The sequence below is a fragment of the Puntigrus tetrazona genome, chromosome 22 (assembly GCF_018831695.1).
Source record: "Puntigrus tetrazona isolate hp1 chromosome 22, ASM1883169v1, whole genome shotgun sequence".
NCBI classification, from domain to species: domain Eukaryota; kingdom Metazoa; phylum Chordata; class Actinopteri; order Cypriniformes; family Cyprinidae; genus Puntigrus; species Puntigrus tetrazona.
Genome location: NC_056720.1, coordinates 7,400,688 through 7,472,776, shown reverse-complemented (window position 1 = coordinate 7,472,776; position 72,089 = coordinate 7,400,688). Strand labels below are relative to the sequence as shown.

The following is a 72,089-nucleotide window of genomic DNA, read 5'->3' as shown; positions in this document are numbered from 1 at the left end:
TCGTTAATCTATAGAGCCGCTCTGTACTGCTCAGAAATAGGTCAAAGCTGAGACTAGGGTTTTATAGGAGTGTGTAATATGTGTGTGAGTGTGTATAACCTGATATTGTTGTATCTGCATCGCATCTGGACTATGGTTGTCATTACTGAAGATAAGAATCACATGGCTTGGACCTACTGTGATTTTATGGATAATATGTTGTTCCGCTGCTCCAAACATCCCATTGTGTGAACCATGTGCTCTCTCTCTCTCTCTGAAAGATTCAGACTGTGACTTATGCATGGTGTGATACTGCATTTAAGAGCCTGACATGTGTTTGGAGCTAGCTGCAGTAAGCTAGAACTCGGCAAGCTAGAAACTAACTAGCCTTGTGTAAACAGAAGTCTATCCACAAAGCCAACACTGATAGCTAATCAAGCCAATAGCTTATTAATTAAATCAAATATATAACTAAGATAAAGAAATGGGGATTTATGGGTTAATTTATAAAATGTATTAAAATTTATAAATTAATTTATTAAATTTACTTTTAGATGTATACATAGAGGTTTCAATGCAAGATAAAATGTCATCAACAATATATGACAAAATAACTGCAATATATTATACATATAAACAATTTTATTATGAAACAGTAAAAAATAAAGTACTTCCTATAAAGATTTAATGTTTTAAAATGCCATATGACCATTAACTGACGTCAGAGAATCATGAAAATGCGAATTCATCGTTAAATTATTAATTTGAACTTAAATACTCAGTGTTTATTTCAGGTAAATATTTTGTATATTCCATGCTGGAATCGATATATGTTTAATATATAAATACATGGTAAATATGTTGTTAACAGCACTTAATAAAATTAACAAAATATATATTTTTTATATTTAGGGTCAAGAAAATGTATTTCCACTTACATTTATGCTAAATGCAAATGTGGATGGATTAGCTTATTAGTTAAAAAAATTAAATATTACTAGTCAAAAAAAAATAAAATCATTAACCCTTAGTATGAGCAAACAGAGAGAAAAAATGGGCATTATAAAGAGCACCTTTGATTTGCAGGATGTCGCTTTATAATTGAGATCATACATCTGGAAAATATAGCAGCTGTCTTCTGTAGCGTCTGTGTAGTTCAAATACGGCTGAGAGGCCAGACAGCTTTTGACACAACAGTGTTTAAAAGATCAAACGCTATAAGCAAACACAGAGCCTGATAGTCCACGATCACACACACACACACACACACACACACACACACACACACACACACACACACACACACACACACACACACACACAAGCACTCAGACTCTTACATTCAAACTGAGATGCTCTGGATCTTGTGGTTGTGATAAAACACTTGACTGATGAAATATTCGCAAGTGCTTTGATGCGTAATTCTATTGTTCTGCCTCTTTTGTAAATATTACAAGCCTTTCCAAACTCACAGTTACATCAGGCAATATATAAATGATGCACAGGATTTTAAATACTTCTGAAGGCATGTTCCGGGTTCAGTACAAGTTACTTATGAATATTTATGAAGGTCCCAAAAGAAGGTTTTCACAGCTATGTCATGGAAGATCCAATTTGGTTCTTCAAAGAAACTCGTGAACAGGGTGAAGGACATTTTAATAACCTAAAGAACCTTTTGTGGGATGAATGAATATTATATACGTTTTTCATGGAGCCAATGATTCCAATGAAGAACATTTATTATTAAGTGTATTGCATTTCAAAGAAAGTAAAAATGATCAACATGCAAACTTGTTTACGCTTTAAAAAAGGTATGGTTTTCATGCATTTTTGAAAAACATTCTTTTACAGTTTTTATAAACTAAGAGATTAATAAAATTAGATGCACATACTAAAAAGATCTTATTTGTAAATATGACCGTATTTACCTATGTGACAGTAAATTTAATAGACTTTGCCCAGTGAAATTGTAGCTTGATAACTTAAAAATGAAAGTGAAAATAACAAATGTAGTATATTTATTTTCCATTGTATGCTAATATGTAAATAAGTTTTTAAAAACTGCAAGATGATTTACATTTATTTTGTATTCTAATATTCTAATATCCAAAACGTTCCTTTAAGGTAGCCAACTGCTCATCTTCGGAAATCAATGTCACATGCACATTTTTCTGTATGGACCTAAAAGTGAACAGTCCATGTTGACTTTCTGTGACTTCAAAAGACTTTTAAAATGCAGATATGAATCACCAGATTGACTGCCACCTTTAGAGGCAAGTTCCTGTAAGAGGGGTCCCATTCCACCTCAAGGTCAAGACCCGTTCCCGTTAAACATTATCGTCTATGTTTGATCCAGGATTAAGTGGTGCCATTCCATTTGGAGCTTGTCTACGGGGACAAACAGTATTGTCTAATATATCCGTGAATCTTTTTTTCGGAAGAAAATATTTTGAAAATGTGACGGCAGAGTGTTGCTAAGCTTGTGGAATGTGTCGAAATCAGCAAATGCACTAGAACTGGATTCCATAATCTGCTGCTTTCCACAAAACGTCTGACATCTGAATGAGCTTTCTTTTTTTTTTTTGACTATAGGTCTGATCTACTCAAATAAGCATGGCCGTTCTCACGGTTTGCGCAACAATTCTGAGCCTAAATCAACTTCGTCTCGGTCTTAGGAGCACGGCTTTAAAGTTCCAGACAGATTTGTAAATATTTAACGAGTTTTAACCTAACAACCTATTAACCTTGAGTGAACCTAACCAGAAGCAAACAAAACTAAAGGTAGGCTCTTTTGTGCAAAGTAAAGCTACTTAGAAACATTAACCATGTTGATAGAAAACTTTTATAGCCCTTTGAATAAGTTAGCTTCTAGCTAAGTATTTTCTGTAAGGTTTTACCTTTACTTACAGTTCTGCAGATCGTCTTTAAAAGTACGTTTTTATACAACACTTTTAAAAAATGTATTGTCCATGTTATATGATACATTTTAATAGTTCTCTTTTTCCCCTGCAGCTGTTAGCTTGTGGTGCGCTTGATCTATGAGAAGCCTTTGTTGGCCATGTGATGATTTTGTTTGACCTCATCAAACCCTACAGATGAGCGGGTAATTAGTTCAATATGAACGCAGCCATTTATTAATCAAAAGATGTTTGCGTTTGCCTCCACCCACTGATGTAACCGTTTGATCCTCAGCTCCAGGTGTTACTGCTGTTTACAAAGACCGAGGAGGGTGAGCCCTTTATGGTGAAGGGTGAAACGAGGTCATCTGCCAAACATTTACAGCCCAGATGAACTGTTTATAGAGATACGGAGGCTTTATCACCAAGGTATTTAAAAGAAAAGCAGCCACGATTTGAGTTGTAGCACACAGACCAGCCGTTTTCTAGATTCAGCTGTTTGATTCAACCGATGATGTTTTTCTTATCCTAGAAAAAGTCGAAAAGTCTCAAGTGCATTGTTAAAGGTGCAGTGTGTAACACTTAGGAGGATCTATTGACAGAAATGCCATGCAATATTCATATTTGGTTTTTTTTTATAGGAGTTATCTCACATAATGAACTCTTATGTTCATTTCACCACAGAATAAGACATTTCTATACACACCGCAGATCCTATTACATGGAAGTCGGGTGCCGACATTGGGCCAACCAGCTCGATCTCAGCAATTTGTAGATATTTTACGAGGGGGCTAGTTCGTACGAACTGACTTGTACAAAATCATAAGTTTTTTTTTGTTAAATCATACGTACGTTGCGCAAATTCGTTTGAATTTGTACAAATGACCTACACCTAACCCCACCCCTAAACCTACCTATCAGTGGGGTTTAAGAAAATCGTGCAAAATCGTACAAGTGACAAGTACGAATTAGCCACACATTTGCCAACTCGTAATTATGCGCACGTATTGGTCAAGAGACAGTGTTGGGCCACCATGTTTCTACAGTAGCCCTAAACGGACAAACTGAGCATGTTTCGTCACTATGTTGTTCTCGCAAAATATCTCGCAAAATGAACATGAACAATAATATTTGCAATAACATATTGGTTTACTGAATAATTAAGTAAATATAATTACTTAATTTATCTTTGTAAAGAAACCTGATTGCTTGACTGGCTACTCTCTGCTGTCTCAGAAGATAACATCTTCTCTAATTCGCAAACACACTGATAGATGTCGCTAAAATGTACACACTGCAGCTTTAACGTAAAAGGCGAATGTTATTAACCATTTAAAGACACTCTATAGTTAATTCAAAGTTAACTTTCCAGTCATTCAGTGGTTCACAACAAGTTTGTTCTGGTGATATTTTAAAGAATTGTGATAACCTGTCAAACCACTTTTAGCTGATATTTCCAGTAAGTATATTCATATTTTCAATGGTCTGTTATGAGTCGGAATTAATTGAAAAGTATTTGTAAAAAATTTAGAACAACAGCTTTTGATGTTGCAAAATGTTAATCGATGGACTGGATTATTGTGATGTTTTTATATGCTGTCTGGACTCTAAATTTGACGAATGGCCTGAGGGTGAGTACTTTTTCAGCCTGTTTTAATTTTTAAATGAACTATTCCTGTAATGTTAGGATTAGGTTTTTAAAGTAATTGAAATTGTATTTGCAATCGGAATTGTACAAGCGATTAAACCAAGCAATATTTAGTGAACATGCTTTTTGTTTTAAATCGGTCATTAAACGGCAATTGACTGTGGCCTATTTTAGCACTTTGTCAATAGTAGAGTGACCAGGCGACAGATACTGAATGCATTAGTTTGGGAAGGGAGAAACTCACATTAAACTCACATCAACAGTGTTGATGCTTTTTAAAGCTGCGACACTTGCCAATATTCTGACCTTTAACATGTATGTGTGTTTGGTGGTTCCCCTAAAAATTGGCTAAAATCTCACATTTTCTTAGAACTGGCTAAGTACAGACATGGGACAGTCCTGCTTAAAATTTGATCGTTCAGTGTCCGGCTATGCTTACAGATGCACACACAAGCTCACGGCAGAACTGGGAGTTCTTGGCACTGGTGGCTGACCGAACTCAGTTGCCTAGCAACCAGGTGGCTCATTGAATGAAGGATGTCAGGATTGTGTGTGTGTCTGTACAAGAGTACAGAGTTTGCACTATATCCCCCAAGCGTGCTTCAGAGTCGACGTCTTTCCGACCAATCACAGCTCTGCAATTGACATCTGTCGATTAACCACATAGTCCATCAATGCGAATGACGCTCTCAGCAGATCTACTTCTAATCCGCATCCTTCGTTGCTTTTCTAAGCTTGTTACTGATGTAGGTTGGCATTAAGAGTTCAGAAGAAGTTCAGAAGCACTTGCATTAAAAAAAAATTATTTTAACAAAGAAATTTGCATTATTATATATATATATATATATATATATATATATATATATATATATATATATATATATATATATATATATATATATATATATACTAATAATAATAATTTTTTTAAAAGTTGTAAATAAATCAGTGGTTAGTGAACACTATTTATTTATTTATTTTTTACTTAAAAATATAATTTAATTCAGTGTGTTACTTAAGGTTTATTTGCAATTTTGAAAAATTCCAAATAATAAATTGCGTAAGTGAATATTATATAATTTATAATAAGCTGCAAATGATGACCCTCCATTGTAACAAACTAAATACCATTTGATATTTAAAAACCATTGCTGAGACCTTGAGTCTAAACCTATATCCCTTCCAAATTGCTTCAATAAGAAGCACCAAAATAGCTAAATGATGGCCCAAAAAAATTCCATCGTCTTTAACAACAAGACCAGTATTCCTGTTTTCTTTTCTTATTAGATGTTTCATTCTCGCTGCGGCTTAAATCTTTCTGCCATCTATGTATGGCAGAAAGAAGCACTTCTCCTTTCACTCCCAGTCTCTCAGTCGTCTGTTCTCCTCCCTCAGGAGGATGAAAGATCTGAGTCTCTACTTCACCCTGATGGGACTTCACACCAGGAAACTCTTGCAGCTCCCGCCCCCTCAAAGCAGCCAAATGATATGCTTGGCTTTTACAACTCGATCAACAGCCTGTCTTGATGTCTGTCATTAAGCACTGTAAATTCTTTACAAACAGCAAGAGCAGGGCAGGACATGTTTACTGTAGATATTTCTACTCCGTCTCAAACAGAAGATTTGACCCTGTAGAGATGTTTTTTTTATATTTATATAACTCAATTGTATCTATTCAACCTTAGGAGATGCCTCAGCATGTTCACGTACTTGGCAGCACTGATGTGCTTTTCGGCATCAGATTTAGCCACTCTTGCATTAGCATCCGTTTGTTGAACGCTATGTGTGTGTTGTGTGTCTTTCTGACACACAAGAAAATGACAAGCTATGCTTCCCCTCTAATCTATTCAGTCCCACTTCAGAAAGACTCTAGTAATCAGGATATGACTTATCTTGGGTTTGTGTCGTCTTGATTTTATCGTTTGAAGACAACAGATGGGATATATGACGTAGCTAACATTTCCAGGGTGCGTAATAGAGGATGAGGATGTCTGTTTTTTTAATAATAGATTAACTAAATGTTGCATTCTTGGTGTTGCCACAGAGGGCGCTGTACCAATCATTAGCGCAAACTGTTTAGCGCAGCGTTTTTTTCTTTCAGTTGTGACAGAGCAAAAATTGGAAGAATATTTGAAGTAGAAAGTAGATAAAATAGATACCATGCCCATGAATTAATAATTTTTCCCATGGCAGTGAACTTTTTAATTCACTGCCATGTTTTATTAACTTGTTCCCTCATTTTAGTTTAAATATTGGCCATGCTATACTGATTCTACCATGTTTTATTTCAATACTAGCCTCTTTCTTCTCTTGTTTTAGATAAATCATGGCCATGTTGTGCTAAATTGTTTTCTCTTTTTAGTAAAGTTAATTTAGCCACTGTACCAATTAGCAAGTAAAATCGCTGTGGCCACTGCATAGTAAAATTACTAAATTAGTTACTGTACTAATTACTGAAATTGTAGTAGTCAATGTCTTAAATAGTAAAATAGTAAAATAGCACTATAAATGTACTATAAATGAAAACAAAAATAATTTTTAAAAAAAGTTTTGCATACAGATAATAAAAATCCAAAACTAAATGCAAGTATGCGTATAATTTTCACCTGCTTGTATTTCACATAGAGATGATAATGGTAGTTTTCAAAAACTTGAAACACATTTTTTAAAGTTTGCACTTTCAGGTCCCCAAACTGCCATTACTATGTGGATAAATGGCCAAAACACACACACACACACACAAACAAACCAACAAAAAATGTCAAAAAACGGTATTGTGTATGTTGTGTAAACAACATTTGACCTAAATTGTATTCTCCGATTAATTTAGTTGAATGTGGCCATGACACAAATTAAGTTGAATTCAGTTTAACTATAATAAAACCCTAAAATATGGTGAATTGTTTGGGGCAGAGTTTGACATTAACGTTTTTGCTTACCGGCCACTGTGACTAGTGGTTTTCCAAATTTACTAGCCACTCAGCATTTTCACTGGCCACATTTTTCTTGGGAAGTTACATTTTATATACATTTTCCCTAACCGTATTAAATGCATGCATAATCTTTCATAGCAAATTCTTACATTTGATTAATAATTGTACTTTATATAATAAGAATGTTACCAATGATATTACCAATGTTACCTGTTACCAATCATATGAAATCAGCATAATGGTGTGATTTCAGTGTTTAAATATACATATAGCATATATAAAATGATGGAAAAAAGATGGGCTACTATAAAAGTAAACCACCAGTAGGTGGCAGTAAGTGACTATTTTAATTAATAAGTCATTGAAGCCTTCAAACGACTCATTCAGACGGCTGATTTACTCAGGAAATAATCAAGTGACTATCCTTATGAATGGACAACTGAATCATTGACAAAACTTCAAAAGCGTGAATCATTCATTAACAAAACACTGTTTTGTGTGTTTGTGACTGTTTTGCTGTGTTAGTCTTTCTGAACTACAATGTATATTAACTACTCATTTTAACTATTGTAGTAACTATTGTTTTAACTCCCTTGGTCAGGTCATTTTGCTTAGGCCGCATGCTATAAATATGAAAACAAACTTCTTCTGTGTGCAGTTACGTTATTTGTTTTGATTTCTCCGCGAGATTCTCTCGCATAGACAAGCTGCATGGTGTTACTTGTTATCATAAATCGCCATTTACATGCGCCCAATGTAATAAAATCAAAACCACTCGTATCGAAATTTTAGTGCAGTTAAAATTCTCTTCTTTCACTCGCCTCTTCAACAAATCTACTTGTCTCAGACAAGCATTATTACTGTATTTAACGTTTAACCCGCCGGAGTGGCTAGTGGGAGTGACTTTGTTACCCACCGCAGTTAAAATCAACCCGCATTTGGCGGGTGTTAATGTAAGGGCGTAAGGATTATGGCTAGTTAATAGAAAATCTTAAAAAACTGTGGTGCTATCAAGATACACTTGGTTCAAGAGTGTATAGCTAAAGCACAATGTTAAGTACTCAGGAGAAAGATAAACTCTTTGATTGTTACATGCCAATATGCTAAACCGCCGTTTAGCTCAATAGAGGAAATGGAAGGAGTAGATTAAGCTGTGAGCGTGGGAAAAAGAGAGTGCTTTGCCAGCAGTTATGGCACGGCTGCGATTAAAATGATTTCATGGTTGAAAATGAAGACGCGCACACACAGGTTTATGATGCAGTAATGCTGCGACGCTATAGGTTCTTTTTTTCTATTTCCTTCTAGCATTACGCATTGTGCTGCAGGGAACACATTCAACACAACAGTGTGTCTGGGCACATGCATCCTGTGCAGACAGGAGTTATTTCTTTTCTAGGTAAGCTAACACTAACCTGAGGGCTTCATTAGGGAGAAATTTCCAGATTAGCACGCTAGTTCTAGGGCAGATACCAGTAAAACGTGAAAATTATGTGCACATCTTTTTTCAGTGTTGTATGATTTTAGAGAAGTAGTTCCTGCCTTTTCACTGGAAAGTAACTACAAATCCAGTCAGTCTTTCTGTAGGAACACAGAAATATATATAATATATAAAATATATATATATATTTTAGATTGTGAATGTGGCATATAACACCCAGCAAAGGAGGTCAAAGTGCACTCCATTGTAGTATATGCTATATATATATATATATATATATATATATATATATATATATATATATATATATATATAGCATTAGTGTGATGTGTCGTTGTTTCCTGTTTGATGCAGATCGCCTACTACAAAAGACAATGTGCAGCTCTTGTAAAGAACACTGGCAACAGAACCAGTGTCACATCAGTTAAAGTAAAATTAACAGCCATCAGATTTACTGTTATACAGTGACGATTCCCATATAAATTTATTTTCTTTTTAGACATTTTAACTGGAATTCAAGAGAAAATAATCATTATGAATAAGGTTTTACAGGCATGTTTAGCAGTGTGCTTCTTAGAGAAATTAAGAACTTTATGGCTAACATTGTTCCTTAAGAAAGTCATCTTGTAATTATGGTAACACCGACATAAACGAAGCATTAGCACATTGAGATCTAAGTCAAACGAGGAGTCAAATTTCATTTCATTTCTTCATATTTCATTACAAGAAAAATTTGGATCAAAAATATCAATTGAGATGAGGGCAACTTGTGATTTCTTGCCTCAACTAATCCACTTTGAAGAAATTAGAACATCTGTCGAATGAAATTCAGCCCCACATGGAAAGACAGACCAAATGCCCTCTTTTCCTTTCTGATCTCCACTGGATTGCTTGTCTTTTTAATATTTTCTCAAGCAGAGATGAAGTCTTGGCCAGTGTGGGCTCTGGACTCTTAACTGGTCCTGCTGAGGTTCAAAGAAAACTCCAGTCGAGTCCCATAACTCTGTCTTCTCCGATTAGCTAATTGGTTATCGGAACAGTGTCTGGTTGGCTGAACTGCATGAATGTGCAGTTTAATCTTACTGCCCACATATCATCTTAATAACCGGTCACTTAGCTTGTGGAGATATACGTGCTTTGATGCTGAACAGGTAGAGCTCTCGTGACTAAGTCAAGCCTGATTTCAGACGTAGAGCACAAAGTTAAACTTGTAATGTTTTTCAGAGCAATATGCCACTGTCTGAAAGCATTTTTGTGAGATCTCGCTTCTTGTCGGAGTAACTTAAATTCTTGCAGAGTTCAATTCAGTTAAAGCTTTTATTTTCTGGCATCTCGAGGCAGGGATCGCTTCTTCAGAGTGCCACTGAATTCTGTCGGCATCAGCACGCCAAATCTCATCTCTTCCCTGTCGCTGGCCTCTTTCCCAGGTTTCGTATCAGAAATAATTGACAGGGATGGAGACAGAGATAGCAAGAAAAACAAACAGATAAACAAGGGGAAAACAGGGTTCCATGGTAATTGACATGTCTAAGCTTTGCGATCTGCTGGTTGTTTCCGTTAGGTGTGATTTGTCATGGTGGGAGATGCGGTAGCTTCTGTGAATGTGCCAAAAGTAAGGAACAGATGCCAGGAGTAATAGCTTTTTAACAGTTCTAGGCCTGGGTATTTTGCCAAAGAATAGAGAAGCTTGACATACCATATTTTTAATTTAGACCAGTCCTAAATCATTGAACTTCCTCAGGGAATCTATATGCACTGTATGCTTACTGCCATATATCATTGCGGAAATGCAAAGTAGTATTATAAAAGTTGCATTATTTTACTTTTTGGAAGCTACAAGTGAAACAAAATATATAAAATGTAATTTCTTTACAAACTTGCTTTCCCCAAATTCTGTTCTCTAATTGAACACCAAGATGTAACACAACAGATTATTATAGAAGTGTAAAAGCCCAGTTGTGATAAGGGGCGGGAAAAACACTGCTTAAAAATGACAGTGTAACATCATTTTTCTGATAGAAATATGCTGATGTAATTATTTCATATTATATGCAGAGGGGTGAAAAAAAAAAAAAACTGATTTGAAAATGCTTAGACCAGGCTTGAATGGAAGCGTTAATGTTTCACTATTGATTTTTGATCCTGCCCTTCTACATTCCACACAGTGATACAGTCTCTCCTGACCTCATCTGGGATAGCCTATAACGTACCACTGATACACACGCACACAGAGATTCCAAACAGATGATTAACTGTTCCGTCAGTCCAATGAAAGACATATTGTCTCACTTTATCAGCGCAAATCGCTGTAAATGTGCGATCCACCTGGTGCTGTCCATTCCTAATGAAATGGTACATTAAAACACACTAACAGTTAACATGCAGACGCCTTAAGTTTACAGAGCTGGCTTAGATCTTTTCTTTGACACCACATATTCAAAGAATTGTCCTTCCTTTGGATCTGTTGTCTGTTGGACTCACTATGATGTATTGAAATGCTTTTTTAAAGGCTGAGTCATCAGTTTCTCTACCACAGATACCATAAATTACTGTTTGGCTCTCTTCCCTTTCATAAATGCAATTTTAGTCTTCTTCATTTTAGTAGTACTTTCCTTTCGTTTCATCAATACATTGTAATCCTTCATTCTATGATCCAAGAACACTGATTTGAGAGGTCAGGAGAAGGAGAGTGATATTACTTGTGTGGTAGCTTCAACCATGAATGGCTTAACCTGTGGACCTTTATCGAAATTTCACAAGTACCCTGGTGTACTGTATACTGCATGCAAGGGCAAGAACTTGCTCAGAAAGTAAGTTCCAAAGTGATTTAAAGTAGTCAAGTACTGGGTTTTGTGTCATCAGTACATCAAGTCATAGAACTAAAGCAAAAGCAAAAATTTGCAAGGTTTATTGAATAAAAAGGTTATTCCACCCCAAAATGAAATTGGTCATTAACCTCCTGTCATTTCAAACATGTAAAAGCTTTGTTTGTCTTCAGAAAAGAGTTTAGGTTTGTGACTGTTCCACCTACGCCAAGTAAATAACACTGTTAAGGCCCAGAAAAGTATGAAAGATATCATCAGAATAGTCCATCTACCGTCAGTAATTCAGCCGTAATGTTATGAAGCCTTGACAGTATTTACTTGGCAGTCAATGGGACAGTCACAAGCCTCCTGGTGAGCCAAACTTTGCAGGACAGTGGGTCTATAGGAACAGGATTTGACACCACTAAATGAGTCCCAAATTTACATCTCAGTCAGACAAACCTGTGAATAATTTTTATCCAGAATAAGATGGACCAGACCTCAAAGTAAATTATTCAATTTCCTAATGCAGGTTGTGGTTGGAAAAAAAAAATCCTTTAGTTAAAAAAAATAATGTTAACCTAACCAAAAATAATGATAACCTCCAATAATCTTACCCGTCATAATAATCTTGCAAGGATAAATTAGGGTTTACTTAACATAAGGGTTTTGTTGCACTTTACCAAACAGAAACGGTGAGAAAGTTTTGTTTGTCACCAAGAGTCTACCATGTTGTCGGCTTCCCGAGAGTCAGTTACTGAGTGAATAAGATGTCACATTTCCAAACTACAGCTAAAAATCTTTCTCCTTTCTCCTTCAAGCTGCACTCACTTCACGTCCAGGAGGACCAATGTAACTTACCATGCTAATATTGACCTAGTGCCTGGAAAGAGCAGTGACGTGTGTTGACAGGAAGCATAGTAAAATAAATGCACTGTTTTACGTCACTACTTAATTTTAGACTCACTGACCTTCAGAAATTAGATATTTAACATAGTTTAACATGCCTATATGTTTGTGCTTAACAGTTTTATTGCATGCTTTTAAAAGTATGTGTTTAATCTTTGAATATGGTCACCACATGGGTGCTGGCACCAGCGCCAAACCTTTTCAGACACTCAGCCAGGAACTAGCAGGAGTGAACCCACATCAGAAACAACAGCTGCACATCCCCACCGTTTTTTTTCCGACATTTACCACCAAAGAGGGTCTTGAGCATTAAGATGGAAAACACGCAACTACAAATTGAGACCGGAGGAACATGTTCACAGATTGTTGACATTATGCAATGCTTTCGGCTTTGATGGTGATGTACAGGACAAATTGCGCATCGGAGGCTGGCAGGGTTGAGTGTGTCTTATGTACCTTGTTTGGCTAGTACTGCAACATCTCCTTGAAAATGTGCTGTTTCAATAAAAAAAAGCGGTTAATGATCTATACACACACAATCAAATTTTCAAAGGATAAAGCTGCCCTTTTTCTCAAATGAGTAGGACTGACCCACATGGGATAAGCGGTTTTAAGAATGAATGTATGTGTAAGAATGAGATATCCCAAATACCAGATGAAATGGTGATCAAAAGGAGATTTTCCGCATGGCATCTCCCCCACCACAGTACGCCAAATGATTCATTTGCTTTCCTAATTAAAGTGATAATAAAATGCACTGCAAAGCTTCAGTATTCAGATGAGACTCTTGTTCTGACGCAGATAAAACATGTTTCTGCAGAAACGCACACTCTAAACTACTGAAAGAGAGAGACACGTGGAGCCACACACCTGGGAAGGAAGGATTAACCCATCTCTGAACTCTCCATGCTGTCTGAACACGCTCTTACAAGCACTCGTGCGAAGGAGCAGGGGAGTAAAATGGTACGAGAAATGAAGAAAAGGATGGATTTAGTGTGGAGTTGGAGCTGTAAATGATTTATCAGTGGCTTGAAATATATGTTTTGTACATTTGATAGTGTGACAACATCATTTAGCAAAAACTGAAAAAGAAAAGAAAACTGGAGCATTTAGAGTAATTGCAAGTAACATGAGTTATGTAATCAGAGTAGTTTAAATGGCACGGTTGCATCAATAAATGTCTTATTATATCAGTTTTACATTTTTCAACGCTATCGTGTAGGTTTTTTGGGATTTTTTTGGTGTAAGGCATATTTTCAACACGACAGAGCATTAGCTTTTAGCGACAGTCCTGGAATTTGCATTCGAAACCGACGCAATACGTACCTGAAGCAACGTAATAAAAACACAGCAATATGTACCTATATCAACATCATAAGAAAATGCTCCAGGGTTTACATGTGTTTTAGCGCCATGCTATTAGAAGATATTTCTCTTTGAAACTGCGAAAAACACGCAGTAAGGTATGTAAAAATGGTGTTGCAAAAAAGTGCGCAGACGTACTTATTTTTATGAGACCACGTTGGTAAAAGTAGAGTATTCAGTTAGAGTAATGCAAATGTAACCTTCCCCAATGCTGAAGAGTAGCCTTCTTGTTCTTGGCCGGTATCATAGTTTGGGATTGTTAGCCTTTAGAGAGAGATAATATGGAGTTGTTTGTCTTGAATTGTAGAAATTCTTTCACACAGTGCTGTTGAGAACAAATGTTAGTGACCTTGCGGGATAGCAGTGAACTGCAGCCTGTCACAAGTATGTTACGTAACAAAGAGCTCTAAGTTTAATGGCCTGTCTCAGTGATAGCGTTGACCAAGACCCTTTAGGCATCATAAAACAGTGTCTGACAGGAACACAAAACATCTTATTTATTTAGTAGTATTTTAACTGTTCTGTCTTGTCTGCCTTCCCTGTGTTAGAACAAATTTACAGACCCGGTGGTGTCCAGTGATGTCCATATGGTGAATATTTGCCTCCTTGTTGAGAACTCCATTTCTGTCCTGGCACTAGCGTTGGGAGTTAGGTCTTTCTTTAAGCCTCTGCAAACAGCTGAAATGCCTCAGATGTTAAACTGGTGTTAACGTTTAATCCCTTTGAGATGGGGTCTGTTGAGGCTGGGTATTACAGGTCAGAAGTCACAGTGTTAAACCTCCTGCTTCACAAAATCTCAGACTTAAATAATCTTGCTCTAAAGCTGTGCATATGTGGAATTATGAGACTACAAGAGCTAGTGGCATTTTGAAGTCCATCCATCTGTCTGTATGTCTATCGTTCTGTCTGCCAGTCTATCTATCTATATCAAAACAATTGCGTCTGTCATTACCAGTCAAATTGTGTGTTTTTATTTTTTAATGACATCAGTCTCACTGCAATCTGTGCATATTTTACTCAGTTTAATTTGTATGACCAATGACCACACCTAAACCTACCCCTTACGGAAATCATGCAAAATCATGATTTTGGTGCAAATCCATTTTATGAGGACATGCATTCTCTGGGATCGAACCCAACGCAATGAGCTACCAACTAAGCTACACGACACCCAAATTATGACTCAGATAAAAGAGTACAAGACATTACTACGAAAAGGACCTGTTGCAGATAGGGGTGCAATCGTATACGCTCTTATGGAGGGTTGTATTTCAGGGATTTGGACCTATACGGGCATATTGGTCGGAGGACAGGTTCTTATCTATCTATTTATCTGTCTATCTGTCACTCTGACCTTCTGCCTCTCTGTATATACATTGGAAACGGCTTGAGACCAAGGTTTTTGATATTGGATTGTTGGCATAATGTGATGCTAGTGTCATATGACCTCATCGCCAATCAAAGACTTTTTCAGCACAAAGGCCCGAGGCGCAGCACAGTGTGCCATAAACAAAACACAAATCCCCTGGAAGCTCAGCACTGACAACAAAACATGAAAGCTCCATTGTATTTTTAAGACAGCAGTGATGTTAGCATATACGGCACATTCCCGTAGACTTAATCCAGACAGTGTGATTTAAATGGCCCAAATGCATAAAACACCCACACAGGATGAGAAGATAAACATAAGAGAGAGAGACTTGATGGCATTGAACTACTAAGCAGGATTAATCAGTTCTCAACAATATGCAGTAAACAAACACGGCGGCAAAGCAGCATCTTCCATATCCATGAGCGCAGAAATGAATGATGCATCGGATGAAAGAGGAAGACAGAAAAAGATGACAGGAAGGTGAGAGGGGGTGGGTGGGTGAAGAAGTTGTGAGAAAGTAGGGCACAGGAACAGAAGGGAGAATGATAGATTTCTGTTTAGGTGGAAGGTATCAGTTTCTGCACAACAACAAAAGTAGAAAAAAGACAGAGAGGCAAAAAGACAATCTGTCGGGATTGTGATAAGTGCATGTATTATATTATGGGATACTATTACACTCCCATGTTCGTTGTGATCTTGGTTACATCAGCAGAATGTTTTGATGAAAGATCATGAGAACTGAAAATTATTAACACTTCCTTTTCAAGATATTTCAAAAATTTTATTTTATTTATTTATTTTTCTTTGTGAACTATTCCTTTAAACAAATAAGGTAAACATTGATATCATGTGGGGGTTTTTAAGGAAAACTTGCATTACTTTTTTACGTGCGACTGTTTAAAGCCACTGCTAGTAAATTTTCAGCCCAGTGAAAATCTGCATAGTAACCTAATAAAAAAGGACTTTAGCGTATATATGGCATGCACATGTTTGGCACGCATATAATATGCAGTTTTCGCATGCATTTGATATGAAATTTTTTGCATTGCGTATGATACGCAGTTTTCGCGATCACGTAACATATGCACGTAAAAGTCTATCCGTACCACAAGTTTTCGTAAACTTCACGAACAATTGCAAAGAAACAGCGAGTAGCGAATTTTCAAGTATAAAAACGAAAGTATTACTTTCTAGTAAATGTATGTTATTTTTGAATCATTTACAATTTCGAAAAAAACACCAGGAACAACGAAAACAAGATTCACAGCTCACCAAAGTACAGTGTTCATGGATTGCTCCATTTGCTGAAGGCTCTTACTAGCAGGCCCCATTTAAGTTCATTTGACCAGTGAACCATCAGCTTTCCCATGTGACCCGCTGTAGCGTGTGTGAGAGAGACGGTAAACGTATAAATACATTCCTCTCTCTTTCTCTAGAGGGCTTTACTCGGTTTCTGAGAGCATCTGTTCTGCTACCGTAGACGTCTCCAGTTATTTCAATCTATTTAGCCGCCGAACGACGAGTCGAAAAAATGGGTGAGCGGACAAAGAAAGACAACGCTTCGAGGAGAAGAGAACAAGGAAGTACAAAGGGATTGAAAGCGGAAGGCAAAGAGCGGCTAAAACAGGTGTCGTACAAAAAGACGGCAATCACGAGTAGGCATGTCACGACGGGTAACAAACTCCCAAATATTTCAGTCACAAAGACTGAAGAGCTGCTTCTCCAGGTGTGTTTTGAAAGCTTCATGGATTCACCCAGAAAACCGGGATAGAGGCGTACGGGAAAAGGGTTTAATAATAGACAAATCGTTCAATATGACCCAAATAGATATTCTTTTTTTCTTTCTTTCAAACATGCAGATAATATTTCCCCTGCTCCTTCGTGGCCATTTTGGGCTCCTGTGTTCTGTAAAAACATACAATTTGCATGCAATTACTCAAACAACTCATTACTGAGAGTAAAACATGTGCAGAGCAATAAGTGACATTTTAATAACTTGTTTGTATAAAGAGAGAGTCCAAAAAGCAATAAATCCTTCAACTCAACAATGTGATTGTATATATTAATATGTGTAGTATATCATTAAAGTAAGTGGTAGCAATGAAATATAGATTTTTATATAGTAGTTGTAGTATGTGCATAGTCTGTTTTGCATGTATTGAATTCTCAAAGTAATTGTAAATAACATATATTTTATTAAAACTTTATTTTAATTATTATTTTATTTTATTTTACTTGTTATGTTTATTGTATTTTATTTCCATGGCATTCGATTATTTTATTTTGATTTGTATTTTATTTATTATTTTATTATTATTATTTTTGCTAAGCAGCCATGACTGAAAGTCACGTTTTAATTTTAACACTTCTTGGTATCTTTTTATTTATTATTTTACATTTTATTATTTAAATTAGCCATGAAAGCCACACAGTTATTCAACATTCGCTAAAAATTATAATCAAAGCAATAAATTATATATGCGCACACATGTCACACGCATACATATAAAGTTACATGCATAAATATAATTATATTAATTTATTATGGTTTTATTGTAATAGTAGCTATTATACTGGTAACCAAGGTTACCAGGGTAAAAATACAAAAGAATGCTTTACACCTATCATTGTTTGTTATTTTTTTCTTCTATTTCTCTGCTGGTTGCTGGCAGCAGTCTTGACATGAGTCTTGTTTGAGTGTTGTTTACTGATGATATCGCTTAGTTTCCCTGGGAACAGAGATATTTCCCTGTCTGCATTTCCATAAATAAAATTATGAGTAATCCCTGCCTTTATGCATGATAAGACAACAAATACGACCAATTCACTGCAAGTTCACTGAAAAAAACTCATGCATTGTCCAACACTAACCGCTCGATCGTTGCTGAGCGTCCCATTTTCTGGCCTTTCTCAGGCTTTCCAGTGGGTGCCACATTAATTATTAAGCTCTATTTATAGGACCCCATTACCTGCTCCAAAAAAAGCCTGTCATTCCCACAGCATGGGTTTTAGAAAGGTGCTCTGAAATGAGTTATCTATATCATCTTTCCTGTGGCCTCGGTGGGTTTTTGGATTATTCAGAGCCAGTCTTTCATCCTGTGACGTACCTTTCCAGTATTTCACACTCGAGGCCATGGGTTCATTTAGATGATGGGTAATTAATGTGGCTGAAATTATGGCGCACACTTACTGCGATTGTCAAAGAGATGAAGCAGTACAGATATAGCAGCTATATTGGTTTATGGGTCAATGACAAATGAGGATGTCTGGGATGATAAAAAGGAAAAAGAAAAGTCTAGTTCAGGATCATTTTGTATTGAGGATGATTTCATACAGTTTATATATATATATATATATATATATATATATATATATATATATATATATATATATATATTCCTACAATTACAATTGAAACACTGCTGTTATTAAAATGAAAACATCATTAAAATCCAAATACTATTCAAATAAAACATCATATTCTACTATAATTATACTTTTATTCAGCAATTAAGTATTAAAAAGTATAAAAGATTATAATAAAGTATACAAATTATATTTCCACAAAATAGTTGGGGCGTGAAAAATATTTGATAAGAATCATTATTATTAATTAGGAACCGAACCAAGTTACTAGAATGATTTCCATTATTATTATAATACATTTAAAATAGAAAACAGTTGTTTTTAATAATACAAATAATTTAAAAAAAGAAACAACGAGCAAGTATGTATCATGGTTTCCACAAAAATCTTATTAATAATTAATCACAACATTACAGGAATAGTTTAATGTTATAAGATATTATCATATATTTTCTACAAAAAGAAGAAGATATATATATATATAATTTTATTTTTTTAGCACCAAATTAAAATGGTTAAATAAAAATATATATATTGGTGTTTCTGTGTTATTACAGCATAAGGACTTCTTTATAAATGATTTAAAACTTTTTTAACTTTCAGTTTATTTCTGTGAATGCTTTGCATTTTCCTTTATGCCAAATAACACAGGAGGCCTTTTTAAAATGAAAAGTGCAAGAGTTCTTGAAACAGCACTAGAGTGTAGCATGACACATCTTGCGATCAAAATGATCTTGTCTGAAAGTACATTTTTGGTTTCCATGTGTTAGTGTTTACATCTGCGTATACCACCCCAGCAGGTGTTGTGTTGCATTCCTCTAGGCCCCGTCACACCCCCATCAGAGGGATTTCTCCGGCCCACTGTGGCTTATTCTAATTACACAATGGGTGAATTCTCCTATTAATATCCATTTTCAATCTCGCTGAGCACTAAAAGGTCATTATCCCGGTCCCGAGAGTGTGCCACGCTCAAACGCAAGCACGTGTGGGCCTCGGCCCGCCTGGAGCTAAATCAAAGGGATTTATGTCGTCCAGCGCTGTGAAATCATGTAGATCTGACAGCTCAGGGAATTATGGGTGATGGCTGTTGTACCGAAAGGGAACTTTAATTACAGAAAACAGGCTCTCCGCCCGTGATAATGCTGGATGCAGACTTTTCTGAAGTGTTTAGGTCAGGTTGCGCACCAACAAAACGCTACACGTGTTTTTCAGTATAATTTATTTTGAATATTTTTGGCATCATGTGCATAAACAGTCTTCATTTTTACTACATGGTTTCATAATACAGTAACCTCCGATTGAACCTCAAGGTAGCGTTTATTTTCCCCACAGAATTCTCGCAATTCTTTTCGCAATTTTTTACCTTAAAAAATGTATGTCTTGGAATTCTGAGGTTCTATCTTAGAATTTTGACTTTTTCTCAGGACTTTATATCTCATCATTTTTAAATATTATCTTAGAATTTTGATTTTATATCTCAAAGTTCTGGACAGGAAGCTAAATAGATAAATAAATCTCTGCATTACTGTTTTATTTAGTTAGTTTTATTTATGTTATCCTGTGGGGTCCATAGGTCATAGCTGAGGCTTGTTGGGTACTGAATTTTAAAAAGAGAGACAAAAAAAGAAAGAAAACAAACTGTGTTGGTGCAGCAGGGATTTTATGGTTAAATACACTGCTAATTACACATGAAGAGCATAATAATTGTATAAAATAATAATTTGAATCATTTCAATTCACATACAGATGCTTGTGGGCATTCAGTTTAAGAAATAATTTCATAACAAAAGTACTCTTCTTATAGGGTTTCTTAAAAGCACAGGCTAGCGATTATTATCAATATTTATCGAGTTAATATCAAGCAGCAACATGGGTCCGGCCCATTTTTTTTTTCTCTTACTGTAATGCATTTTATATTATTGACTAGTTCTATTTTATTTTTTTTTTATTATTTATGTTTTTGGTTCTATATGTAAGCATATTATTTAGCACTTTTTTATTCATAGTAACACTTAATAGTAACTTTCAATAATGAAGAAACATGCTTAAAGTGTGTAATTTCTGCGCAACAAGCAGCACCAAAACCGAACTGGCAAAATAATTGTTTTTCAACAGGTTGTCCAAACTCGGGCATCAATTGGACAAAGACAAAGAGCCCCGCCCCCCAACCTCAGGCCATTGGTTAAAGCAAAGTTGCTAAGTTGCAAAAAAAAGCAAATATTCAAATAAATCTTAAATTTTTTCTTTGTATTAAAGCCCTCACCTTGAACAGTTCAAGAGTTCATATAGATTCAAATATGAGTATTTATGAATGTTTTTGACGCTATGAAAGTACGCTAATTAATGATCTGAGCATTTTGATATTATTGAAAGTTACTGTAAAGTGTTACCAAATACTGCACTCCAAGGAAAAACCCGTCATGTCTTTAATGGCAACATTAAGTTTACCCAAAAAAGACAATTCTGTCCTCATTTACTCACCTTCACGTCATCCCAAACCCGTACAACTTTCTTTTTTCTACAATACACAAAAATAAGATATTTTCAGTCAGTGGTGTCCAAATGTTTGTTTTGGGCCCCACTGACTTTCATTTTATGGACAAAAACAGGAGAAGCTAAATCACACAGCTTTGAAACAACCTGAAGTGAGTAAGTGATGACAGAGTTGTATTTTTTGGGGGTAAACTATCCCTTTAAAGTCTCTACAAATCTGTAACTGCCTATCGTTTCTTCTTCTGTTTAAGAGATTTCCTTCGTTTGACGATCATCTCATACAGTTTGTCCATTCCTTCATGGAGACCCTCGCCAATGATGGCGCAGGCCGGTTGGACGTGGTACGTGGTGGAGGGACTCAGTTCATGGAGGGCCAAATGTTTCTCGATCTCGCTGACCGTCAGGGATTTAGGGAGGTCCTGCTTGTTGGCGATCACCAGCAGAGGAGTTCCTTGGTTCTCTGCAAATTTGGTGACTTTATGGAGCTCCGTCTTGGCTTCCTCAAGTCGGTCGACATCTACGGAGTCCACCACGTAAATAATACCGTCCGTACAGCGGCTGTAAGATTTCCACAAGGGTCTTAACTTCTCCTGCCCGCCCACGTCCCAGAAGTGACAGCTGATGCCTTTGGCGGTGCCATTGCTGAGTTTGATCTTCTCTGTGTTGAAGCCAATAGTGGGAACAGTGTTGACGAATTCGTTGAACTTTAACCGATACAGTACAGTGGTTTTACCGGCCGAATCCAATCCAAGCATCACAATGTGCAGGGACTGGAATGCAGCAATGTTGGAGAAACCGTTCCCCATCTTACGATGAATGTATAGCAATCAATAAATCACATAGCAGCCTTACATCTACAAGCATCTGAAGACCAGCTTGAGGCTTCCAGGCTCCCGTTTCATTGGTTATTTAGCTTCCAAACTTGATGTCTTGAAAAACCACCAGGTTATGATCCAGTAAAAAAAACATGCGCAGGAGAGGCACCTCAATATATCAATGGTCCATACTTATCCATGCAAACCCATAACAGCATCCTTGATCTCTATCGAGCATCAACCCAGGCAGGTATGCATGGTCGGTCTGGGAAGGGCGTTGGGTTCTCCTCCTGTTTTTTTTCAGATGATATGTTGTGCTGCAGACCGCAGACCTCTGTTTATCTCCTCTGTATGTTTGCGAAGAGCCCGATCAGATTTCTTCCCCACGCAGCATAAATCCGAGACAGTAAGGTCAGGGAGCGAGGCGTTTCCTCAGTGGTGATAAAAACAAGCCGACAGTGAGAGTAGATGGAGGTTTCCCCGCTGTGCTCTGCCTCACACTGAAGCTGCTGCTGCTGCTGCTGTCTGTGCGTGTGCATGAGGAATACAAATCTGTGTGAACTCCTCCCACACAGGGAAGCAGAAGCATGGAGACGCCAGTTCATAAAGTCACTTCACAACACTGCATGCAAAGTGCAGCAGATGTGCATATCATGAAAAAAAACAAAACAATGTTAATGCTTAAGACTTTATATATTTAAACTAATGCATTTTTTAATTTATTATATAGTTATAGTATAATTTTTATTGTATAAAATAGCATATTACTTTATTTTAGTTTCAGGTTCTGAGGATTGTAATGATGATTTTAAACACTCAATTGCGACAACTGTTTGTTTATAATGTAAAATGTAATTTTTTTTATTAGTATTATGGTAAAACATTTTAATACATTGGATTAAAATAAAAATTTTAATAAAAAAATTAAAAATAAATAAAGAACTGAAAATGTGAGTCTGCTGACACCTAGCGAAAAATATATGTATAACAACCTCTTTCACAAATTCAATTGCCCATGCAGTCTTGATGGTTAAGGGTAAACAAACTTGGCTTGCTGTCCTCAGTAGAGGTTTGAACCCAGGGCTTGAATTGCCGTTGGGGCGGTGCAGTAAATGCTGCTTATATAGGCTCATAATGAGGATTGACAGTGATTAGGCTCCTCCTGAAACTATATAAATTGCAACTATATAACTTTTAGCTACAGATGTACAGTTGCCAGCAGATCACTGCAATCCAGTCATTAAGTAATTAAAGAGATATATTTGTGATTATAAAACTCAAATTTACAAAAAAAATCATGTCATGTTATGTATTTAACGTTGTTTATTGTTGTTGTCACTGTTGTTGTTATTACAAATCATACACACACAGATATATATTAAACTATGAATAATTGCTATATTTTGAAGAATTGTATTCATTTTACGAAATCTTTTTAAATGTTTACTGCCAATACTGTAGCGTTACCTTTCTACCAGTAGATGTCAGGATTGCAAAAGTTAACAAAAAATAGGTCTTCACTCGTTCCTTCCCAGAACAAGTGAAGCTCAATTTATTTACTACATGAAGATATGTTTTGACCAAAAACTTTTTTAATTATTCGGCATCAGTTTTAAATTAAAGGCTACTTTACTCGCAAAACAGCAACAACAGAAAAAAACTACTTTGCGCTCACTTTGTAAAAAAGGCCACTTTCGCTGCAATTACTAAGGCTTAATAATAATACTGTAAATTAACTTCGTCATTTCTGATATTGTCTTTTAGGTGGATTCTCAGTTTTCACATAATGTACCCTACAGAACACACACAAAGGCTTTAAGCCGTCTGAATCCAGTCTGTCTGAGGAGAACACGTGTATGTCTGTGTAAGGATGTCAATACAAAGAGGATTTAGGGAAGAAAACAAAATACTGAGTTCCTGCCATTCTGACAGTCCTCCAACAGGAAGGAAAGGGCTCAGGAAGGAGTATGTGGGTCTTACAGAGGAGCTGGAATGGTTTATTGTGGCCGAACAATTCAATCAGATCAAAGCCTGCGTCACAATTAAATGGTCCTCAAAGGAGAGTGGGACGTCAAAACTAAAATCCTACGTACTAGCTGCCCAACTACGCAACATTTTATGGAAATTAAGATTTCAAAAGGAAACAAGTAGTGTTATGTTTCTTTCTAAGTTACTGTACCTCATTTTAGTCAAATTCTAGGGAATCCCAGAATGAATTATGATGAGTTCAGAGAAAAACAATTCATTTGGGAGACTAGAAAAGCTAAGAGAGATGTTTTTTAATGTTCAGAGTACCACATTTTTAGCTTAGCTTTGTGCTAACGTGTACAGCTAAGTAATTGCAAAAGGCTTTATATTCCATAATCAATATAGTTATATGTTCTTGTATATTTTAAAATGGACAGATCCTAGATGCTGTTGACCGCATTAATACAATACAAACGTTAACTACTATTACCCTGAATGTTTAAATGTCAGTGTATGACCTTTTAGACAGAATTAGGTTAATAAAATAATAATAATAATATTTTATTCCTTCAATATTTTGATATTAAGGTAACTGTTATAAAAGCTGTAAGGTATAGGAGGTGTGATAATACAGTGCAGGACATATTATAAAATATAGTGTACCCTCTTCTTCCTTAAGTGTGGCATTCCACATTTCAGTATGTGTTAGTCATTCAGAAGTTATTGACTCGTACAGGAAGTGAAGTAATGAAGAAGGGTTTTAAGACAGAGGACAGCAGGACTCTAACTGCCTGAGGTTGCACCTTGTTATAAATGAGCTCAAACAGGTCCATGCCCTTTAGTCCTTCCTGTCCACTTCGACAGCTGCTCCAACAGCCAGCAGTGGGGAAGAGAGACGAGGGGAATAGGACAACAAACACACACACACACACACACACACACACACACACACACACACACACACACACCAAGGTGGTCTCATTGGTGTAGATGCCAACTATTCTATCTGTATATTTTAATGAAAATCAACATTACCTAATGTATCTAAATATATATCATCTAAAGTATTTAACATTGTCTACAAATAGATCTATCTATCCATCCATCATATTTTTTATTTTAGTTGTACTGATGAGCTAATAGATTTAAACTAAATTGGATTATTACACATACATATATATATATATATATATATATATATATATATATATATATATAACATTATAATATTATATTTGACAATTTCATTTAAATTTAATGGCACTTAACTTGTAATTACATCTCAAATCTTTAGCACTAACTTTGGCTCTATTTTCCACATTCTTCAATAAAGCTAAGTTTTCCATGATAGACTAAAACAGCGGAGGATTTTGGATCTTACAAACATTTCGAGCTGAATATTTCAGAGCTTTATACATGCCAAGGGGACATAATCCTCAGGGTTAATAAAACTCCTGCTGCTCCAGAACATCTCGTATTCTTTGCTCGCTATGGAAACCAGGACTTCCTCGGGGAGTTCCTTTGAGGTTCCTCAAAAAAAAAAAAAAAAAAAAAAAAACTGTAAGCAAACAAACCCTACCATTTCATATCTCTCTCTTTTTAAACATCCGCTCACCCTTTCCAATGTGAAGCGGCCTCTTACGGTAATGTGTTTTGACATACAAATTTGCTGTCAGCTGAATCTCCTCATCTCCTTTCTGTTTTACCCACAAGAGCTCTTGCGTGAGGAACAGGTAGATGAGGAGCCGCATTAAGATGCGGAGAGGGTGCGTAACCGAGCAACAGGCCTGAATGGGATGCGTTACTAATTGGTTTCTGCTCCCGTGAGGCTCATCGATTTCGTATTTGATGATGCTGTAAGATCAACCAAGACACGATCAGCGTTCTAATATTAGATTAAGCTGATCAACCCCTTGTAACCAGCGGCGTATCAAATTAGATTTCTTTTGTATTTCATCTGTTTATAATAATAATGCTAATGAAGCTATTTGAGGCCACTTAGGTTTTAACCCTGTAAAGTTGTAGTATATCTGATACATGGTTTTCAATACTTTCCTGAAAAATCTTTATACGATCTCTATATAGTTTGGTTATATAATCTCTATACAATCTCAATTTGTATTATATGTATATTATTAAATATCTGTAATAGTAAATATCTGCCATCATGTTTTCAGGGTTGCCAGATTTTCACAAGAAAACATGCTACTCAGTTTTTTATCTATATTATTACTAATTACTATTTGAATGCAAATATATACATTACGTATATTATATGAATATATTTATTATTATACATTCATGTACATACTGAAATGTTTTTGACAGCTACAAAACAAAAATAATTAGTTACATACTCTAATAATCTTTGTTTTATTTACAGCTTCAGAGAGATGTTTTGTAGTGTTATTTTATAGCTCTTATGTTTGGAGTTTAAGGTTTTTTAGGAGACACATCTGAGACTAAATCCCTTACTGCTTGTCTTGTTTACGATCCTTTTCTTCATGTTTCTCTCTTTCCCAGCGTCTCTCACACCATGATAATCTCTCTCGCTCTCTCTTTCAGTCAGGTGTAATACGGTCCACCTGTTATCCACAAAGCTCGGCCAAGCAGGAAACTCATGTTTTTCACAACAGATGCAAGCGCACACCAGAGACACCGTTTTCCCCTCATCGCTCTGAAACTCATTATTCTGCTTTTGAAACAGATGGAATCAAGTTTGTTTGTGACGTGCTGAAAGTTATAAAGCGCTTCATATGTGACTCTATACACGTACTTTTGAAATAAGGCCTTTGAAGCAGCTGCGAATACAGATAAATGGCTTTGAAAGTCATAATGCGGAAAAGGAAGGCATAGACGCTGCATTATGAACAACCAATGAACAACCAGAATCAATGGCTGGATCTTTTTTGTGACAGAATGTACTGTAGAGCCTGTTGTCCTGGGACTTGCTTGCTAATTTTCCCTCTGCTTCATGATTAACTTCATAATTAATTTTTCGCATGTACACTGCTCATTGTCTTGGCACCCACCTCCAAGTCGAGACTGAATACGAATTTGGTTTAAGTAACATGTTTAATCGCCGGTGCCAGATTGTAATGAATCAAGCCAAAAACTGGAATGAGACCCTCAGCAATAATTGCTACTTTTCTCAACAGTGCAGTACTAAACTGTGATTTTTAAGGAAATAATGCTCTGCCTTTGTAACGCTTGCCTTAGTAAACTTGAGAGTACTTATTACTGAAAGAACTGAATGTTTTCAGAAACCTATTTGCATATTAATAGAATAATTCAACCAAAAATTTTACATCACATTACTTGCTAACCAATGGATCCTCTACAGTGAATGGGTGCCGCCAGAACGAGAGATTTAAAGTTAACATTTTATGCATAATAACGCTTCCTCCAGAGAAAAAGTCCATCCCCTGTCAGATTTGTTTAGAACCATTTTGGACTGTTTTTGCTTGCATATTTCTCTCCTGATTTAGACAAGACAGACCATTAGAGAAAGCAATATTATGGATAAAGAACTGAGCAAGAACTGAAGCAACAGTTTGAACTATCTATCTATATATATATATATATATATATATATATATATATATATATATATATATATATATATATATATATATATATATATATATATATATATATATATATATATATATATATATATATATATATATATATATATATATATTTTATTTATTTATTTTAGTGGATTATTGTGATTTTATCAGTTGTTTGGACTACATACATATACTCATTTTTAATCTTTAAGTTATCAGCACTGACACAAAAGAAAAAATGTGAGGTTATTTTATTTTTCATTATAATATGTAATAAAGGTATGAATTTGAAATTACTATGACAGGTTTAAAAGAAGTTTGCTTTTCATGGTTAGTGATGATAAATAATTTACTTCCCAAAACTATGACTAATAATTTTAGACACGGGGTCCACACTTCAATGTGACCAAATTTTAAAGTCGATTTTTTTGTTCAGAATCAATTTCCATGTGATCAAAAACAATTATCGGTCTCTGCTTGACAGAGACAGGCTTCAGACCACTGTGAAACATCATTTCTACACAGAGAGTCACAACTACATATCCCCTGAAGGACAGGACACTCTACTGTGCCACATCTCTCCACGGCATCTGACAAATCAAAGCATGTCACATCAGTCCCAAACCCATCGGGAGCCGAACACAGCATGGAATACATATTTAATCAGCTGATATGCGAGTGGCCTAAAGGGTCGTCCCAGCGACAGACTGCGGGCACAAGAGAGCTCATTTATCTCAAACAAATCGAGGGAATTGAAAGAAATATTGGAGTCCTCGCAGATCTTTTTTTTTTACACCAGCCTTATGACCTGACCTTGGGGAGTATTTCTCAAATTAAAAGCAAATGAAATTTGGCTGAATGTTTTGCTGCTGCTGTAGAGCGCGACAGCGACCACTCACTCTTTCAGTGACCTTGGCTCTAGTATTATTCTCATAAAGTTTGATGTTCAAATGAAGAAAATTCAGTTTCAAGCAATGAAGCAGCCTTTAGCAACTTAAGCATTTGATCTGAAGTAAAAGCATTTTAAAACCAAAAGAATTGCAAGAGCACTTTTATTATAATTATTATTGTTGTTGTTTTAAGTTTAAAGCACTAATAAAAAAAAAAATTATATCTATTTTAAAATAAGAAGCAATATTATTGACAGTCAAAAGCATTGATTATAAAACAATACATTTAAAATGCTAATATTTAATAAGAAATGTACAATAAATTGTACACACAAATGTTCAATATTTTTATGGTAACTTTTTGGTCCATCTTTCTTAAGATTCGGTGATTAAACCATACTCTTAAAACTATTAATGCATTACAATAAGGTTCTGTGCATTAACATGAGCACACGATGCATTTTATTTCAAACAAGACAAATCCATAAAATATCTTGTTTGTTAGATGTTTTTAGAGCTGGAGATTTTTCATTCCTCTGTTTACCCTACAACCTGATTGCATTATTCTCATGGCGTGAAAAATAATCTTTCTCCATCTCAAAAGGATGTTTTCCCATCATGAAATGATGCAGTTTTCCAGGTGCATTTCTTTTCATACCATTGTCACCGAGCGTTCGCATGTGCTGTGTAATTATGGAAATAAGCTCTGCCGGGCCAACTCAGCGAGCCTGATCTGGACACCTTGTGAAATTGGAAATGAGTTAGCGTCGCTTGCCTGACACAGATTTAGAAGATAGAAGTTCAGATTCAAAAGGATGAAAGAAGAGCGATGCTTGTTGAGTTTTACTGCACTGAAATGCATTTGTGATTATGAAAAGGTCAAAGCTGTTAAATGTGAACCGTTTCTTCTGAAATGAAAGCTCTTTAAGACAACAATAAATCGAAACTGGCTCCTAAATGTCCTTGGTCTTATGTATTTTCTTGTATTTTCATGGTTCCACAAAATGGTTCCACAAGAGATACTGTATAGATAGATAGATAGATAGATAGATAGATAGATAGATAGATGAAGCCCATCTTTCATTATTTACCACTCAGTATAACTTTTCACTGGTATCATATTGCAGAAACGCAATGCCTGGTGAATGTCGTTTAATGTTATCTAGCACAAGTACTTCCATTTAAGTAATCGGTTTGGTTTTCATTCAGCTGTGTCGTTAATGTTTGCACCTTTCTCTAAGAGGATGGATTCGTCCCCACAAAGAGCGGGAGAAGGAGCTATTGATTTATTCTTCTAACTGTTATCCGTCCGCTGCACTCTGCGGGATGAGGAGATGTTAATTAAAGGGCTTTACTTCAACAGCAAGGGCAAGTCGAGCTGTCTCTCTCTCTCCCTATTTCATATTAACTTTCCGAGTCTGTTTCTTCCACCTGCACTTCATTTACCTTCAGCACTTCCTCCCAGGACCAAACCGTCCAAACAGGAATATGAATAAGACAGACTCCTGCTCCCTCAGGAGACGTTTCGGCTGTTTTTACTGCAAGATCGGGTACTAAACCAGGCTGTTTACTCACCTTTCATTGCTGCTGTGAGACAAGCGGGTGTTAATGACTCACAGGATGCTGGGTATTCAACTCGGAGAAAGGGAATTTAAATTCGTCCCCTACCTCGGGCTGTGTGTAAATGAGTGCGTGTTCGCGCGCGCGCGCGCTTTTGTCGTTTAAAAGGAAACCGTTACTCCTCACGAACTGCTGACAAGCAGCTGTGTGTACGCGCGTGGAGGGTTGTCATGGAGACAGCGCTTAAGTAAACGCGTGGAAAGCCATTACTGGGAGGAAATGTGCTTCAGGTTTCCTACGTGTTGAAATTGTGAGCACGAACGTGCACAAACGCAGTTTAAAAGTTGAAAAAGTGTGACTTTGGCGTATTAGCGCAAAAGAATGCGCTGTAATTGTCTCCCCTACAAAAAGCGATTAACATGTATATGGCCTAAATACGTTTTAAAAAAACAGCATATTCTGGTTATGTTTTAAAAACTGGGATGCTGCTTAAAAATGGTCTTAATCTGGTGAAACAAACATTCCAGCTTTAAAATATACCTAACTTGCCTATGCTGTTTTTAAAAATACCATGTTTTCTGTCTAAAACTTCAATAATAATATCGTTTTCGTTTGTATTTTTCCTACTATTTGGCTTTTGAAAGTTAATGAACTATTTTAAAATTTACGTAAACAGGTTTAATCCCAGTATTCTAATAAATGCAGATAAATTTCCCAGCATTGCATCTAAACTCAAGTTCTCCACTCTACTGTTGTACAGTAAAACAGACGGACTGTTTATCTACTGTATAGTAGACATAAAAAAGTGTGGCAAAAGAGTAGGCTATTCGAAAAGGGTAGCCGAAAGGTAAATGACTTCAGTGTGCATTTGATGGACACTTTACAATCAATCCCATGAGGCCACAGGAGAAGAACTGACACTGTAGGTCTCTCTAATTTCATTCATAATACCCATATTCATCCTATATAGAAATAAAACAGCTGTAGAGTTCAAACTCACATGCAATTCCTATCGATGAAGCGGGTTGCCTCAATGAAGGCTGCTATTTTAAAGTTGCATGACAAATTTCAGTGAATAAAAAAGGTTTTACTAGCGGGGGTGGCTACAAAACTGAACCCTGTAGGTATTGTATGTCGCACCATTTAAACCACAAATCTAATCAAATCCACATTTTTTGAAGACCTTCACTGCGTATTCGTTTTTTTGTTCAGCTTCTTTAGAAAGCCACGACCTCTTTAGCCAATCAGCCTCAAGCGTTCACCCGTATCCTGGCAACCACGTGGAATGTTTTCCTGCATCCCGCTGTGTGGCCTTGCCACATCGCCGTGGATACGCACAAGCTCTCAGTGTCAGCTGCCCATTGTGATGCGTAATGCATTGCCGGAGCGCTTAATTAACCTAATTTTGCTGTGGATGCCTGTGACAGATAATTATGTCATCAGAATGATGCGTGCGTTTGATCATTAGCAGGAATGCGAGCTTATTAAAGGGAAGGGAGTCGCATGGCAGGAATATATTTCAGAAAGAGCAAAAGAAACTCTCATGATGTCTTTTTGTGTGAAAACAAGCATTTGGGGTGTTTATTTGGATGGTTAGTTGATCCATTTCCATTGAACCAACAGTTTATCGTTTTTGCCACTTGTTTTGCATTAGCGCTTGGATTTCAGTCACGATTATTGAGGTCTATGAGAAGCGAAGGGTGTGAAATAAACAGAAATGCGAAGAAGAGCTTTGTAGGCTCAGCCTCCTTTGCATCTCGAGAAGTTTTACTCCTCAGAGAGTCCTCACGCTTTGAAGCCACCAGCATGAAAAGACTCCATTAGCTGATGAAGAAAACGGATCAAACATCTTTTTTCTAAACTTAAAGCGTAATATTTCAACAGAAGACACCTTTAAATCACTCCTCAGTTCATTTATTCATTAAAGAGGAGCCATTACATTCTTTCGCATAGAAGTTAGGCTTTGAGTTAATCTCTCGAAAACATGTCCACATCATTTGCCTCACGTACATTCAAAGGTTTCCTGACATTTTAATTTTGAGGGTTATTTCTTTTGCAAATATGAAAATATAGTGATTTTAAAATAATTAAATAAAATACTAGCTTGATTCATTATAGAAGTAGACATAAAAAATTAAGAATTTATTTTGGGAAATTATATATATATATATATATATATATATATATATATATATATATATATATATATATATATATGTGTGTGTGTGTGTGTGTGTGTGTGTGTGTGTGTGTGTGTTTAAATTTGTTTTTCTGCAAGAAAAAGAAAATATAATTTCTTTGAAATTATTTGGACATGTTCTTGACAGGTTTTGCGAGATTTACCTTTATTTTAAGATAATGAAAACACAACATGCTGCCATCGAACTTCAAAGAACGTGAGATAAAAGGAAAAATGTTAACAGGACTCAAGGCGATATTTGTCAATTTGCTCTGTTTCTAGCCATAGCAGATCTAGTCGCTGACACTTGACATGATAACTGCAGACATCGCATATAATGAAATCAAGCACATCAGAGTCCTCGACACCTGTGAAAGACCTAAATATTTGCTGCAGGGACTCCAGCTGTTCAGGCTGCGGTTGTTCCCTTAATTTGTTTTCACTTTAGTAATTTAAAACACTTCACTGTCATTTACTGCGTTCAACAGTCTTCTAAATGATTTTGAAGTATTTAACAATAATTGCCTGCGAGTGCTTATTATTTATATCCTAACTAAAACTATCCTTAAAAAAGGTATTTAGGGCACAAACGTTAAAATTAAAATATTAAGCTTCTGCTACAAAATATTGCATTTGACATTTAAGTAAAGCCCAAAGCAATTGCTCAAATGCAAAAATAAAAAAAAACAATAATTTATTGCCATCCCTGTATGACATTCCTGTTCTGAATTTCAACGCATTTTCAATCTTTTTATTTAATTTTTTATTTGTGCTTGCTCTTTAAAAAAAAAAAAAAAAAGTACTTTGAGCTTCAAATATGCACAAAAGCACCATAAAAGTATCATGAAATCATTCCATGCATTATTTATAAATATCTCCTGAAGCCGTATGATAGCTTTGTGTGAGGAACAGACTGAAATTTGCCTCTTTGCACTTCCAGCTGGAATGCTGTTTTGACCAATCGGCATCCAGGACTAGACCTACCCTTTATTCATAAAGGATACTGCGTTCGCTTCTGTGGTTTGATGTGTTTGCTCTGCATTTATGTCTTCATTGACTCTAGTCATCGCGCTTTTTTTTCTTTAATTATGATTGTAATAAAGCAGTCTCGATTTTATAGCGCCCATTCGACTTTCCGCAAGCTTGTAATTAATTTAGCAATTTAAATATAGTGTAAATTGATTTTTCACAGTCAGCTCTATTGAAGTGCTTAGGGATGCAAAAAGCTGCTCGCAGACTTGCAGACTTGGCTGAGGTCAGAAACACTGAAGGACAGACTCTTAATGCATAAAACTCAAACAATCAGAGTTACACACTTAATGCTGTCATAATATCGTAGGGAGTAGGTGACATAAGCAAAAATGCATGTTACGATTAATGAAAGCTCGACAGAGCAACAGTAACTAAAGCATTAGCAATTGCGCATTTTAAAATAAGAAACAAAAAGTGACATTGTGACATCACAAATGTGAGAAATGAAGTTGCATTTTGAGCAATAACCCAGAAAAATGTTGCTATTGTGAGAAACAGTCGCAAGAGCAGGATATGAAGTCACAGCTTGAGATAAAAAGTCCCAGTGATGAGAAATAGCTGGAGTAACAGGAAAATAAATTCCCGTTTGTGTGATAGCTGCAATGATGCAAATTGCCGCTGCAAGATATTCTGTCACAGTTATGAGAAATAGTCACAGTGAGAGCAAATGAAGTTGCACTTGTGAGAAGTTGTTGGATTCATAAGCAAAAATTGCAGTTATGACTGAATTTTGAGTCACAATTGCGATTGCTTTGCTTTGCAATCGTGATAAACAGTCCCGATAACAAGAACAGTCGCAGTCATCGGATATAAAATGGCACTTTTGAAAACGTAGCAATAATTAGACGTTTCATAAAGTGGTAAAGGGATGATTGTGAGACGTATAGTCAAATTTACAGCTGCTTTATTGAATCCATGGGAACAACAGGGGACAGCATGTTTCATTTGTTTTCTTGCTAAACATTTGGCTGCAACTAAGACAATGTGTGAATTATAACATTTCAAACTGTTACTTCAAACATCTCAAAGAGCTAACACAAAAACAAGTTATGAATGTGACAGGACTCTATATCACAGAATATATATTTTAAATACATTCACTTCATCCCTACACTTTATCCAAAATACAGCACAAAATCTCTTTGACATGTACAGGATGTAAAAGAAATTATTATTAAAAAAAAACCTTTAAAAGAACATAAAAGTCTAAAAGCGGGAAAAACTGTAGGTACAAAAACTAAAAGACGTAAATAAAATCACGCTATGATCTGTTCATTTATTCATTTGACTGCATTTGTTTTTACTTGACAGAAACACTGAATGAATGACTCACAATTGAAACTAAAGTAACACTGCAATTTAATACGTAGTACACGGTGCGATATCTGGTCTCACAAATGCAAACTTAGCAAATTTTGCAAAAGCTAAGAAGGGATAACACACATGGGCCATAGTCGGAACTCGCCATCTCATTAACAAGCAATATGCTCCTCATGTAACTGGTTTGTAGTGTTTGGTGTTTCTAGTAATCCATCTCGTGCAAAGCAACTGAAGCAACAAATCAGTGAAAATTAAAAAAAAAAAAAAAAAAAAAAGCGTAAATGTTGAAGGCTTGAACGTTTGGCAACGAAATACAGAAAACACCCAGACCAAGACAAGCATGGGTAAATGTGACGTCACAAAATAGACCTTCGTTTTCAGTAACGAACAAAGATGAAATCTGCTTTTTTCTGAAAAAAACTGTTCTTGAAAAAACGCCAAAGTGATCGTAAAAAGTTCCTTTGTGCCATCCAGTATAAAAAATATAGATATTGCAATGAAGAAAACTGATAAAAATGCCTTCGGAAATCTCGAAAAATAGCTACACTTAAAACACTCTGTGTTTTGGCTTTATTGGCATTCCGCGTGCCCATATATGGACGTGGGCGGGGTACAGGAAGTGCTCACGGTTATTGGATTGAGGTAAACTCATAGCTGACGTTGACGTAGAAAAGTGTACATCCGTTAAAAGTTCAGAACAGTCTTCTGAGGTGATGCCGAAACTGAATTGTTAGGAGGTGGGGCTAAATGGCAAAGTCATCCTGAGGGGCGGGGCTAAAGGCGGAGCTTCGAAGCAAGTCGAGGCAATTGACAAGGATAAGTGTGCCGGTGAGGTGTTTCCAGCGTTTGGTGATTGGATTCTTCATCCGGTCTAGGCCCATGTGCAGTTCATGGATGACATCGCGGTAACTGTCGCCGATCTGAGCGGCCCACGTCAACAGGAAGTCGTAGGCTGGTTTCCACATGGCCTAAAATGGAGATCAGATAAATGGAGATTATATCATTTTACAAATATGAACTGTAGGGCTCTCAAGATCCCTGAAAAACTAAATTCAAATTTTGCACTTAAATATTATGAATATTCGAATTATATAACAATTTAAAAGGCATAATTTTATTTATGGGGGAAAATGGGGGCGCTTAGAGCAAAATATTATGCATGTTTCTTAATAAAATGACTATTAAATGACTACTAAAGTTTACAATAATGTTTATATTTAATTAATACATTTGCTTAAACAATTAGAAATAAAACAGCATCATGCATGCACGTATAATTTAATACAAAGGACAGAAAACCAATCACAAAGTGTGCTTCCTTCATTTATAAACTTGAAATGAAGTGGGATGGGAAAAAAATCAACATAAATTCTCAAGACGGGTTTTTTAAAAGTTGAATTTACATTAATTTTGCATGACTTTCTAAACTGCAACAGTGACAGATATCCCTTTAGAAAATGCGGTAAATATGCGTTCAGTGTGATTCGAATGCAGCATTTTGGATTCTTTAATTCGACGACTATTCGAAATTTTGAAAAAAAAAATTTTTGACAGCCCTAATTAACTGTTCTTTTTTATACTGAAAAGAGGTTTTGTGTCCTCACCTCACTGTCCACCATCCCCGTCTTATCTCTGTGCGGAGCCTCGTAGGCCTCCATTTGTTGCTTAGATACGTGGGCGAGTTTTTCGGCAAGTTCCCTCCAGCGAGGCGCCACTTCCACTGCCGTCGTCAGCAACACGAAGTCCATTATGAGTCGGGCAACCAATCCCTGACAATCAATCTTCAAAAGAGCCTGAGTAAAAGACAGAGAAAAATTGTAAAGAATCTGCAAACATACAAGAATAAGACGAAATGCTGGACAAAATTTTTTTATCTTTATCTGCTTGAAATATTGCGATGCAATTTCGCTAATATTTTAACTCACAGTTGACCTTAAACGTTTTGTCTTTTATTTATATTTCTCAAGCAACGACATTAACATTACTGCTGCAGTCTGGACCTGCATAAAAATTAGTTATATATCTCATAATGACACCATTAAAGAGTTTCACTAGGATGGTTATTAAGACGAAGCTTGTTTCTATAGGGTGGTATACTGAGGTCTTCAAAACAAGACTGGAGATCTTCTAGCACCATAATACACAACAATGTACCAGCATAAATTGGTCCGATGTGGTTATGTACCGTGACAACTGAATTTCTATATAACGTGAAGCCGTTTTAAAATAAATTTTGTACATACAATTAAAATACAATTTGTTTTGAATAATTGTATCTAATTACCTTTATTCAAAATGTATAATAATGGATAATATAATGAAAAGAAAATATTTTTCAAAAAAAAAAAAAAAAAAAAAAATATATATATATATATATATATATATATATATATATATATATATATATATATATATTAATAATTATATACAATAATGCTTTTTAAAAAGTTTTGGGTTGGTAAAATTTCTCTAATGTTTACCACGGCTGCATTTATTTTACAAAAAAAGTTTCAAATGTATTACAATATTTCATGTTTTAAATATTTATGATCTTTTCCTATATAAATAATATAACGCAACACTGATCACAACGATCACATATATTCATGCAACAGCTTAAATTAATCCAGATACATTGGAAACAGCCAGCAATAACACAAACACACACACACACATTCCTCCCGGCACACACACTCTATAGAACATGATCTAACCTCCCACAATAGTAAAACCTGATTGATGCCAAGTCAAATGTGTTTTAAAATAAATGTCCAGGTGTGGCAGGAAAACAACAATCCATCCAGTCACGAAGCAAGAAGGGATATAAGATACGTAAAAAAAAGCAAGGTCAGGAATTTGTAGTCTTTGCTCTGTGGCCTCCACGGATGAATGACTGAACCCTTCAAAGGACCCGACCGACCCGGTTTCCTGCCACACACACAAACACAGCCATGTTTGGAATGAGAAGGGACCCCTGGGGTCCGGCAGAATGGAGCGGTAATCCCCCGCTCTCCTTCATGCTTGATGACGAAGAAGGGAAGAGAGGAAAGAAAAGCACAACTACAGCCACGGGAGAACTTCATGAGATGATAAGATGTACACAATCACGAGAACAGCCTCCCTGTTGGGTAAATAAAGTTGATGACTTCCTTTTCATTACATTATGGGATACTGTACACGTATAAGTGAGATGAGGGAGGAGGAAACCTCCGGAAGAAGGGAGAATGGCTTCAAAAGTGCGATAAAGCTGTGAGACGACTTCAGAGTAAAGGCCCTGCAGCACTGAGGAATCTTTTGTTTAAGGAATGCATAAATATTCTTTACCACAACTTTAGAAAGCTTCTGTAAATCTAAACCTAAAAGACAGGTACTTTAGTCTTAAGGGGGGAAAAGCCAAAAAAATGTCCACACAAGCAAAAAAATGTTTTAATAGGCACCACAACACAGTTTATATATACAACTATATTTCATTCATTCAAATATTTAAAAATACTTATTAGAATTTAATAAAAATTTCTTTGATTAATTTTTATTTAATTAGTAATTTAATTATTTTATTTTAATGACTATTTTATTTTAATGACTTATATATTTTATATATATATATATATATATATATATATAAAGATATTAGAATATTATACAAATATTTAAGAATTTTGATTAAAAAAATAATAATAATAATAATTCCAATAATTAAAATGCTACAAACACATATATATATGCATTTGCACATATTTTTTCTCTTGTGATGGAATATTTACCGTGACAGAATCTGACACCACAGGTTGCAAATCATCTTTTGTTTGAATGCCGTAATGCATTTCTGGAAAAGCTCTTTCCATCAATTGCTCTTTTCCTTTTATCTCTCTTTCTCTATCTCATTTTAAGCACACTTTAATTTGAATGTGGCCTAATCCATGCCTGATCTTCCAGGCAAACGCCCTCGCTGCGTTCTCGGCCAAGAGAAGACTCTTGCTGAAAGCACCCAAGAGGTCTACTGAATCCTGACATTTGGGATGAGATGGCAAAATGTCACAGCCATTAGAGGGAAAAATACGCTCAGTCGAACAGCCCTGAGTAATTTTCTCTCTTGCCAAATGGCTTTGTAATTTATTGTTGGAAGCTTCTCCTTGCATAAACGTTTGCAAGGAATGTACAGCATTGCATTACTTCTCCTAACAACATCCCAGCTAACCTTTAATCAGTGACATATGAGTCTTTCAGATAATTACTTGCAAAGGTTTGAAATATGCAATTGCATTTATGTAACCTTTACAACACCTTTCTTTGAATTCACAAACTATATATTTTTGTTTGCACAAAAAAAATGTCATTAATTGGTAACCAGAGTACGTAGGTGAATACTTTGTTTTGAATCACTAAAACTGCTTAATAAGAGTCATTCATTCAGGAATAATCACCTCTTAAATGACATTCCTTCCGGAATCAGACTATATGAGTTGTGTTTTTTGCTTTGAATCATTAAAATCAATCGGTTCAAAAGAGTCATTAGACAAAAACACAGGGGTGAATTTTTAGCTTGATTGGCTAAAATGAGAGATATCTGCTTGGAAACCTGACAAATCACTAAAACAATCTAGAACAAAAGAGGTGGATCCTGGTACAATGGTGGAAAAATAAGAACTGTTTTTACTACATCAGTTGCAATGTACTGTGCATCTTAATTTGCTAAAAAGAAAGAGTCAAAAGAGTCATTCATTTGGGATTTAAACTACAGAACTGGCATGGTATGTTTTCAATTCGTTAAAGAAAGAAAATAATTTTCTCAGTCACACTGTATGCCTGTATCCGCTAAAAAGAATCACCTCAAAAGAGTCATTCCTCCAGGAATTGTACAGCACTGGTTTTAATTCACAAACTGGTTCGTAGTAATCATTTGTTCAGTAATACTATCCCAACTGTGCTATAAAGAGCTGGACCACACAGGAACGGATTTGAACAGTAATGCGAAGAACTGTAGGCGCTATTTATTACAATCCCCCTTTCCAAAGAACAACTGATAGCAATTCCCTTTATAAATAAGTCCTCAGTGGTATTTTACTCCAAGTCAGAAAGAATTGGCTCTAAAATGGATGGTTTATTTACTGTTTGAATGCGTCTAGTCAGCCCAGGGTCAAGAGTCTATTTCCAGAGATGGTTTGGTGAACTGGCGCTCTCTGAATAGACTTATATTTATGTATTCGCTTCCTGAGCTTTTTCATCTTTGCAAGTCTTTCCGAAAACTCTATAAACAATGGGAACAAGGTTTCAGTCTACAATGTCTGTTTTACTGGCAAGACCATAAAGAGTATCCACTAATAGAGTAGTCGGAGCCAGAAGTCGTCAGATGAAAGCATAATTGATTGGATGTTTTGGTATGAAGACTCAGGAAAAATGAACATGAAAATTTAATTAGATGTCTGCTAAAGCATGAACGGCTTCCTATCCATCTTTTTGATTAAAATCTGACTTAACATCTCCTGACCAGAATACCTATCCAGATTCCAGACTCGCAGGAATGTAAAGTCCCAACCAGAGCGCGACTGGAATGTAACAAGAGCGATTCGGCCGTATCCAATCGGACCAGAATACCTCCTGAATTACCTGGTTAATAAAGAAAATGATGAATCGTGAAGGAACGGGACCTCAGGCAGGATCAGAATTCTTTGGCCTATCCATCACAAAGGAATGTTCCGGAATTAGAAAACGGAACATTCCGAAGGCCAGGGGGCCACCTGTTCGGAACGCAACTGCTTTAGTGAGGTTAGAACGAACGGTAGTGTCTGGAATAGAGCAAATCTCGGAGCTCTGTGTAAATTTGACCATCTGTCCCGGGCCACATCTGAATAAACTGCCTAGCAGCCGCTACACCACAGTGTTATCAAAGGCAAACAGCTCTCATAACATCAGACTTCAGATGACAAGCTCATCAAGATGCTGCAATATACAAACGGGAAGATGATTGGATTTGGGATGGTGTCGTTACGCAGGTAAACATCAGAGGTGAAATTCAAAGGTTCATAACGCTAAAGAAATGAGAGTAGGAAAATGAAAATATGTATATCCTCACAAAATAAAATAACATCGTAATACAAAAATAAGGTATAATTTACATATTTTAAAATTCATACATTGTGAATTGTATACATATAAAAATCGCATATGCTATATGCGCAAAGGTTGGGTGACGTTGCTGTGCTGTGTGGTAATGGAAACGTATAGTTTGCACATGCATCGTGGTTTAAAAACTAAGGGATTTAGATCTGTTGAATCAGTCAGTATTGCATGCAAACAGTATTGAAAGAAATATCATTTTGCTATATGCGTGTTGTGTTAGGCATGCGCACATGCAGAGTATTGAAGACAGTTATTTTTGCCGCTTTATAGGACCTGAATGGTAAAATATACACACATGTATGTATCAAAATGCCTGTCTTTGCAAATGTCCTTGTAAAAACTGTTATTTATGTCTTGGAAGAAAAGCAGCTGAGAAAAAAATAACATGCACGGCAGTATATTTAATCCTTGCAGCTCTTAAAGTGACAGCAGTCTAATATTCCTGCTGCCTTTTATTGATGTTAAACAACAAAAAAAGAGCACATTCAGGGCTTTTCAGAAATACCAAATGATGCTGAATGTTTCACCATGACCACTCCCTCTTCTTGTTCTTCAAACATGTCTGAAATTAATTTAGTGACTTAACTGGTGGAAATAGAATATTTTCTACTTATCATTTATCATCAAAATTGTTAAATTGTGTGTCATAAAAAAAAAAACATCTCAGAAAAATGTTATGGGTTTTTCAAATCAAAATATGACTTTCTAAAGAATTGAGTCCAGATGTTGGACATAGCATAACTTCTAAATAAAATATAATTTTAGATTTTTTTGACATTATTTTTAATCCTCTAAACAATCAACAAGACATTAAAAAAAGTTACTTACTACACATACTTACGATTACCTATAATGCACTAAAATGTCTATCACTGTATATGGAATAGCATACAATTATTACTTCTGTCATAAAAACATCTGTTTGCATGCGGTGTAGAGCATTTTTGTATTCCAGTGTGTGCAGAATATCAGTGCAAAGTATGCTAGCATGCTAACCCAGACATATTTAGCTATGTTTGCAAACTCACTTTAAAAGCCTCAAGGACTTGGCTGGACTTCTCACAGGCTTGTTCTGTCAGATTTAATCACAAACTACATCTGATAAGAATCCCCAGTTCAGTTTCATGAATGAAAACGCCACGTCAATGACTGAAGTAGCCTTTAAGTTCTGAGAGAAACTCACTATAAGGCGACAGACCGATCCTCTGGGTTTCAGGCCTGAAAGTGGCATTGAAACCAATTTCAGGTTTTACAGGAAAGTTCCAATCACTAAGAAAAACCCATTAAGGGTGTCGGAATAGCAGCTGAATGGTTGGAGTATAAGAGACATGCTCTCAAATGGGATTGCAGCGCCGTTCGCCCCCGGCACAATATCGTCCACTTTCCCCGGAGACAACATGACGGGAATGATGGACAGGTGAAATTGACCTGTGAGCTTAAGAGCGGTGGCATCTCGTTTTCTACAGTTTAGATACCTGCTGTGGCATCCTGCTTTTCGGTAGTTTAGCGAGAGATGGGAAGCAAAAAAGACAGAAAGAAAAGAAACAGTAGGGGGGAAGGCAAGCTGATGAGTGGGAGGAAGACGAAAGATTTTCTTTCTTGGTTGTAAAACTGCATAAAATGAACCCGCCAAGGATTTTCTATCTCTCTAGTGACAAGAATAATGAGCAGAGTTTTTATTTTCTAGTTGAAAGGCTTTTTTCTTGTGCTGGAGAATGTATAATATCAGATTTGTTCTGCATTCTGGCCAGCATATTACAGGAATAGTTCATCCAAAAAATGACAATTCATCACTTAGTCAGCCTTAATGTCGTTCTGTATGACTTATTTTCTTTTGGGGAGCACAAAAGGAGATATGTATTTTCTGCATAATAAAAGTAAATGGTGACCACAGCAGTCAAGCAAGAATTTTAAGCCAAGAACAAATAATGTATAACATCATATTTAATATTAAAAATCGGATTAAAAATCTAATTTACGATTATTCATCTGATTTTTGGAAATGTTAGGTTACCATAATGTTAAATTAATATAATCTCTAATTAATACATAATATAATCTGCTAAATTTTCAACAGTGATCCCAATTTTTTATTTTTGTATTTTCTACAGATATTTAGTAACACTTCACAATAAGGTGCCATAAATTAAAATATATTTCTTGTTCTCAGTTAATGTTTGACTTCATCATTTACAAGTACATTCATAAAACATTGTACTGGTTAAACATTATTTAATGGACCTAAGATAACATTACCAAACATTTAAAAGTTATAATTTTATTAACAAACAAACGAACATTAGCATAGATTAATAACTTCTGTAACAATCAGCATTAACTAACTTTAAATAGGTATATAATAAGGTCCCATACCTTACTGTAAAGTGTCACTGTAATCTCTATTACTTCTCAATTTTTTTAGGTCTAGAAAAACTATTTAAAAATCCCTGATATTTTAGTTATAGTGAACTCAATCATTTCATATAATAATATAATATTTGCAACCAACTCCCTCCCAATAACTTTCATTTCAGGGAGTGATGGTATGATATCTTAAACTTTCAATTACCAAGTGATCAATCACAGCATTTATCATGCAGTGGAAACTAATCATAGCTGCTGGATTTATACTGGCCTCCCTTGGCATCCTCCCATCACCTGGTTTCCCCCATCATCAGATAGATTATACCTGCCAAGATTCACCGCTGGCACCACAAGACACCAGATCAGACAGCCCTGACTCAGAGCTGTGAGGTAAACGTGGCTTGTTGTCTGGAGGGTTAAGGAATAAATTGACGGCAAATGTCTGCTGTCAGAACTCACTGTGCAGAGGGAAAAAAGTAACTGTAGAAAATGAATGACCTCCATCAACAAAACCGGCCTGATCTCAGTTGTGAGATGTTATTTATTACGGAAGGGCTCTGGTGAATTTTAGCAATAACGCCCAATTGATTTTGATTTATTCATGCTGTAGAGTGGTTAGCATAAGTCATAAGTCTTGAAATACAATTCTGAAAAGATTACTGTGGTGAATACTAATTGGACATGCTAACACATTAGAGCTGTGAGAATGAGAACAGCTCATACTTATTTGACAAGAGCAACTCAAGCTTGTATGCTAGTGTTTAGAAATACAATTAAATTTGCTAGATGTTAACAAATCTGAACATAAGCATCTAGCTAAAAAAGGCCATTGGTTTACAATATAACTTAGACAAGTACACATTTATAGCATCTATTTAGCTAAAACTCCTAAAATGTGGCTACATTAATTTTCATTATTCTGAAAGGCTTCTAAAAAGAACTTAAACTAGACGCTAATCAAATCCTGCTAGAGATGTGTGTAGCCTATACGTGTATGAATCTAACACAGCTTCAGTGTCCGTATTTAAACATTCTGTGATCTAGCTTTAATTTAATATTTCATTAATAATCAATATTTCTTAACGTTGAAGTTTGTAAGCTCTTTCTTTTGTATTTCAAGTAAAAAAGCATCCAAAGATGTATGGGTTCATAAATGGGCTCATTGCTGATGTGGTTTAAACCTACTATCGTTTAGAATCCACAAATTCTAAACCAGCATACTATTCAGAAAAGATAGTATGCGAATTAGAATGCAAGTAGGTGAGAGAGAGAGAGTGTAAAGTCTCAGCTTTTCCCTTTGAAACTCAATACTGCTGAACAATACTGCTGAATACAGTAGCAGCCACATAAAGTGTCAATATACAACTTCCACTTACAATAATGACTGTAAAATGAGTCAAAAGTGCTGCGGTTGTGATTGAAGAGTCACAGAAAAATAATCTAATTTTAACTATGCTACCAGAGGGCAGGGAGAGGTGAAGGTCATGTTTCACATTGATTTCTAAAGAAGCATGTAAAATGTGTCCCACCACACCATGGCTATTTGAGAAAAATGTCAGGGCTCAGACAGTCCTCAGGCAAAATCTGTTGGAAATCTCTTATAAATGCATTATTTAACCCCTTAGGGGCAGAGACGGCCAGCTTAAACCAGACAGAAAAAAGACGCAGCTTTCTGTCAGCATATTGAGATAAAATAAACCTAATCGATTTTAGAAATACCTAGGGATTAGAATGCTCTTCAGTAATTTCAATACAACAAAATATAAATAATCTATCTACCAATAAAATGCATTGGCTATGCAACTATAGTGACATTTACACAAAAGAAGCCACTGCAAACCCAAAAAAAGTGGCTCACTGTTAGCTGGCGATAACCCCAGTTCTGCCCACTGCAAATATTTAAACCAAGCACATTAAAATGGCTCAGTTTAGCTTGTTTTCATTGCTAGCCTGCTGGCCTTGGAGTGCCCCCATGCTGTTTGGTTTTATTTTAGAAGTGTTTAGATATGGCTGAGGCAGCTGCCAAGCTCTTTCAGTCTTTGGAAGGTTCCTGAATGCCTAGTCAACCACCTAGCTTTGAAAATGCAGTACTTGCTGAGTAAAGGTGGCAAGCTGCCATTTATGACTTGATAAAACTTAGCTTAATAGGAAAAGTCATATATTTATGGATTCGGGCTAAGCACTTTTGCGTGTATGGAATGCTAACTATAAATGAGGATTCTGAGGCAGCATACAGAATTGTTAAATCACAATACAGATGGGCATTAGCTTGAAAGACCTATAAATTGCTATGCTAAGCTTAATAGCTGGCCTGTCAGACTTAACGCAGAGCAAAATTTCTTCCATCTCATTGTCTGCACAACTCAAAATGTCACCAGGCTCAGAAGCATCGGGCGTAATTGCCAAACTCAAAAAGACAAATTGCTAAATAATAGCAAGAGCGAGGCAAGGAAAGGCCGGTGTCCATCAGGGACTACAGGCTGCAATTTCAAAATCGATTCACTCCCACAAAAGACAAGCAGCTATCCTATGACGTCATGCCTTGGGAATAATAGCCTCATCTCTACTTGATGAATGTGTCAGCAATTGAAGCACGGCTGGGAAACAATGATGAAGCTCCCTCTCAGCAAGGAGAAATATACAGAAACACAGTGAAAGAGATGAGAATGATTGCTAAGGTGTTACGCCCTGTAACAGACGCTTACCACCCACTCAAGTCTTGAATAATTTAAATTGAACAAAAGCTCTGACTGTTGTGAAAGGAGATAAAACAACGATTCCAGTCAGGAATATATCATTTTAGCACAGAGGTCAGGGAATAGTCACTTTAAAAAATAGGACTTTAAAAAATACCCAGCATTGTAGCAAAAATGGCATTTGTATTGTTTATCCAAGATAAGATGCTAAAGCTAACGTTTTCCTAAAGATAAGACTGGAATTACTATATCTATCCTCTCTCTTGCTCTCCGACCTAAACAAGTGATAACACATATCTTTCTACATGCACCGTCTCCTCAGATCTGCAAGCCCTGAGCTGACAGAAGTGGGGCGCTAACCTGTTTACTTATAAATGGGATATCGGTCAATGCTAGTAAAAAGAGTATGTAAGGTAGATATAGCTACACTCTCAATATTCCCTGCTGTGCTTTTCCTCTATTCAGTGTTCTTATCCAATACTGTGTTTCTGTCAACAACAGTGAAGTAGATCACCCAAAATATCACCCATTCATGTCATTCCAATCAAGTGTAACTTTTCTTTTCAATATAATAAAAGTGAGCTGGCTGAATCATTTCATATCATAAAAGCTTTACATATGCAGTCATGTAAAGCCATACAATACCTTTGTGTAAAGACCAGTGAAAATTTTTAATTCAAATTTAAGAAAGCTATAAAGATTTGGAATGACATGGCAAAAATGGTGAGTGAAAGATGACAGAATTTTCATTTTTTAGATCAGCTAATTCTTTAAAGACTCCAAAGAGTTTATATTGCTGGACATTGTGTAGATCAAATAGGCAGCTTGTACATTACTGGACATCCTGTGCCCATGATAAAAAACGAATACAAGCACAATCTTTCTTTCAGTCAGAATTCGAGCGAGCCAAGCAGGGTTCTGGCTGCTGTACTTGCAGGTTTCCACAGCTGTACAGATAAGGAAGGCTGCAGAGAGAAGCTAAGTGCACTCTCATCAGAATTAGCCCCAAGCATTAATAAGAGAAAACGCAGATAAGCAGGACTGCATAAAAACGGGTTTAAATCAAATACTTTGTGGACAAATTTCTAATAGTTATCCATTTAGGACAGGGACATCTACTGCATTCAAAAAGCGAACACAACCACAACAGATTTCAAACTATGCAGCTCAGACAAATCAACACACACACAGAAGCATACCGTCATAAGTTCCTTCTGAAAAGATTTTTTCTCCTTGGTTTCCATGTTGAGGCAATCTTCCTTTAGTTTCTCCAGCACTGAGGCAACCCTCTCTGGCTCACTATCCAGCTCTGCTCTGCAAAAATATGTCAAAGGAAGATTCACATAGCCCAGAGCATCAGCAAATGCTCTCCAGTTTCCCAGATTTTCCATAAGTATTGTCCTCACAGAGGCGTAAATGTAAGTGAGAAACTTGCAGGGCTTCAGAATTTGTTCCATCAGCATTGTGGTTGTAAGATCTGGCCCACAAAAGTAAATAGGCTTGACCTTTCCCAAGACAAGCACATTTTTTACATGTACAAGCCCAATCTTTCCCTGATAGTATCCAATGTACCACTCTTTGGTCCATAGTTGTCCTTTGAGTTTGATCTTCTCCTCACTGAGTAGGGCAATAATATCACCTTTTTTATATTCCAGCAAGTATTGATTCTTGGTCTGTCTGATAACTGTTTTGATCAGTTTACCAAATTTTAGGTTGGTAATGCAGCGCTCTTGAAACTGTGGGTATTTGGTGGTGATGGCCAGAGGAGACAAAATTATTTTATCAACTTCCTTTTTCTTTAAAAATCGTCTCTGGACGTTGTTTCGTATCCCGGTTTTAGGTGGTGGCTGTGGTGTCTGAACACAAAATTGTGCAAGGATGCAATCCTGATCATCTTTTACCTGGACTCGCAACGTGAAGTCAGAAATCTCATCTGCATTCCGAGACGTAATCATGTAGATGAGCCGACTCACCTTGCCTAGTTTGATCTGAAACCCACGAACAACCCTAGCCTGATCATTTGCCTTGACCTCATAATTTGACATGTTGGAGTACATGCCTATCTGCAAGTCCTGCGGTCTGCCAAGAATAAATTGGTGCTTCCCCCACAGTTGTAGGGCAACAGGAGGGGCAGACTTTGCTTGTTTCCCAACTTCACTAACTAAAAGAGTCTTGGGGGCACAGTCATGGCCAAAAAGGGCCACCACAGTCTTAAAAGAAGGATGAATGTGTTTGGGCCCGTAGAGACCCAGTGTAACTTTCTTCATCATATGATCCCAAACAGTTGAATTGAAGGAAATATGTTGGGTCTGGACAATAACTGCTACATACATGCAGGGCTCCAAGTTGTCCAGCTGAACCTGAATTGTATCACCATAAATGTAAGCATGTGGAACAGGGGTGTAAGGACCCTCTTTGCAGTCACTTCTGACACACAAAACCTCTGCCATCTGACTTTCTGTCCTAGTTGCAACAGATACCTTCATCTCTAAGGTAATGAATGATTTTATCTCCATGTTGCTCAGTTTGATTTCAACCACTGGACTGACAGTCGAGCATCTGTCACTGTTTAGCTCCAAGGGAGGATCTAGTAGAGCCTTCATAGAAATTTGCTGAGTGTCTCCCACTGCAACATGGCCTTCAGGAACATGAATACTGATATTCGTATCTGGTAGCTGGACTGCCCCTCCACAGCTGTCCAATTTGCAAACAATGTTGGTCTCTACTGGTTGTGTTTGACCCCAGCCAGGGTTCTGCCCAAGGGACTCAAGGTCATGGCAAGATCGTGCCAACTTTCGGTGGTTAAGCCATGCTGTCCTAAAGTCCTCTCTGTTCTGAAATTGCTCCGGTGAGGGAGCTTTAAGCCCTGTAAAAAACCCTGATGAAGGCAATGGAGGACTTGACTGAGATTGTAAAATAGATAACTCTGATAAACTGTAAGATCTCTTGCTTGGAAAAAAGGGATTGTCCTTTCGAAGCATCTGCAAAGCTTCAAAATCAGCGCTGGTGGATGTTCCATCAAAGATACAGTTGCTGTACCCTTTTGTGCTGCTGGTGGTGGAGATGGGGGCTGAAGGCAAGTCAAAAAAAAGCAAATCCATGCTGTTGCATTGGTTCGCCTTTTCATTGCTGTTCTGATCAAGAACATCATCAATGGACCCATTAAGGAATGGGTTGGTTGAGGAGAGCATGGAGAAGGGGTTGTTATTGTCATAAGGCAGGGAGGGCTTCAGCGACACTCCAGTCCACTCTCCCAGCAGGTCCAGCTCTTTTGCTCCCTCTTCTGAGCAGTCACCAAGATTGTCAATCATCCCACTGTCACTAAGAGATGAGTTTCTGTAGTTGATCGGCTGGACGTACGTCGAAGGGATGTATCCCATTTCTCGGTTGTTGTGGGCGTACCACCATTCCCCACCAGACGTGTCCAGCACATAGAGGTGATCCCCTTTGGAGAACTTTAGAGTGGTAAAACTGGATGGAGAGTAATCCTTAATGGCGACCACTTCCCGTGCAGTTCCAAACGATGTTGAGGGGGCCAAACGCAAGGCACTGGGAGAAGGCACTGTAGAGACAAACATATTAATAATAATTGCTGATTTGTAATGAACATGGAACAACCAAATCAAATGGAGTGTGCTTGCAGTACAATAAACTGACCTTTGACATCTATGAGACTCGCCTCAGTCACTCCTTCATCAAGGTCAATAAGAGTGCCCTCTGATTTACATCTAGGGAGCACATTGTTATTGTTGGTTACTCTGATCCTATGGGCGGCCATCTTGGATTGGTTATGCTATTTCACCATAGCTCCAAATCTGACAATCAAACACTGGCAGTTTTCCATTTTTTGCTGCTGGGAAAACAAAAAGGACAGGGACAGTCTTGATTAACTTTGTGTGGAAGGACAAATGCTTGATGCACTGAGAATAATGTGACATGCTGCAATCAGATTATTGGATCATTAAGGCAAAACTCTTCAGAGAGATTGTAGCTAGGGATTAGTGTTGTATAGCTAAAGGGACAAATTGGGACAAGATGCAACTCAAATGTACTGCATGAGATTAAGAGTTCTTTAAAGTTGATTACTTTCAACCTGTCTTGGAAGTGATTTATGCATTGTTGTCTATATAGAAGTTAAGTCAGAAAATGTTCGCTTAGAAGTCAAGAAAAGTTATTTCCAAATGCTGGTGAATTCTGAACATCTCAAGTATGAATAATGCTCTTTGTTCATTTTATAGCATTAATTTTTGTTGAAGCTAAGTTTAACTGAAAGAATATATGTCCAAAGTTATGGAAATTATGGAAAATATCTATATTACTATAATCAATAAGGCATCTTCGGCCATATCGGGGTGCCATCATCTTCTGAATTGACCATGTATTCTATATATCCATCTATGACCTTCACTTCAACTTCAAAACCAAATTTACTTAATGCACATTCCTGGTCTTCTTGTGCATGCTGCTTCAAACAATAAAAACACCATCAAAGTCCTATCAAAATTTAATGCCTTTCTGAGACATTTATTTTTAGCTGCTGTCACTAATCCCCTTTTTCCCACATTTGTTTTCATCTTGAATATGCTTCAGTAAAATACACTACAATTTACTTCTCCACAAAAAGGCATTTACTGTAGCTTTAAAGCTGAATAAAGCTTTATGGATCAGTGCTAGTACACAGTGTGCACATTTACTTTAGACTGAAAGTCACAATACCACAAACAAGATAATAAAAGTGCCATTTACAAAATGAATAAATCTAAGGTATCTCTCCCTGCTGGAAACAACAACAATGTAAAATGTGCTTCTAATTTATAGACCTAATATCTGGATGAAACTGTCTTTTATCATGGTTAGAGCGTTTGATTTGCCGGGTCCTAAAAGAAAGATATCAAAGCCTATCAAAGGACACCTTGAACTAAAAATTACATGCATATGGTGCAGCAGGGGTTCCATCAATTAAACAAACTAAAACACCCGCTGGGTGATGAACATGAATAAATACCATCCTAAAAGTGAATATATTACTTTTTGTGTCAGCGTGGTTCCAACTACTTTTTGCTAACTCCTGTAGCGGTTTATGAAATGATCAATTTCTGCACCTTGTTGTGGATTTGAGGTGCTATTTTTTCTGTTTTGATTTATGCACTCTTAACGTAAGCAACAGTTTGGCTTTGGGGGGGGAGGAAACAGACTCAATTTCCATGCATGATTGCCTCAACTTCTGTCTGAGACGATGAGTGCTATTAATCTGTGCTTGACGTGACAGAAATGCAAAATAACACAGAGATGTAAAACAAGCTATAATTAGTTGGACTAAATAATCACAGAAGCATGAAACGAATATCAAACGAGACCAAAGGGCCAAGTAACTCAGAGTAGCTGATAATAATTTAATTTCTACACAACAATTTACTATAGGATGCCATAAATGAGGTTTGAAATGACACGAGGGTGTCTCTGTACAGAAAAGCTGTACTTAGATGAATGCAGTGCAACATTTTGGTGAAAGTTGAAAGATGAAGGCCTTGGAAGGACCTTTCATGTCTGGTACTTAAAGGCTTGATGAACCCTTCAAAAGGAGGTAAGCATCTTTGGCATGCCTATGTTTTAAAAGCCTTTCACAAAAAAAAGACTAGTGGAAGGATTTATTCCCTTTTAAACGCCCATTTCTTTTTATCTACACTTAATAGATGCTGAAGTAGGTCAGCAATGCCACTTGACTCGGTTTCATTTAGTCCAACCCTCAAAAAAATCCTTCCTCATGCTTTTATTTTATTCATAATTCAGGCCATCAGAAGTTGGAGAAAGTGCTTTCCTGGTAAAAAAAAGAAATTGTAAAATTACAGCACTGACCTCCCTTGGCTCTATCAGCTCTCTCTCTGGAGAAGTGCTTCAAGGTCTATCATTCTTCTAACACTAGGAGCACCTAAAAAATAAGGTCTCATTTTAAACTCTATGAGACCATCACTGGCACGGTTGGATGTGTGAACGGTTGTATTAAGAGGCAGAGGAAGAGCAATTGATGGATTAGAAACCTAGAGGTTTGACAAGGATGTAATCATGGTTTCTGATAACAGCACCTGGGGCACTCCAAAGACTGAAGACTCGTGAATCCTTCCCATAATCCCTCTGTATCCCCTATCCTTTTTTCTTTAGTGTCTATTTTTACAGACTTCAGTGATAACACTATTTAGTCATTGATCTGTCAACCTCAGCTTCAAACCGTGAGTTTGCGATATCATGGCAAGTGTGATTTCACACAAGATGTTCAGATTTGAGGAACAGTTTTTCAGGAAATATCCGTTTTAGGCTTATAATCAGGTTTAGGTGTTTCTACACCCTTGTAAATCAGCTATAATTTCCTACTGATTTTAGGAATACATTTTGGGTAGGGGTAGGGATTGGGATACGTTTATATTTTTGGACAGTAATGTTCCAGAATAATGTCTTTTTTTGTCAAAATCATGATGACCGCAAAATCATTGGAAACAAACAAATGCTTTTGCATTTTTTGGTGTTAACAGGCCTCCATTTTTTACAATATACCCTGATAGCACAGATCTGGGAACAACCGAAGTCTGCAAGATGTCTGTTAAAGATCTCTTGATGTAGAAAGCATCTCCTTACAGATGTGAGTTTTACATACATTCTTAATCATAAACATCTTAAAGACATCTAATAGACATCTATTCGACATCTAAAAGGAGACATATAATAGACGTATTGCAGATGAGCAAACAACCTAAATAAAGCATCTTGGAGATGTAAATGTAGACATCAAACAGACACCTCCTAGATGTATGTGTGCTATCAGGAATGCAATGCTGTTCAAATAGCTAGCTATAAACATGCCTAATTTAACTTAGTAAAATTCTTTTCAAATCGTTGTAGTCAGAAATGTACATATTGGAAAAAAATGTACCTATTGGAACGTATTTTGTGTCTCGCTAAAAACTGCACCCGTTTATGCCATGAGACCAGGTGGAAGATAATGCCCATAATACATGTGAAATTATGTAACTTTTTTCATCAAAAACTTTTTTATAAAAATTATGACGACATCTGTTCCATTAGCAGTTCTAAAACATGCATTTTCCGCCAGCATGAGCAGAATGACATAATGCAACTCAAAACAACACTCAAAACTTCCCCAAAATAATGGTTAATGGACCCTAAACCTCGCTACTCCCATATAGCAACATCCCTGTAATATTCAGCCAAAAAGATGTTTCAAACCATCCATTGACAACATGAAACACTGGTAATCCTCGACTCTCGGGTGTCCCATAAGACATGAGAACTCTTATCTCGGATGCGGCACGTAACTCACAGAAGATGAGTGGAAAGCACTTCAAGCTGGAGGCCAGGGAATTTAGATGCTCTTAGATACATTGTTAGCTCTGCGGAAACCTCATGAGTTTAAATTCAAGCACTCCTCCTTAATCATCGTCCTTCAGACAGCTTCGTACAGATAAGGCGAAGTGCTGAATTAATTCATTCAAACAGAGCTGCATTACCGCATCCATATAAAACCAATTCTTCCGCCCTGCGTTAAAACACCTGTCATTTCAAATGAATTATTATAATTACATTTCCAAAACGTGGCATTGGGGCAATAACTGAGATAACGTGGCACATTACGGCCTGAGGTTATAAAATTTTATTATTAGTTCCAATGATGATATGAAAGAGTTTTATATTACTTTGACGAGCTAATTGGGTGAGGAAGGCGAGTGGGATTTCCGCCAACAGCTCATCACATGGTAAATATGACCACCTCGTATATAAATGACCCTTCTGCAGAGGACAAAGCAATTTCTCCCTCCACTGCCCTGCAGTCCATACTTCACCGCTGACTCTAAAACAAAAGGTTTACTCAGGTAAAGTGCAGGGGGCTGTGGGTGGAAGGTAATATTTCAAAGCACCCATAAGAGGTTAATTTCTGGAGTCCATTAAATGACCGACTTCATTTATCGTCTCTGCGTGAATAGGTCATTCGACCTGACAAGGTTCAGCTACCTCAAATGAGTCTGACATTACAAGCCTCTTTATCAAACATATTCCTCAGAGAGAGAGAGAGAGAAAGAGAAAAATCTTTTTGACTGAGGATGAGTTGAGTAAATAAACAAACAAACAAACAAAAAATTAGTAATGCTGACAATTTTTTCTGAAGTGTTATATATGTACACACACACACACACACATACACTATATGTATGTATATATATATATATATATCATAAATAATATATCACAATAATATATGATAAATAAATGTAATATACAAGCATATTTTTAATCTATACATGCATATATATATATATATATATATATATATATATATATATATATATATATATATATATGTATGTATGTATATATATATATATATATATATATATATATATATATATATATATATATATATATATATATATATGCACAATTATACAAAACAAATACAATTATATATGTAATTATGGAAGGTTGCAAGGCAAATTCAACCCTGTGCCACATGTACAAATACCACACAGTTGTCTGTGTAGAAGCATGTGCACTAATTTTATTTCTGGTGCACAGCGAGAACACATCATATTGTTGTTTCAATTACTCTCCGAATTTCATTTGCATACATGAATACTAAAAAAGAAACAATTCAAGGCCAGTGAATTGTGTTCCCAAACGTGCCTCTCCAAAGGCAGAAGAAAATGATGCCAGATTTCATTTCTATTGGGAGGTCTGGATTAGCCGAGGCTTAAACAAAGTCCTCTGTAAATGAACCGTGTTGTTTTGCGTCAGGTCGAGCCTTTCTCTCAACAAACGCTCTACATAACAATGAAGACCTGCCAGCCCCCGTCCATCTTCACAAACCAAACCAAACGGTCCGAAAAACACTTAAGGCCCGGCACGTTCAACGTGAGCCAGTGAAGATTTACCTCAGGAGTCACGCCGACTGACAGCGAGACTTTCAGGGGCGTTTAGGGGGATTACCAGGACTGAATTTGTGCTGAGTCCCCATTAATTATGAAACAATGCAACACTATTGTGCTTGAGGAAACTGATGACGATTGTGCTTTTTTAGGTTTGTTCCATTCCTCGGGGAGAAAGAACAGTCATAAGACGTGGACTGCAACGCTGCAAAAGTCATGCTTTCGGCCGCTAAAAGTCAGATTCAGGAGATCTGCTAATGATTAAAGTGTTACAGTAAGTGTATATGCCAACAATCAATGTTCAAATTTTCGCTTATATGTAAAATGTACTATGAATGCAAACTTTTCGAGCTACACAAGCTCAGTTTCTCACTTCAGGCTGTAATATATGACAAGTAGGGATGCGCAAAATCTCAATGCTATTTTTAATATAATATTAATAATCTACATTATTATAATAATTATAATGAAAAGCAATTATCAAGAAAAGAAAAATGTTTTTCATTGCAAAAGAAAATGAGATAAAATAAATAGCAATTTCATTATTTTTAGTACAATTAATATGAAATAATTCATTAATTATTTTAACATAATTTAGTAGTAATTAGTAAAAAATATAGTAATATTAATTAGATTTCTTTATTTTGCCAATTTGATTTTAAATTAAATAAAGCGTTTGCTGTTTATATTTTATTTATATTAATATATATTAATTACAATGTAATTAAAAAACATTAATATTTCAAATAAATGATTTATATTTATTTGTATATTTTACATGAATACATTTTAGTTTACATTAATAACCAATTTTACTAAATTATTAATAAAATAATTCATATGTTAACAGAAGTATGCAATTTGTGTTCTCCGTGTCCGAAAATGGTGAGTATTAGCATGTTTTCTTTTAAACAGTTAGAAGACAATATTGCGAAGAAAGTCATGCAAAGTTAACTCAATAAACTCTTGCTCAATCCCAAAAGTGGACCCAACAAAAAAAAAAATTCGCAATAGCTTACAAAGAAATAGCTAAGAAATATTTTTGCTTGTAAAACATCTACAGTATTATTTTTATCCTGTAGTCAACCTTCACAATCCACCCAGAACACGCAAAGTATACTGAACAAAACCAAACACGGGAGATGTTTACGTTTGCGCACTTCGCAGAGAGTTCGTATAGTTCCTGGCTCCTGGTAATTGGACACGAGACCATTTCAGCGCTTCAGCGAGCACGTAATCATTTATTTTCTGAGTTTTCACGAGTGTGTGCTTGTGTTTGGGAGAGAGTGAAGTCCTTGGTGGAAGGAGAAACCCTGCAGAGACTAACCAGAGCAAAACCATGGAGTCAAACCTAATTATTACAGCACACACACACACACACACACACACACACTTCTCTGGAGACCAGTGCTGACAGGAAGCCAGCATCCCAGCACATTCATCATTTAACATGTTCATGGAGCAATGGAATCATATTTTACATTACACACCAAATGTGGCCTGAAATTAAATAAAACCTGAAGCGCAGGATGTGTGTATGTGTGTGTGTGTGTGTGTGTGTGTGTGTGTGTGTGTTGTTTTGTGTTTGGTTACTGGGGTGGTGGCGTTTTCACTTCAGAGGTCTTGCATCACTCAACCGTGCAGATATTCCTCAACATTTCATGATGCAACCACTGTTTCTAATGAGAAAATATCAGGTGTTTAATGCCGTGATAAAAATGAAAATAATTAGCACTTTGATTCATTAAAGCAAAGTTCCTTTGTATTTTTATATTATATAGTTTTAGAGTGTATTTTGGTAATATTATTATTATTAAGTGTTATTTTGTATATATGATTAATATATTTTTGTAACATTTTACATTAGCAGAGAATATTACTAAATGATTTATAACTATTTTACAAAAAAAGTAGTAATAATGAATGGAAAATGTATTTTATTTTATTTATATTATTTCATATTTAATGGTAACATATTGCTAAAATATTATCAATATTAATATTTTAGTAATAAAATTAGAAATTGCAATATAACATTACATTTACAAATAATTCAGTAATAACTGATTGATTATTTATAATGTTTACATATTGTATTTTTCTGTATAATATATTTTAAATATATAATATAATAGTATTAAATTGGAATTATATATATATATATATATATATATATATATATAAATAAATAAAATATAATTTTAATAGTACATTATTGGCAATATTTTATTATTCTGCAATAATTTATTATTATTGACTGTGAAATTATGTAAGAATACTTCTTCATTAATATGACTGCATATATACAATAGTATTAATATATCATATATTCATATGTAATATTATTAATTATTAAATATATGCAATTGTTATAATATTCTACATTAATATTGTATTTACATTATGTATAATAAATTATGTAACAAATATACATATATATATATATATATATATATATATATATATATATATATATATATATATATACATTAATATTTTATATTAATTATTTACAACAAAATAATAATATAATAATAATAATATAGTAGAAGTATGTAATTTTTTTTGTCCAAAATACTTGATTTATTGAATAATAACTATGCAGTTGCAGTTCTGTGAGCGTTCATTATCATAGCTAATAGCCCCACTGACAACTAAAAAGAATAAAACTGGAAGATTCATCAAAACCACGCAGCAACGGGAACCAGAAGTGACAAAGCTAATGAATTGGCCATCTGCACTTCTAGATATCAGCCGTTTAGAAACCTCCAACAGTCGGCCACAAATGTGGACGTTTAAACTCTGCACGGTGTCTCAGGGAGTCCCTGATGAGAAAGTCAAAAATAAATTCAGCTGATCAGTCTTGCATTAATGAAATTCGAGTTGACACTTCAATCTCTCAGTCATTCGGACAGAACCAAACGCCCGATTGGCTAAATTCCAGAACAGCGACGGCCAATCAGACTCCTCGTCTCAGATATCAGACGGCCTGCGTTTCAAATGCACGTATCGTGCGACGCATCTGCATTTCAGTCACAAAGTCTTTCTCAGATGCCAATGCATCCCTTCTGGTTAGAAAACTGATGGAGGCACAAAGGACGATGGCAAGAGTTTTCGATTAAATGAAAATCATTCCGAAAAGTTCAGCATCTCTGACTTTCAAAGTTTGCTGTGACTTTATCTTTGAAACACTTGCTTGTTCTGGACAGACATTCATTCAACAGCATAAGCCTTTATTAACTAAATGAACTGCTATCAAAGCATTAAAATAACGTTACTTTCTTTTTCTCCTTACAAAAGTGTGAAAGAACCAATGTCTTATAAATTAGTTTAAAGGGCAAATCTCTCAAATCCTGTCCTGATATTCATATTGAAGTTTTGAAACAGTAAATAATAATAATAAAAATTAATAATTTAAATAAACATTTAGTTATAAATATTTATATATATTGCAATTTATTTAAATAATATATTAATATGAATAATATAAATAATATAAATATCGCCATTATTTTTAAATAATTATTTTATTTCATTTATTAGATAATAATGTTGGTGAATATAATTAACATGTAAAATAAATGCACATTAAATACATATGAATTATATTTCTATAAATACATCTGTGTATTTTACATTAATATTTGCTAATGCAATATCACTTAATTGCTTTATTTATAACTATTTACCAAATAAAATAAATAAATCATTTTAGTCTTTTTTTACATTTAATATACTTACTCTATATATATTTAATAATTGTCCTAAAGATGCTAATTATTTGAGATATTAAATTATAGCACCTAATAGCCACCAAACACAATAAAAAAAGCATCAATTAAAAGTTTTAAAAAAAATTAAAACAAAAACCTTGTCCAAAACATCTCAACTGAGCGAAAAAAAACAACTAAAATTAATTTTATTTTGCATATAAGTAGATTCGGGAAGGCTCATGCATTTCGTCCCGGACGACGGCTCTGTTTACAGCAACAGGAAGAGGCCAAACTATGACAGGAAGTGCACTGGAGAGACACAGAGTGAAGGAGAAACAGCGAGAGGAAAAGAGAAAAAGAAAGAGAGGAAATGCTTTTCTGATGAGTAGCTGGCGTCCCTGCCGTCTCCTCCTCCTGCTGTTCAGTGGATCCCAAACCCTCCAGCTGGAAATCGGCTGCCACCGACTGGAATTTAATATCATTCCTCCGCTGATAGAACATAAACAGCACAAGAATCTCACTCATAACCCCCGAGCTTCCTCTGGGCCAAATACAGGAAGTAGAAACGTTAAAGAACGCAGACAAACTACAGACGGCAAGCACATGTCAGTCAGCTGAAGCAGGGATGGAGGTGAAGATGCGTCTATTTTACACGCAACAAACCCAGAACAACAACAATTCGGTCCCGTTTCATCCCAAACTATTTAGAAGTATGTCGCTTTAAATATAGTAACTTTTCATAGTAATATATAAATTAGTATTAATAGTGCTGGCCAATGATTAATCGCATCCAGAGTAAAGGTTTGTGTACATGATGTGTGTGTGAACTGTAGCTTTATTATGTATTTATAAATACACACAAATTCATGTAAAAATTTAAATTATATAAATATCTACATTTTTTTTTTTTTTTTTTTTTATTTAAATGTTTTTATTATATATATATATATATATATATATATATATATATATATATATATATATATATATATATATATATATATAAACACCTCATTATTGTAATTTTTATTAAATAGTCTGCTTAAATTATTAAACTACACATTTACACAACTCACAATTTAAAATCAATAATCAATAATGTCATGAAAAGGTCACAGAGCCCTGGTTGAAGGCTTAAGGATTGAAAAAATATCTATGCAACATAAATATACTTTTTTTTACCTCATTCTTGCACATTATTTAATAAATCAGCACAAATTATGCATATACAACACAATATATATTTCACAATTTAATCTGAAATAAATTAATATTAATACATTTATAAATAAAATTTTCTAAATAAATAAATTAATAAAGAATTTATTAAAATGTATAAAAAACTAGGATTTTAAATATTTAAAAAATTATGATATGGATTTTTGAAGAAAACATGTTTAATTGTCTTGAAAATAATATTAAATAAAAAAAAATATATATATATATATATATATATATATATATATATATATATATATATATATATATATATATATGTCCAGCTAAATGCTATCTATTTAATTTGATATTAGCCAAAATAAAATAAATAAAGTTCTCAACTCAACCTCGTGCTTAAACCTGAACTCAAATGAACCGAGATGGCTAGTTTATATATAAACACATCTGCGGTCGATGAATCATCAGGAATCAGAGGGTTAGACAACAGGCTTAAATTCGAGCCCCAGACTGTTGAGCGTCTCATGTTTGAGTCCCGAAAAACAAACCGCCCAGGTCTTGGTCCTGATCCCAGCTAAAGACACCCACTGATACCATCAACAATACGCTCCCTCATCCCGACGCACAGAAAAAGCAAAAGAGAGTATATAATTCTAGGTTCTCCGGGGTAATGCTTACCCTTAGCCGAACCGAAACTAGCGGCTTTCTTTAAATATAGTATCAAAACGCGAACCGTCTATAACAGTCATTCATACTGGAAGAGCTACGGGAATGGAAAGGCCAGTTGGATGCGAGTCGAACTAGATCAGGCCTGCTTGCCTCGGGATAAATGCCGTAAAGCCACAATTTACTTACAACGTAATCTCTCTTGATGGCCAACTCTGAAACATTAAATCCTCGTAAAACGATCTGCCATTTTATGCCCTGGCTTTTATTTTCACAGTCGGCTGCCATCTGACTGGAGGGGGATTTTAACACTGCCGTTCTAAGCTGGACTGACATGGCTTTATGTACAGTGGACAAGACACAAATAATAGAAAGAGACATTTCTTTGGACGGTTCTTACGATTTGGACCATTTTGGACGACGTGTCTCACAGGACAGCATTTAAGCCATGTTTGTATTTTTTTATCTCGTTGTGGTTTTACAGTTTGTGTATATGGATTTTTATTACTTTGAACAATTTTAGTGGCGATTCTTAAATTATCATGAGTTTTTTTGCTGTCCATTTCAGATGGACAAATTGGGACAAAGTCAATTGTTTTCCCTTTCTGAACAAGACGTCATTTATTTGAGTTATTCACACATTTTTAGTGTTGGTATTAACGTGCTGTGCTGGTCGTGTTAAAGTGCGATATGGACAGTTTTGGACAATGTGTCTCTTTGGATAATGTTCTTGTTAACTGTAGCTATTTTATTGTCATTTTAAATTTTATTGTAAATTTGTGGATATATTTTTTTCTTTGCTACTTTTTTTTTTTTTTTTTTGCGGCTATTCTTAAATCTGACTTAAAGGTATCCATTTATTTTTTTTGCTGTTCATTTCAACTGATTTTGGACAATATTTATATCTCTTTCTGAATATCACGTGACTTCATTTGTGGGTTTTTTTTTTGCTTTTTTATTAGCCTGATGCGCTAATAAAATGTTATCGTTCATCAATAAATTATATATATAAAATAATAATAATAATTTATAGAGACTACAACCGTATACATTTTAGATCCGTGATTTAGAAAAACGTGTCTTGCATTTTTATTACTATTTATTATTACTATTATTTTTTGCGCTTTTAAAAATTTTGCAATTCCCTACTTTTAGTATTTTAAGCGGTAATTCAACGAGTGTAGGTTGTCGTTAGATGTATAAAACTTAAACGTTCATTTTGTACAATGCATAATTGTTTTTTTCCAAACAGAATTGGCAAAAAGTCAATACTTTTTTGTTATGTTACGTTATATGTACACATTCCAGATGGATAACTTTTGGTTTAGGAGTTGCGTTTTTCTTAGTTTTTTTCGTAATTAAACATATCATTTTAGTTTTTCGCGCGTTTTAAACTTTTCTTTATTGCTTCTTACTTTGTTGCACCTTGCTTTTTACGTATTTTTACATTTTTGTTATCGAAGCGTCAAATTAAAAACTCTTTTCACACAAACGCTCTCTAATAAATATGTCCAGTCGGGATCAGGTAAGGCAGCAAAGCAAACCAATTAGCATTCATTAGACTCAGTTCATAAAAGCACATATACATTACGTATATACATGACTATAAACCTCTTGTTATGAGATACCAACATAACTTCTGTTATCCTGCGTATCGCACAAAAGCTATTGGTTTTACTGAAGACTTACGTTATAAATCAGCACATATAAAGCGAATAAATTCTAGTGAGAGAGTCTTAACGCGTAACTTTTGAAGCCTCAAGGCTATGCTTGACGAAGTCCGTTGTAACAATGTTACTGTACGAGTGACTTTTGTTTGTTTTCACGAACCAAAAAAGAACAATTTATTCCCTGGTTGTGGACGGCAGACTGTTAGCTTGTATCGGACCTGCAAATGTTTCCAAAACCAACAAATGTAGTTTCTCTGCAAACAAGCTCGTGAAAAGAAGATACAGACAAAAAGCGCACACACACACACACACACACACCGATCTAAAGTAGCAGCAAGCCATTTGTTCTGCGAGCCATGAATATTTAATACGAGACGTAACTTGAAAATAAATTGTTAATATAGGAGCTGGGGAGCTTAGGTCTTGTAGAAAGAAAAAAAGACGAGGCTGAGTTATGCCACAGGTCAGTCCTGTTCCATTCAAAGTCTGAAAGGAATGTGGGAAGGGGAGGGAGGAAAACGAGAGGGGATAGGAGGCTGGGAATGGGAGCCCGAGAGGGAGGGGGATGTATAGGATGTCCTCACCACTAGAAATGACCACCGGGGTGGTCGTGACTATCACTGATAACCACGGTAACTAATAACCCAACTGTCAGGCAACAACTATTGATTCTTAAAGGAACTGTACCAACGGTAACCATAGCGATAACCACAAATTAGCTACTGTAACCAAATTTACCAAAAAAACTGTTTGCTAAGAAACAGCTAGCTAGTTTTACAAACAATTACAAAGAAGCAGCAAATGACACGCTTCATTTAATGTACAGTTTTGAAGTAGGATAACTGGTTAAAAAAGCACTACTGCAATCATCGTTTTAATCATATTTTTTTTCACACTGCATATTAATTTTTCGATATAGCGGTTATTATGCCGTTATTACGGTATTTTGCAAAACGTGTACATTTATAACGCTTTTTGGTATAACTTAAAAAACACGTTCGAAGAAGTCGATGTCAATTGTCAAAAAAAAGAAATACGCGTATTTTAGGTAGTGTTTATAAACATCCAATTCAGCTTTGTGTATAATAAGTTCATTCAATCGATAATTACTACATATTAAAACATTTGTGCCATTTTAAGCATGCACACATAATTGACGCCGCCTTAATAATCCGCCCGTTAATAAGTTTATGCGTTTAAAATGTGCATAAACCTGGCACACGTTCAACTTCAGGTTTGCGAAAGCATCCGAAACGTTCCAAGAAACGCATGTTCAACGTAACACCGAGCGCGGAGACAGTAACGCAAACATTTCGGAGCTTTCAAAATATAATCCGAATCAATTGAAAAGCAGCCGAGAGGATTAACGGGCAGACACAAAAGCGCAACGGCGGCATAAACTCACCTCCGCGGTCCTGTTGTGTTTATCCAAAGCAGCGCGCAGTTGTAGTGTTGAGTTGGGCACTTCACTTTATGCTCCTTTGTGGCTCTTGGGCAAACGAGTCTCGCATCGCATCTGGGCGGGGCCGGAGAGCCGGTGATGTCACCGGGAGGGGCGGGGATTCTGGCACGGATGGGCGGGGACTGGAATCCGTGGTTCGCCATCTGTCACCGCGGGCCCTCAAGGAAAATCACTTTTCCCCTGGCGTCTAGTTTGCCTGATCAATTATTAATTTCTCTGAGTGATGATGCGGATGATATCCATTCTGTCCCCTGCATCAAGCTTTCCATCACTTTCGTACTTATACTCCTAAAGAACAGACTGCGATACATCATTTTTAGTATAACGTCATTTTGAGCATTAAGCATATTAATGGCTCGTTTTAGTGGGCGCAAAAAATGGAATTAACAAATGTAATCTGTTCATTTCCAAAATTTAAATTGCACTTATTTTGGTAGGCATGCAGTCAATATGTGGTATAGTGACGTTAACGTTGTAGGAAATAAAAGGCTTCTAAACATTTAAAATATTGACTAAATAAAGGCTGGAATATTTGAAAAAGGGTTCGTTTGTTATGTTTTCTTGCAAAGAACCAGAAAAGGTGAAGCAGGATAAAGCATTATTAAATAGACCTATTTCTCTTTTTTTCTGCCAAATTAAAGTCAGCGTTTTAATAAAGTGGTGAGTTAGCATTGGACACTGTGAAGAGAACGGTACACTGTAAAAAAAAAAAAAAAAAGTTAAGCAACCTTACTATATTCTGCCAACCAGCTTCAGCTGAATTTTCAGTTTAATCTGTTTTTTACGTGTTTTAACAGTTTACATCCCACTTGGTATTTATTGTTTTAAGTCACGTGAAGTCAGCCATTTTGTTGTCATCTGACCATTAACAGGAAGTGATCTCACAAAGTGCCTGCATCCTAATGTGCATAGTGAGCAATAAACAGTATGAAGAGCTGCATATCGTAATTACTGTAATTTCCGTAACAGCTAAACACCGGAATTCCAAAAGTGCGTGAAATATTTAAAGGTGCACGCCATATATTCTTTCAAACGCAAGTTGTACACACCCGTCTGTTATCGTGGCAACATTTCCACACCCTGAAACATGATGCTGAGCGAAATGAACTGCGATTGGTCGTTTGACATGTCGGTCAAATGGCCTCATGGGCGGGCCTTGGCCAATGAGCGCTACCGGAGACCTCAGCCGTCAGTCGTACGATCGATGCGTAGCGCCTAATGAATCTGAGGTGGTCAGGTGGTGCAAGTCAAAGCTTTCAGAAAACTCCCAGTTGTAATTACGAGTACTAAGAGGACGTGAATGCTTTTTTGGCAAGTTGGTAATTACAGTAATTACGATACGGGGTGAATGCACCTTAAGTTAGAAGGTAAACAAAAACGCAGGGAAAAAGTATCCAGATGACCAACTTCTAAAAGCAGGCTTCCAGCGTTGTTGTCATTAACAGTGTAATATGCTTCTTTATATGGCAAATTAGTAGTTGCTAATAATTGTGTCACATTCATAAACACATGGGGTTTAAAAGAAAACTTTTTTCTGCTAGTTATGTATAACGGCTAATTGGAAGTCTTGCGCATTCAAAGAAAACTTCCGCATTGAAAACACAAGGCGGGCAAAATCAAGCTTCTCTACTGGTAGGTGTTTTAAAAATCGGCACATCTCTGAGTTTAGTTATAAACCGTGAACTATCTATACAGTATCTGCCGATTAATATTTATGTGCGTGTGCGAGTTAAAAACAAACCAAGCCAAAAATGAGAAACAGAGAAAAAGCCTTCAGCTTGGAGTTTGAAGTTCCAGAAAGCTACAAAACCTTTATACGTATCCACAAAAAATGTGTGGGGGTCTGTGGGGTGGCGCTCAAGGGGCCGGTGGAATAATTTGATAGCAGTCTCTGGGAGAGAGGAGAGCCGTTGCTATCTTTGAGACTGCAACAAAGAGACTCCTCTTCACCGCGAGCATCATGCCCTGCGTTCTCCGGGGGCTTGTTGTCTGTTTTGTGAGAGAGGGAGAAAAAAATGCATTAAAAGGCACAGCAGAGCGAAAAAGAGATGAAAAACACGAAAAGCCATACGACGCGTGCTTTTCCCGGCGCATGGACGAAAAAAGCCCCGCCGTTGTCTGGCGTAGAAGCGGCAAATAAACGAAATAAAATCATTAGGCATTGATGTTCTTTGTTGAGGCGAGTTGAGTCGCGGGGTTGATTTGACAGACGCCCGTCGTTACGCTTGAAGAGATACTACACAGTTCATTAGTCTCCTAGACATGGTGTCAAAGTTTGAGGGAAAGGAGTACGCCCTCAGAGCGCTGCGTTTGAAAGGAAATAAAACCAAAAACAAACGTGCAAAAATACACTATCACTCAGGTTTAAAGGCTGCGCGGAATTAGCATACAGCCGTGCAAACAGAAAGCTCATTATTTGGGAAGTTCTCCTTTTGTTGACATCCTTACGGCTGCGCGCTTACGAGCTCCGCATAGGCCTGTTTACACTTATTCTGTATTTTAGCCTGAGGATGAACTGAAAAATATGGCATGCCAAATGTTTGCGTAACACCTTCCACATAAGCTTTATGTCAACTTCATAATGCAGACGCAGAATAAACACAGCTATAAATGGTTGCGTCTTGTATCTTAGAAAGTACTTGCATGTTACTTCCTTAATATTTGATAGAGCGCCATTTAGAGAATTTTATTATCGTAGTGCCTGTCTGAAACCACGTGGTTTGCGTTCGAATATAAATAATGCCAGTGCCTTTTTAGCTAACTAAGCAAAATCTGTTTACTTTAGGAAAAAAATAAAAAAATGTCCTAATTTACACACCCTCATGTGGTTCCAAACCTGCATGATTTGGTTTCTTCTGTGGGAAAAAAACAAACAAACAAAACAACAAAAAAAGGCAATTGATTAAAAATAAAAATCGTGTTCATCACAGTCATGGACTAAATTATGGATAAACTTTTCCTTTTAAAATAATATAATCAACACTTGTCTAATATCTAATTTAAAACTGTAATATCTAATACAATCAAATTGTATTAGATATTACAGTAAAGACGTATATTGTCAGTAATGCAATTTTTACTATAATTTTACTAATTTAAGTGCTCGTAAGCACATTTTGGAATTCGGTCGTAGCCAAATAAACAAAATGATTTGTTTTTTTCAATCCGAGGGTGCAGTTTAAATGTTGTTACTGACAGCATGTCACATCTTGTATTTAGCCCAGTACGTTCTCTTAAAAGTATGTGTTGTATCTCTAAACCAGTGAGAATGGTTCAAGCTGTTTTTGTTGATATTATCTGCATGTATCGTCACACAGAGGGCATTTGTGCAGACTGCAGTAGTTTTCAGTGCCCGCTCTGCATTCTCAGGCATTGACTCAGAGGTTTTTCGGTCTGGGAACTGAACTATGGGAAACACACAGGGGTATTGAAGCGGTCACATCCTTATCTGGACTTCTGTTTGAGCTCCGGGGTCACGCGGTGAAGCAACGTAGCGTGTTGTCACACCTGGCTGAAAAATAAACACCAAAAAAATGTCTGACGGCAAGTGAGAATAAAATTATTGTAATTTAACTCCCAGACCGTCACGTGATCATTTTCAAGCCGGTTGGACGCTGTTTCTGCGTAAGTGTCGGGCTGGAAAATTTTTCCACAGCCAGCGTAATCCGTAAAACATGTCACAGTGGGCAGCTCTTGTCAGAGGTTTGGGACATTTCCAAAGCTCTGTTAACATTAAAACCCTAGAGTGACGGCAATTGTATAAAATGGACTGACACGCACACACACACACACACAGTGATGCAAGGCTTTGTAATTAACAATTTAAATGGAACCAGAGCTGCTTAGCAAGGGTGTGCGCTTTAGAAGAGACGTGTGTGGCATGGCACACATGGAGAACAGAGTGTTACGTCTGGCCTCTATTAGAAAGAAGAAAGAGAAGGGGAGAAAGAAGGCTTTAGTTTGCGCGTGTGTGTGTGTGTGTATGTATATAAATGAGGGGGACTGTAATATAGTCATGGTCTAAATTGCCCACTTACAAGCTGTCATATTCGTTGGTATGATCGAATCGGAAAAAAAAAAATCTGCTGCTTCCCTACATTTTTTTTCTTATCAATTATCCTGCAATCAGAAATCCTCTCGTTGCATCTTATTACAGAAGTAAAATAAGCTTAGACAGCCCAATCTCACTGAAATTTGTACATATTTTACGAAGTGGATAATTGGTGCAAATTCGTACGGCCTCACTTTTTGTCACATTTGTGCTCAATCGTACGTATTTCGCAGAATTCATTTACACTATCCCCATTTAAACTAGCGCTCTTTGTTTTAAAACAGTGTTTAGGAATGAAAACGATTTCAGAAACGCTCGCCGTTTACGCTTACGATCGAACGAGGAATCTGCCGACACATATCTATGGGTGCGACAACACGCTTGATGGTATTGTTTACATGGTCGTCAAGGATACAGCCCCAACATAATTTTCCAAAATGTCTGTTTTTACTCTATTTACACTGAAACGCAACTATTGCGTTTTCAAACTACGGCGGAGTCTGCACCATTTTGAAAAGTCTTCGTTTTCAAGGGTGGAAAATGCTGAAGTACTCTAAACGATTGGTGTAACCGTAGCAAAAGTTGCACGGTTTAAAACGAAAACGCAGTAGTGTAAACGAGGCCTAAACCTACCTGGGGTCTAGAAAAATCGTACAAAACTGTATGAGTCAGGTGAATTAGCCACCTCATAAATGAATACGTACGAATTGGTCATGAGATAGGGTTTAGATACCATATTTAAGTCAAGCACTGCTTTGTATTCTGAAGGACTCATCCCTTCGAGGGTTGGAGGGTGTAGGAGACTCAAAAACTTTCTTGAAACACACTTCTGCATCTTGCCGAGTTGCAAGCATAAAATCATGGGAATGAAAAGTCCATCAGTTTTACCCTTCAAAATCCTTTGTACCGAAGGGCACTTTGAAGTGGCCAGTTTAGAGGACTTTGGTTTGTATGACTCTTCAGTATGGCAGTTATGATTGTTCTCACTCCCAAGTGTCCTTTGGAGGCGGATTTATTCCATTTGGAAAGTAGAGAGAAGATAAATATTCCTGAAAAGCATTCTCAGTTAACAAGCTGACTATTAATATTTAAAAACCGACAAGTACAGAAAACAAGTTCAAAGTCAAAGTCAATATGTTGTGCATCAAGTTGGTCTAATGAGAATATTGAACTATTTAGGTGGCAATTTCATATGAGATCGTACAATGCGATTTGTATGAAAATGTATGATTTTAGCAAAAATGTAAGCATGAATTTTTACTCTAACTGTCGAAGGGGCATAAGATCTCATGAGAGTGCTTGAATGAGATGGATTTGCTAAAAAGTAAAATAATTTACAAATTGTCATAAGAATCTAGTCTAGTGTCATTGTGTTAGTTTAGCAACATGCTAAATATAAACGTAAAAATTTCTCTAAGATTAACCCTCAGGCCATCATAGGTGTATATGACTTATTTTCTTTCAGATGAATGTAATTGAAGTTTGTGTATGAAAAAAATATCCATGTTTAAAACCGTTAACCTAACTTTCGTACGCGCTTTCAGGAGAGAGTGTATTTCCAGCGAATTACAGAGAACGAAGATGTAACGTCAGCTCCGATAAGAACTGATGAACAGTGCAGAGGAAAAATCTGAACAAAACACCATTTGCCTAAGCGTAACCTAGTTACATATTGTCATGAGAGTGTATTAGCTATCCCAGGTAAGAAAAAATACGCTCTAAAACCATTTCATAAATGTTTCCACTGGATTTCTGAATGGTAACATAGCTTTCGAATGTACCCTGAAGGTTTTGAAACAAGTAATGCAATTACAAAATATTAGATGAATGTTTTTTTGCTGCTGTTTTAAGAACACTTTAATAAAACTTTTTTATGAATGTTTTAACAACGCTTCTGAGAAAGAACCTTTAGCCAAATCTCTGAGAAAGATATGTTAGCTGGTATTGTAAATTTTTATTTTGAGAGCAGGTAAGAGTTCCAGTTCTGTCACTTAAAGGCTTCCATTTCAGTTAAGACGTTGTTAGGCAGTAGAAAGGTAGCATATTAGGGTTTGAAAGAGAGCTCAAGGCTCACACCAGACCCTGATTTCTTAAGAGTAAAAAGTGCCTATTTGGTACAAAAAATGCTGCAGGGATGAAATGCATTGTGGGAGCTGGGGAATGAACATGCTGATTTATTCGATTGCCCTCAGTGCCATTTCATTTCCCTTTGTCAGAGAAGCACACACACACTTCTGATAGATATGAGCCTCCGTTCCAGCGGCCGTGACTTCACAAATGACGACTAGAAAATGGCCCAATCCTGTCAAAGTCATTTTACGATATCAAATATAAATGTATGTATTTATATATATATATATATATATATATATATATATATATATATATATATATATATATATATTTCATTTAGTTGCACCTTTAAAGCAACAAATGAATCACTATGCCGTCATTTCCATAAAGGTGATCTTATAAAAAAATCAATCTCCGTTTATCAGATCTTGTACTTTAGATCCGTGGCCCTCAAGCTGGGAATCTAAGTGAAAATATTGATGGCTTTGTGTCGTCCTTTTGCATTTGTGATGCGCGCTGACATTTTGAAAGCTTCCTGGGAGCCGTGAACTCTCAGCGGAAGCAAGGTTATAGTGAAGCGAAATGAATTGCCTTTCCGCGTTGTTCGTTCTCCTTCAGGGTGTACACAAACGCATACGAATAACTGTCAACGTTTCTGTTGTAGAAAGATCGCCTGGCCGGTAATTTGGAAACGGCCTTGGAGCAAAAACACAATGTAGGAAATTTATAAAGTCAAATGTTTCTGAAGTACTTGATTTTTGATGTACTTTTAATCCATTCAAATTATAATCTTTGAGACTAACTAGCCTAGCCTAGCCTAGAAGCGATTTGCTTCAGCTACGAAGTTGACACAACCACCCACTGGTTTTTTTGGCATGTAAAAAGACTGCTTCATCAACCTAAAACAGTGGCCATGAAACTGTTCTAAACATGTGGAGCCTGAGCCTCTTGTTCAATCTGTTGGCTAATTAGCGTTTGAGTCGCTATTTGTCCAGGGACGTTCAAAAGACCATTGACTGCCATGGCAACGCGAACATGTCACGATACAGAGCCTTTGTCTCTTTGCTAAAGCATCAGTGGGACTGTCTTAATCTTAATTAGATTCAGGAACGACTCAGATGCAACTTTAGATTCGGAGTTGAATGGGAGTTTAAGCCCTGCACGCACATAAAACCTGCTAAAAATAGCTAAACATTTCACAGTTATTTCACAAAATGCTCCGAGCTAATTTCCCACTCCCGCCATTTGATGAAATGTCAAACCACATTAAAAATACGTAGACCGTGGAGCCGGTTTCAGATCAGATGCCGTACCCCCCCTAGACTGTGAGGTTAGCATAATGCTAGCTGATTAGCCTGCTGCTTAAGCTACACAAGAATTTCCACAGAAACCGTCAATGCAAAATGCTTTTGTATTTTCAAACTAATATACGGTCATTTCCTTTTATGCGTCTCATTTTTACGAGACAGCAAAGCTGGTCTCAGATCAGTGACTGGAATAACTCTGTGACAGATTAGAGACTGAAGATGGCAACAATTACTGGATGACAACAGCTCTGTGTGGCCCAGATGATTTCCACATGCTGAGTCCATCTGCTGGTTGTTAGATAGTGAAGTATTTGCAGTTCACTGCTGCATGAAAGTAAACAGAGAGTTACATTTTAAAAAGTAGAATATCTCAAGTTAAAAGACAGAGGTTAATGAAGGAAGTTCAAAACTTTACCAGTAGGGGGTCAATTTTTCAGTGGTTGGGGTCGGTTGTTAGTAGATGTTTCAAAGAACAAAACATTAATGACCATTTGGTATTGACCATTTGATATTTGGTATTCAGATGTAATGAAATCAATTGAAAAACAAAACTATAGCCTACTAGATGAGCATAATACAGACTAATTAGCTTGTTAAGAGATATTTTAGTGTTACTGGCATGTTTTAGCATTACTGTTATATTATATTATAATATTAATATTTTGGATTAGATTTTATCTGTATATTTCATTAGAATTTTGGTAATTTTGTTGTGCTTGTCATTTTTGTTAGTTCTTTTAATAAATTGTTTTTTTTGTATTTAGTTTTAGTTCAGCTTAAACTAAACTAAAATGAGAAATATTTTTTTATATAATTTTTTTATTTTGCTTAAAACATTTAATTTTCTTTTTATGGTTTATGGTTTCAGTTAACAATAATAGCCCTGCCTGCTAGCTTAGCTGTAAACAAAAAACAAAAAACAGGCGTCTTTTGAGATCCATCCAAGTTGCATACTTCCAGTTTGTACCTTTCCACCCGGATGAATGGGAATGCTAATGGTTAGCTCTTCCAAACCTATATGAAATCATTAGCAGCATCCATTTAGGACTCTTCAAATCTTATTAAATTGCCCCCAGTGGCCGTTTCTCTATATTAGCCAATAGTGCGCTGTTCAGTATAGCTGACAAATTTTGTTTACTGAAGCATCATTAGACGTAGCTTATTAATGGTTTCTCACAGCAGACCATTTATACTCAGAGAGCACGCAGAGAAGAAAAAAAACAAAAAACGATTCGCTTGCGAATCCCGCGTACAATCAAAAAATCGCTCAAGCGTTCGGTGGCTTGTTCGATGTAGTCTTTTAACATTAAAGAACAAC

At 36.1% G+C, this 72,089-nt stretch overlaps 2 protein-coding genes and 1 long non-coding RNA gene across 4 annotated transcripts; 1 reads left to right on the top strand and 2 right to left on the bottom strand.

The window, feature by feature from the left end:
* The first annotated feature begins 2,632 nt into the window (after positions 1 to 2,632).
* On the top strand, positions 2,633 to 3,305 carry LOC122327668. The gene is made up of 3 exons (XR_006247703.1): positions 2,633 to 2,760; positions 2,992 to 3,082; positions 3,172 to 3,305. It is a non-coding gene; the product is annotated as an uncharacterized LOC122327668 (long non-coding RNA).
* A 16,035-nt stretch (positions 3,306 to 19,340) lies between these two features.
* Positions 19,341 to 22,030, bottom strand: arl4ca (ADP-ribosylation factor-like 4Ca). Its single transcript, XM_043223941.1, has one exon. It carries the CDS (start codon positions 22,008 to 22,010, stop codon positions 21,432 to 21,434), a length of 579 nt encoding a protein of 192 aa, XP_043079876.1. The 5' UTR covers positions 22,011 to 22,030; the 3' UTR covers positions 19,341 to 21,431.
* Positions 22,031 to 34,107: 12,077 nt separating this feature from the next.
* On the bottom strand, positions 34,108 to 63,435 carry sh3bp4a (SH3-domain binding protein 4a). Of its 2 annotated transcripts, none has more exons than XM_043223456.1 (5): positions 63,284 to 63,435; positions 49,378 to 49,570; positions 46,920 to 49,282; positions 36,145 to 36,333; positions 34,108 to 35,508 (listed from the first exon to the last, which is right to left on the bottom strand). In XM_043223456.1, exons 2-5 carry the CDS (start codon positions 49,496 to 49,498, stop codon positions 35,284 to 35,286), a joined length of 2,898 nt encoding a protein of 965 aa, XP_043079391.1. In that variant the 5' UTR covers positions 49,499 to 49,570; positions 63,284 to 63,435; the 3' UTR covers positions 34,108 to 35,283. The 2 variants fall into 2 exon arrangements, with proteins under 2 accessions (XP_043079391.1, XP_043079390.1); XM_043223455.1 differs by having other exon boundaries at positions 49,378 to 49,573; positions 63,284 to 63,417.
* Between the last annotated feature and the right edge of the window lie 8,654 nt (positions 63,436 to 72,089).

Bases quoted from the DNA above. Each gene is read 5' to 3' on its own strand.
- sh3bp4a (XM_043223456.1), bottom strand. From the start codon at position 49,498: ATGGCCGCCCATAGGATCAGAGTAACCAACAATAACAATGTGCTCCCT. The intron at 36,334-46,919 runs GTATGCTTCTGT...TCTTTTACTCAG, and splicing joins TTCAGAAGGAACTTATGACG to GCTCTTTTGAAGATTGATTG. The intron at 35,509-36,144 runs GTGAGGACACAA...TCTCCATTTTAG, and splicing joins CGGGGATGGTGGACAGTGAG to GCCATGTGGAAACCAGCCTA.
- arl4ca (XM_043223941.1), bottom strand. From the start codon at position 22,010: ATGGGGAACGGTTTCTCCAACATTGCTGCATTCCAGTCCCTGCACATT.